Source organism: Mixophyes fleayi, chromosome 2, assembly GCF_038048845.1.
Source record: "Mixophyes fleayi isolate aMixFle1 chromosome 2, aMixFle1.hap1, whole genome shotgun sequence".
Taxonomy (NCBI): domain Eukaryota; kingdom Metazoa; phylum Chordata; class Amphibia; order Anura; family Limnodynastidae; genus Mixophyes; species Mixophyes fleayi.
The window spans coordinates 264,174,186-264,238,251 of record NC_134403.1 but is presented as its reverse complement, the minus strand read 5'-3'; the positions used below and the strand labels follow the sequence as shown (position 1 = coordinate 264,238,251).

Here is a 64,066-nt window from a genome sequence, read left to right as displayed (position 1 = left end):
ACTCTCCTCTCTCCCCTTTCCACCCTGTCCTGCCCTAATCAGGCGGCCTCCCTCTATAACCAAACCCTCTCCTCCGCCCTTGATGCGGTTGCCCCTGTCCAGCCCATCCACCTTCGCTGCTCCAATCCCCAACCTTGGCACTCCAAACTTACCCGTTTCCTCCAAAAATGCTCTCGTACTGCCGAACGCCACTGGAGAAAATCTCGCTCCCTGGCTGATTTCCTCCACTTCAAGTTTATCCTCTCCTCCTACAGCTCTGCCCTCTCACTCGCTAAGCAATCCTTCTTTAAATCCCTCATCTCCTCCCAGTCCTCCAACCCCCGCCGCCTCTTCGCTACCTTTAAAACTCTCCTGTCTCCCCCACCTCCCCCCCTCCCTTCCTCCTTATCTGCCACTGACTTCACCTCCTTTTTCTCCTCTAAAATCGCAGCCATCAGACTTGAAATCTCCTCCTCCACCCACTCTACCGCCACCCCCCCTCTCGCCCTTCCTCCCCCCTCCACTCTCCCCCCTCTCCCCCCAGCCACCAACTCCTTCTCGCCTTCCGCCCCACCTTGGGTGAGGAAGTCCACTCTCTCATTTCTTCTTCCCCCCTTCTACCTGCCCCCAGGACCCCATCCCTTCTCACCTTCTTCGCTCCCTTTCCACCTCCACCTGCTCCCACCTCGCTCACCTCTTTAATCTGTCCCTCTCCACCGGCATCTTCCCCTCTGCCTTTAAACATGCTCTCGTCTCACCCATTCTCAAGAAACCCAATCTTGACCCCACCTCACTCTCTAATTACCGCCCCATTTCCCTTCTCCCATTTGCCTCCAAAATACTCGAGAGACTTGTCTGCAACCGTCTCTCCACCTACCTCTCTGAACACTCCCTCCTTGACCCTCTCCAATCAGGCTTCCGCCCCCTCCATTCCACTGAAACTGCCCTGGCTCAAGTTACGAACGATCTCCTCTCGGCTAAAGCCATGGGCCACTACTCCCTCCTGATTCTCCTTGACCTCTCAGCGGTCTTTGACACCGTTGACCACCCCCTCCTGCTTCACACCCTTCAGTCCATTGGCCTCTCCGGTACCGTCCTCTCCTGGTTCACCTCTTACCTTACCGACCGTTCCTTCTCTGTTTCCACCTCTGATTCTCTCTCCCCTTCTTGCTCCCTTCCAGTCGGGGTCCCTCAGGGCTCTGTCCTTGGACCCTTACTATTCTCACTATACACCTCTTCTCTGAGTGCACTCATCAGCTCCTTCGGCCTCAAGTACCACCTTTATGCTGATGACACTCAACTCTACCTTTCCTCTCCTGATCTCTCTCCCTCCCTTCTTTCCAGGGTATCCGCATGCCTCTCTGCCATCTCCTCCTGGATGTCCTCTAGATTTCTTAAACTCAATCTTGCTAAAACTGAACTCATTGTTTTTCCTCCCTCTCAAACCTCCTTCCCCTCTGACCTCTCCATCACTGTTGACAACTCATCTATCTCCCCTGTTACCCAACTCCGCTGCCTAGGTGTCATCCTCCACTCCTCTCTCTCCTTTGCCCCTCACATTCACTCTCTCGCCATATCCTGCCGTTTCCAGCTTCGCAACATTGCCCGCATTCGGCCCTTCCTCTCCCAGGATGCCACCAAATCTCTCGTCCACTCTCTGATTATCTCCCGCTTGTACTACTGCAACCTTCTCCTTATCGGCCTCCCCCTCTCTCATCTCGCTCCCCTTAGATCTGTACTTAACGCCGCTGCTAGGCTTATTTTCCTCTCTCGCCGTTCCACCTCTGTATCCCCACTCTACCAAGCCCTTCACTGGCTCCCCTTCCCCTACAGAATCCTTTTCAAGCTCCTCACTCTGACTTACAAGGCCCTCGCCAACTCCACTGCTCCCTACATCTCTAACCTTATCTCTATTCACACTCCCTCCCGCTCACTGCGATCGTCCAACGATCGTCGCCTCTCTTCCCCTCTGATTACCTCCTCTCACGCACGTATCCAAGACTTCTCCCGCGCCGCTCCCCTCCATTGGAACAAGCTCCCCCGCTCCATCAGGACTTCCCCTAATCTGTCCTCTTTCAAACGAACATTAAAAACCCACCTTTTCCTTAAAGCCTTCCAGTCTCATGCCTAAACTCCCACCGGTCGGCTACCTCTCTTTCTCATCCCTTCTTCCCTTCTCCCCCTTCCTCCCGTCTCTCCGTCTCATCAATGTGTCTGTCTGTCTTCCCCTCCCTTCAGATTGTTCGCTCATTTGAGCAGGGCTCTCCTACCTTCTGTTTCCATCACTTTTAACTGCGCTCTCCAGCTACTCAGCTCACCTCCTCTCAGTCCCTCTGCCCTCTGTCTCCTCTCGCTTCTATCCGCTCCCCTCAGTGACTCTCAACCTGTCATCCGTGCCCACCCTCTTGGGCCATAGTTACCTGCCTGTACTCACTTTTCCCCTCCCTCCCTCTCTTTCATGCTGTGCCTGAGCCCCCAGAGTTATAGTACTTACTGTTACTTGTACTGTGCTGTTTCACCTTGTACTGTGCCATTGTTTGTCCTTGTACGGCGCTACGGATACTTTGTGGCGCCCTATAAATAAAAATTAATAATAATAATAATAATAATAATAATAATACCCCCTGCTTTATATGAGCGGTTGTTATGGTGACCACAACACCCCCTAATCCTATTTTTATCAATCCATCTATCATGACAGCTTAAATACGGAAGGTAGGTAGGCTTGTATTCCATCTACGTATTAATCCATTCCACCTTAAGTTTTACCCGTTTAAATTACCCATTTCATTTGAGTTTGACCTGTTTGCATTATGGAATACATTTCTTACAAGTAATTTTCTTTCCTCTATTTCCATTAAAGAGTAAGTAATAGGAAAACAAAATAAAAGTAGAGAGGCAGTGGTACAGTTTCCGCTGACATTACATATTAAAAGACAAGTTTTGTATTTATTTATTGCGAAATTGATTTGTGTCTTTATTTTCCACTGAAGAAACAGGACAGAGGATGTCAGGGAGTGTTTTGTTTTTCTCCCTAAAGTATCCTAGACTCTGGGAAAAAAATCTCCTTGGCGTCTTTCCAGCAAGAGATAGAAATCCCCTAGTCTAAAATTAAATTTAAATATGTTAGTTTAAAGAGGAACTATTGTGATGCTTTAATTAAAATATGTTGTACGCATTGTTCATTTATGTTATATATTGCTCATTATTGAAAAAAGTCAAGAATTCAAAAGACCCGGCCTTTGTAAGGGAGGTATCACCTCTCTCATGGTGTCATCTGACTTGCAGTGGTGCCATCAAACCTAGAAGTGCAAGGCAATGAATGGGTTAAACATCACATTAAACTTTCTCATGATAGTTTAATAGAATGTATATGCTGTCCAATATGTCTAATATTTGTTTTTTGTTTAGACATTTGAAAATTAAAAAACAAAATCTGTCAAACTTAAAATAATGTGATTCCAATATTATTTATATTCTATGCATATAATTCAAAATATATAGTTTAGATGTAAATAAGGTGGTATTATTGGCCATCTTCTGTAATCAATGTAACCTATCCTCCACACATCACCGGTTGTGTCTTCCTCAGGACCTATTTTATATCACGCTTTGATGCGTGGATAATTGACTATCCATTTGCTGACATTTTTCCTTTCTCTCCAGGTATTTTTTTTCTCTCGGAAACATTGTTCAATCACAGCCTGTGTCATTCCCTATGGGCTGCGAGGAAGGAGAAAAAAAAAAAGCCCAGACTTCACAACGTATGCATGTGAAGAATAGGGAGGCAGGCAGGATAGATGAGAGGCAGAAACATGCTGTGAGGGAGAGCAGGCATGATCGCTATGAGAGAAGAACAACGGAAGATTGGGAGTGACAAGCTCTCAGGAAGCTTCTCTTATATATATTTGGACTTTCCCAGGTTCAAACTTGAAAAGGCAAAAGGCAGCACCCAGAACACTGGTAATCCTGGAGATACCGGTGAGTAAAGCGGTTTCTCGTTTTGGAAGCTATTAACCCCTACTAGTGATAGTTCTGCAACACATTACCAAGCAATGCATCACTGACTCTGGTGCTGAAGGCTACCTACTTTACAAGGGCATCACAGAGATCCCTGTCAAACATTGCTCTATGCTGCTGTCACTGTCTCCAACATCAACCCTCAATGTCACACATACAAACTCTGGCTGCTCCCTGCTGACCATTTAATTAGAAAAATGTTTCATTTCACAGTTTTTAGACAGCAGCCTACATCCAGCTAAATAATCCCACGAGTGGGTCTTCAGACTGAAGCCTACATTACAATTAACAATTCCCCGACATACAGGGCAAAACATCACTGGATTTCCAGGAAAGCAATGTTTCTCAATATAGATATGACATAATGCTTGCTGCTAATTAAGCAGGAAAGAAAGGTTTTTGTGGGTTGTTTTTTTTTTTTACTGAATGCTAAAAGAAAGTGTTATGATGCAAATTAGTATAGAGCTATAATAATATAGAGCTATAAAGCCATCTTTTTTTATTTTTAAATCTGGTACAACTAATGTTTGTAAAATACATCCATTTTTTTTTTTTGCATACTTAATTTGTGGAATTGGTTCCCATCATAGGTGGTTTTGGTATATACAGTAAAGAAATCTGGACTGATTACAGATCTAGGATTAAACATGGTCTGATGTTTTAAGTTGGTAGGATAAAAGCAGATTATAGGAGCCAAAGCTGTTCTGATCTGCCATGATTGTATATGTATGAGTGACTGTCATTAACACACTCCGATTATGACATATTACTGAACCCTTGTTATATCATATGAAATTGACACTTTTAAAAGGCGCCAGTATGGAGGTCTCTGGAGATTGTTCTGTGGAATAAAACAGATTCTACGGGTTATGGTTTCTGAAGCTATAGATTCAACAGAACTTCAGATGTGTAATTAAATAATTCTGTTCATGCTCCTCTGAGTTTGCATTTCCTGCAGATGTGCCCTGGAGCTCTCTGATTAAATAATTTGTGTGTGGATTACCTTACCAGGGCTTTGGATTTAACCCTTTTTTTGCTTGCAGGCAAAGCTCATCTAGTGAGTTTTGTATTGAAGTCGCAGAACGCATCTGTAAGATATAACATGGATTTTAAACTAAAGCAATAAGGATAAACTGTGTATGTTTAAATGGTTCTCATCAGGACTTGTCTTGGCTCTGTCCAGTATCTTAATGTAAACTGTGTTAAACTTGCTGTTTAAAGTTTATTTCTACTTTCTCAGAAATCCTATTGTCTGCTGTTCCTGTAGTTCATATTATTTAAGCTTTCTATAATGTGAAACTGCATTTAACATTTGGTGTATGATATTAGTGGTGCAGTTACAGTTAACTTTGATATTTCAGTGAGTATGAGTCATTACCAAAGGTAGTTGTTACATACAGACTGTATGCACTGGACTGCTTATTGGATAATGATGCTTTCTTGAACCAAAGTGACCTCAACTACGATAACATGAGTGAAGCCTGGTAATCTTCTCTCTCTCACCTACTGGATTTTTATTTATATGATACAAACACACCAGTCACTGAGTCATGTACAATATGCAAACGTAGAGCAAAAACCATGCATGAAAATGGTGAGCATGGCAGCTGGACAATGTGCATGCCATAAGTATAGTTGTCAGGTCTCTGACAATGCAGAACTGCCCAAAAAATGGTAAGTTTGCAAGCCTGTAATTTAAAAGATAACTACAGTTAAAAATAAAAAAAATAGTTTTTTGTGATGTTTGGGAATATAAAATTTTAAAATAATAACTTTGGGCCTGATTCATTAAGGATCTTAACTTAAGAAACTTCTTATTTCAGTCTCCTGTACAAAACCATGTTACAATGCAAGGGGTGCAAATTAGCATTCTGTTTTGCACATAAGTTAAATACTGATGGTTTTTTCATGTAGCATACAAATACTTGATAGCTTATTTGTACACTGAAATTTAAAGTTGATATTTGTGTGCTACATGAAAAAACAGTCAGTATTTAACTTATGTGCAAAATAGAATACTAGTTTGCACCCCTTGCATTGTAACATGGTTTTGTCCAGGAGACTGAAATAAGAAGTTTCTTAAGTTAAGATCCTTAATGAATCAGGCCCTTTTTCCCTAATCCTGGAATGGGCCCCCACCATTCACTGTATGAAGCAGGTTCCTGGCAGTTATATATAGCCAGGATCTCTGCAGCTTATGTTTGGTACTGTTCATCTTTCTCCATAGCAGAGGAGATCCGATACAGCAGCTGTAAGCCTTTCAATTAGAGCAGCTCTGCTGGATCTCCCCTCCAGGGGAGGGACCCAGAGCAAGGTACTATTAATGGGTGAAGCTTACTAAAATTGATTCTTAAAGAGGAAAATATCTGTATAAAACAGAATATTTGTGGCGAGTCTTGACTGTTGATATTATCAGCAATAAGCCCTCGAATGCAGGCTGATGACCATAGGGAAGGAGTTAGTAACTGGTTAGCGGATATACAACATTTACATTTCACTCCTACCCCTGCAGTGTGCTGTCTGGGGTTTCAGTTGTAGATTTAATGGTTTTCAAATGTGTACACAGTCATATCCAACTAGGGCTATTTGCTAACATTATTGCATACCTTGCACTAGACAGGTTCAAGCTAATTGTTGAGATGTCGCTGGGGATCAGGATCACAATTTGTATAAAGCAACTTTTATTTTAGATTTTGTGGATCTTTAAGGCTTCTAGTTAAAATGGAAAACAAACTGTGACGAAAATCTAAGCAACCAATCATAATGAAATTATGAAAATTGTCATGGAGAGTTTAGAGGATAACTCCACCTAAACCTAAAAAATTACCTTATGGTGAATATAGGTGAGATTAAAGAACATTTACTTGCCTCCCAGGTCCCATGATGGCTTTAATGATCAAAGTAGGCGATGCCCTCCTGCTCTGGATGGGTGAGAGTTCTACTCTCCTTGTTGTTCTTATTGATCTCACCTTGCTATACTCCACTAATGTTTTAGTTTTTGGTGAAGTTATCTTTTAATCTATTCACTAAGGCAACTAAGAAAATGTTTATCAAATTCACATATTTGGAAATGACATTTATATGGCAGGCTTTTAAGTTCTTTACTGATACAGAGCGCGACATGAGCCAATGCTGAGATGTGGTCCCATATAGCAGGGCTGTGTTGACCTTGTTTGGTTTCATCAGTGCAGGATTGGGGTTTCTGATCAGGATATGAAATAGACCACCTCTAATCAAACTGCTACTAAATTTGGAGATTTGGGGTGTCTAAAAAGTAGAGATGCTCACTGACCCCCGTGTTTTGGTTTTGGTTTCAGTTTTGGATCTGGATTAGCTTCGGGTTTTGGTTCTGGTTTTGCCAAAACCGCCCTTGCATGTTTTGGTTTTGGTGTTGGTTTTGTTTAGCTATTTTTTATTAAATTTCATTTTTTGGGGTAAAATCACATAATTTCGTTATTATTTTGTACCTACATTATTATTAACCTCACTAACACTAAATTCCAGTGATTTCCATTCAATTTTTACCATCTCACAGGTCACAATATGCTTTTCATACACTTTCAGCCAAATACTGCATTGATCTGGCTGGATGGTAAGCGACAGAGCAATGACTCAAACACACGGTAGTTCCTACCACATCTAGGACACATTGGCACACAGCAGTGGCTGAAAAGAAAAGTGGGGCAAGATGGGATTGTCCTTGGATCATGAAACCAGTTATGGTTCATTGGATCGCTCCACCTGTTTCTTGGTTAAGTGAGGTAATTCTACAGCTAATACATGACAACGATCGCTCCAATTCCCACAAAATTATAATCTAGTTAGGTACCTTTCATGTAAAGTGCTGACTACAAACACAACAAAACACGTGTGGGAGAATGTGGCCTCTAAGAGGCTGACTACTAGACACAAAGACATTGCATGGATGGCTATCCAGGGGGGTCTGCCTCTCAGGACATTCATGGACTCCCGGAACCTGTGCCATTATGTCCACTACCCCTTCTGCATCACCAGAAGGGAAACAGCACAGCGTATTTTTTGGGACTGCCCCACTGCACAGGCATTGTTGGATGCCTTGGAACATGAACATAAGGACAGTGTGCCCAGAACTTGCCTTTCATACCATTCAGTATTTTATGGATTATTTTCTGGGACCCACATCATTGGGGCAATCCAGGAGGCCTGGAGCCTAATGAACTGCTTTAAGGACGCTATTTGGCTTGCCAGGAATCGCCCCATCCTGAAAAGGGAGACGATGACCATCCAGGACTGTCGCAGGCTGATACACAGCCTACTAAGAGACTATAACACCATTGACACTCCTGAATAAGAGGAAGATGATTAATTTTCTGTCTCTCTCTTCTCCTTCTCTCCCTATGTGTCTGTTTATTCAATGTAACACTGTTGAATTTGCCTGCAAATTCTACAGACAAGCCTACTTGTCTTCCTCTTCATTATTGACTGTTAGCAATGGAGCACTCGTCTTTGTATATTAGATCCTACACTTTGTAGTGCAAATTCAGAAAAAAAGCCTGCAAAGACTTATAGTAATGGCAGAATCACACATCAGTGCCAGGAAAGATTAATGGTGCAAGATGGAATTGTCCTTGGACCCTCCCACCCATCCATATGTTGGATCTTATAAAGGACATGCACACTTTAACAAACCAAGCACTTCAGCGACAAGGGCTGCCACTTTTGTGGCTGAAGTGCTTGGTTTGTTTGGGCCCCAACTAAACCAGCTATCAATGCCCTAAAGGCATGTTAGACCAACAGTGCTGTGAAATGAATTCTACACTGTCAAGATGTTGTCGTCATCATCTTCAGCATCATCCTCTCCCTCATCAGTGTGTACATCATCATCACAGACTATTAATTCATCTACGCTGGAATCCGCCATTAGAGATGTGTCAGTTCTTGGATGTATTTGCCGCTAAATGGAAGATGTAGTTCATTTTGATGAACATCGATCCTACGTCGATCACTGACAAGGTTCCTGGCTGTGCTGAAAACTCTTTTTGAGTACACACTGGGGGGTGGGCAGCTTAGGTATTGCAAAGCAAGTTTGTACATGGGTTTCCAAATGGCTTGTTTTTCCTCCCAGTATGGAAAGGGACTGACTGACATTTCGATTTCAATTAACTCTTGAAAAAAATCCTCCACCATTCTTTGCAGAAAATACAGCTTTTTTTATAAGAGGGTATATGAGACCTCAAACACTTTGTAGTGCAAATTCAGAAAAATACACTTTAATCCCTGCTAGGCCATCTCTAAACAATACAGTGCTATATTAGAATTTCATCACTCACAAAATACAGCTTTTTTTAGAAGGGGGTATATGAGACCCCAAACACTTTGTAGTGCAAATTCAGAAAAATACTGTGCTATATTAGGAGTTCAGCACTCAGACAATTCAGCTTTTTTATAAGGGGGTATATGAGACCCCAAACACTTTGTAGTGCAAATTCAGAAAAATGCCTGCTCTATACTGCTCTATTACTGCTCCTGTGACCTAACCCTTCTCTGTCCCTCTCTCAAATGACGCTAGATCGCCGTGGTGGCGGGTATTTATTGATTCTAAAACTCGCAAGAACCGAGATCTGACGACGTCACAATGACGTTTTGCCTCGTTTTGGAATCCAAATAGGCACGAGAGTACCGAGCTGACTCTGCTCGGTACTCAGATCCCCGAAGTTCGGGTGGGTTCGGTTTCAAGGAAACCGAGCCCGCCCATCTCTACTAAAAAGTAACAGTGACATGCAATTCTAACAGTGCGTTTCATAATAAATAGATATCCATGTCATTTGTCATTGCAAGACACACGAGATTGAGATTATCCTGTATTGACAGAAGTTGAACCCTGCAGTCCAGGTACAAAACATTGGGGAAATAAGAGCTCATGTTTGTCAGTATAAACATTAGTGTACAAATAACAGTATTAGGTTAACTAGATGCAGTTTAGCATTATCGATTCCTGTTTTTATTTCTAGGTCATGCTATATTTGCTGAAACTAGGTCCTAATGTTACTGCAAGTGTAATCTTGATGTAGACACCACATCAGTGAAGTATACACGTGACAAATGCATAGCAGTCCACCCAAGGGCTTTAAGCAATAGTGAAGTGACCTGGATTTAAGTCTCCGTTACTCTATCTGTTCCTCCCGCTCTACCCTCCTACCACCCTTTCACTGCCAGAAACATCTGTTCTGCACAGCGTCAGCCATTCTTTTGTAATAAACACACACATGCATACACGCACATTTTGCTGCCAGTGAACCAGGTTAGTTGTAATGTCAGTATGATAACCATCATCTTCCCCCCAGGCATGCTGATGCCTAGTCTCAATATTTGCATTTTTTGTAAGGCCCAGTTTCTGTTCTTTCATGCTGTCCTTGTTGTACCGCATGGTTAGTTCATGTGGGCGTTCGTTGCTTAGTAACCAGAACTCATCAAGCTGAGTGCTAACGAACGGGTAGATAGGTGCGATATTAGTGATGCTGAGATTAACCCCCTGTCTTCCTAATATATCCCGTGTTGGAAATGTAATTCAAAACTCTGAACTGCATTAATTTAATCAGAGCGTGCATGTCTGTAAAATAAAGATGTAGCCCACTGAATGGCAGTGTTTCTCATCTGAGCAGGGCGGTTTTTAAACCAAGACCTTCATGTATTGTAGTTTTAGCATATTCATTTCTTATGTGTTTGTGTAATTGGAACAATAGAACACTGCACATTGTCTAAGTGAATGCATTATTCCAATGAAAATTCATTTATAACTCTTCAGGAAGTGTGAGGGGGCAGTTCTTTGGATAGGTTTGAAAACAAACTGCTTTTAAAAAAAAACACCAATGCATACACTTACAAGTGTTTGAAACCAATATGAGATAGAAACAAATTGTGCTGAAAATCATCAAGGATTGGGATCATTGATGCCTACATGCCTGTGCCGTTTTCATGGGCAGAAGTGTAAATTGCGTGTCAGAGAAAAGCACTGAAACATATTGCATCCACAATTTTCTGACTCAAGTTTATATCACCATTCATGTACAGCAGAGGTGTGAAGACAGTAGGAGCAATTATCTTGATGCCTGCCGGATTTTAAGAGTATTGGAATTTGCCATGAGCAAAATGAATGTCTGAACTAGGTGCAGATCTAGAATTTTGTTAAAGGGGGAATGTTTACCAATTTTATTAATCTTATATAAAAAAAAAAACATTTGTTTGAAAAAGAATATTTGAAAGTAAATGTGCTACCAATGAATCTTTATCTACCATTGTACATTTCCATCTTCAATTTTCCTCCTTCGTCTCTCTCTGTTTCTCTCCCGGTCTCCCTCCCAACAGAACCTACAGCTATTCACTTAATACCAATGCACTCTGGTGCCAAATGCAGGGAGCAGTACTGCAGGGGTGAGGGGCAATCATTCCTTACCAACATCCCCCTTGGGATCCACCCCTGGTCTGAACTGCCAGTTTCTGAATCTGCAAGCTGAACTGCACTAGATCACATTCCCATGGCTGTCAGAACAACTCTTAACTGTCAAAAGAAGTTTTAGTTTTTAGTAGTTGCATGTCTCAGTGACTTGAGTGGGACCTTCTCATGAACACTGGGATCTGTTTATTAAAATTGGCGATTGGACTGGTTTTCTATTGCAGCTTATGACAGCGATATAAAACCTCCTATTGCCTCCTATATCTCCATGGCAGCATGGTGATACTCAGCTGCCCACCATACTGGCTGGCAGGTAACAGTACTCTTATCGCTTCGCAGGGGCCAGTCTTGGGGATTCTGCGCTTGCATGACCCGTCTTACTGACTCATACATGTCCAGTGGAACTGGACACCGTGACTTTCAGTTCCACCAGAATGATTGTGGTGGTATTTGTACTGCTGAAATTCTTGTTTAAATAGGCTTCCCCATGGGCAAGCTCTTGGTGATAGCACTGCACTAGCCTTTGATAGATAGAGACCACAGACTTGTGTGCAGTATAAAAACTATTGTTATTGTTGTTTTATTTATAAAATATATTCCACAGTACTGTATAGTGATGAGATAAAACAAACATACAACAATACATAACAGGGGCAAATGCAGGATTTGTTGAGGGGGGTTTCCACACCACGCCGCCAGTGGGCGTGACTAGCATGCATGTGGGTGTGCCTATAATTTTAGACAGTGCTTGGCTGCTCTCCAACTCTTCCTATCCCTATAATATACATGGGCAATGCTGCGTGCACTACTGTTAGGTGCACACAGTTCTCCCTTTTCAAGCAGAGCCGTGTGAAGCGGGGGCAGGGTCCAGCCACTTCAGTTATACAGTTCCTTATGGTCGGAGTGGGGTTTCCAGGCACTAGGAAACCCCCCTTCGGTTTGCCTATGCATAATTAGAATACAAAACTTTAGCCACCTAAATAGGAAATCTGGGAGTGATACAGAAGGTAGAAATCCACGCTTGAGTAACAGACCCGACCACCATACAAATGTAGAGGAGCCTAGTTCTTTCAAAATCATAAATAGATGCAAAATTCAATTAAAAATACAAGTTTGTATCATACTTTACAGTCCTGAAATAAAAACTTCCTGAGCACGCCACTTGAATTCCATGACTTTCTAGTAACAACTAGATTTGTGACTTATTAATATGGATACTTTTTTTTCCACTGCAAGCTCCATTCAACAGCTGTAAAATAGAGACTATTTATAGTGAATAAGTTGTTAGTAGTTAACTGTCAAGTTCATTGGGTGCACAAAATAAGTCTTTACAGCAGCAACACATAATGCCTTCAAGGTGAGTTGTAGTGGTGTCTGCAATCTATTTACATAAAAAAACACATTCTCTTCTGCAGCTGTTGCATAATTTGTGCATATATCTTATACAATTGTGTACTTGTGAGATGTATGTGCATAGATTATAGGTGTACTATTCATTCATAAACAAAATATATTAAAAAAAAATGATTGCCGCTTAATGTGTCACTAACATATCACATATCACAGCAATTTAATAAAAAAATATTGCAGAAGCTGCTGCCCTATGTCTGGCTGCCACTACAAAACTTCTCCGAAGCAGTAAGAGTTAATTTAATGCTTTGCAAGGTCAGTCACTGCACTATTGCACATGCCAGAGCTGGCTTCCCACATTTCAGTTTCAGCTCCACTAATGGGGAAATAAAATATAAAAATAGATATAATTTATTTTAAAAATTAAATAAATATTTTAACAGATACAGCCGTTCCTGACTGCAAGCAGAGTAGGGAATTTGGATCAATGAAACTAATAGGTCCCATCTCAATGCCCATTTTTAGGATAACTGGCCAAATGTTGATTTACTTTTTGCAAATAGTCCTTTTGTTCTGACAACCAACTGTGAATACATCTCTTTCAAGTAATATTTGTATATTGACTTTCATATACGACAGATGCTTAATGTATGTCTCACATTCCAGTAATACATAAGATGTTACCTTCTTAATGCCTGCAGTTGAAGGCATTATGTAGTGTGATAGACGTAACCCTTCAGTCTTCTGTTACTGTCAGTGGCATGTGGTTATCTCAAATACTTCTACTGCAACAGTTTTGTTGGTTCAATATTAGAAACAAATAGGAGATCACAGAACAAAATATATTCACCACTATTGTATTTGTATTTTAGCAGCTGAATTACTCCCTGCAACATTTAATAAATATCTGTTGTACTTTTGTATAGCTTGAGCCAACTATCCTTTTCATTTTTGATCAGAAGAATAAGCTTTGTTTCTCTCCAGTATATCACTCATCATGCTTAACAACAATAGTAATTTATATATTTAAACGGTACTCAAACATATCATGGGGTAAATGTATCAAGCTGAGAGTTTTTCGGCGGGTTTGAAAAACCAATCAGATTGTAGCTATCATTTATTTAGTACATTCTACAAAATGACAGCTAGAATCTGGTTGCTATAGGCAACATCTCCACTTTTCAAACCCGCTGGAAAACTCCTAGCTTGATACATTTATCCCCATATCTTCATATATTCAGATTATACATTCTACTGCTAAGATTCCATCCAGATCACTGGTTAGTTGTGACAAAAAAGACAATATCCAATAGGAATTAAATGATCCATGTTTTTTGTTAATAATTTCACATACATTCGCTTAGATTGTAAGCTCATGTGGGCAGGGTCATCTGTACCTTTTGGTTGTATCATATATATATATATAGCGCTACAAAATATGTTAGCATTTTATAAATAAAACATAATAAACATAATATAAGGCAACATTCCAGTCTATCGAAGACCCTCCTCAAACCTTCTTATATAAAACAATAATTTATTAGATGCAAACACTTCTCCTGTCCTGTGACCTCTGAAGATCATTGAGTTTTGCATTAGCACAAGTGGGAATGAATACTAGTTACTATCACTGAGCAGACAAATCAAAGTTGTTGGGGTTTTTTTCCTGTCAGAAAAGAGCAGTGTTCTGAAATTCCAGCAGTGACAGCAGAGATGGGAAATGCAGACTCTGTCACAAGAGACGCACTCCGGCATCTGTCAGGACAACAAGGTTTTGACAGTTGAAGGGCTTCCTGTGTGCTTAGAAAAACACAAAGGACTAAAAAGCCTATGTGGAAACGGTCTTAATCTGAGACCGGGCCAAGAAAGAAGGACGTCTGTGCTGTACTATCAAGGATTTCAGAATGTAGAGACATAGTAAGTATCTCAATGATAACTATTTCACAATATATAATGCAACTCAATACACTAATCTCAAAGTAGAAACCCCTTCAGCACCTCTCTTCACCTATCCCTTCTTTGGCCTAAAGTCCAATTAATATCCTTTTGAAGTTCAAGTCTTTTGACATTCTGCTCTCACCCTTCTATGCTATGCAAAGTATTAGTTTAATCTTCTCTTGAAATGTATGAATTTTACAGGCATTTAATTCCAAACATTTTAAAACTGCTTATTCCATTTCATTTCAATGTGTTTTTATATAATTGTTTGTCAACACTACAATACTATGACTCCCCAGGGTGACAAGTGGTCATTTCTGATGTTATAATTGCCAAATATGTGACAGTTTTGTTAACCTACATGTAATACCAGTTGTGTAAGTAACAGGGCATGAGTGAAAATGGTGGTTTAAAAATAAATAAATAAATAAATAAATATTAGGACAGTAAGTCATAAAACCACTGTTTCTGTTATGTCTGGATTCTAGACAGGAGATTCTCTATGAAAGTGTTAATAAGGAACTGTCAAGTTGTATCAATGATCTAATGGCTGCTTAATATAAGAGTTTTACTCACTGTTCTTGTTGATCTACCTGCTGACTTCAATACTGTATATTATTACCTACTCATGCATACTCATTTGGCCTAACCCTACACAATCCAATCCTTTTAGTATTTCTTGTGCAGGATCTATGTCCTCCCTCTATCAGTTGGACTACTCCAGGAATCAGTGCTCTTATGCTCTCTCTTATACTTTTCCCTGTGTAAACACAATCAACAGTTTGGCTTTTCAGTACCACCTCTATGGTGATGAAGTCCAACTGTACACCTTCTTCCATGGTCTCTCTCCAGCTCTTGACTAACACTGCCATTTGTCTCTATGATGTCTCCTCTGTTGTGCCCTCCATCTATCTGAATGGTATATGATTTATATTGATTTCATTTTTTCTTTAACACTGCAACAGTCCATGCTGATGTTGATCATCATCATCACAGATACTTGCAGCAGGGGTCAAGCACCCACAAGTGGCAGATCTGTGTATGTGTACATGAACAAATGAGTTGCATTTACGTGAACACACCTTTACTGTACACATCGACGCATTCATGCCTCTTCCCTCCACTGTACTGTCTCCCCGTGCATATGAAGATATGCAATAATCTTGATACAGATGTATACATATGCATTTATTGATCTTTTTACATATGCATTATTGATCCCCTCCTCTTTCTCTCTATATCAGGGTCCATCAACACTATGTTCTTGGACCTCTGCTCTTCTCTCTCTACACCTCCTCCTTTGGCGCACTCATACGCTTACTTTGAGTTCCATTACCACCTGTACACAGATTACATCCAAATCTCCCTTTCCTCCACTGACCTCTCTCCCTCTTTCCTGTCCCAACTGCCTCTCCGATGTCTCCACCTGAAGGACCAAATACTTCTTCAAACTTAGCTTGTCCAAATCCGAGCTCATTAAAACCCCCCCTCGTGTAATCCTTAGCTCCACCATCAGCTCCACTCTTCACATCCAATCCCTCTCTCAGTCCTACCACTTCATCAGCAACATTGCCAAAATATGTCCCTTCCTCAGAAAGAAAACCCTGGTCCACTCGCTTATCATTTCCCACCTTGACTACTGTAACATACTCCTTACTGTCTTCCTACACCCGTACCTTCCCTCTGTAATCCATCCTGAATGCTACTGCTAAACTAATCTTCCTCCTCCATTGCTTCTCTTCCTCTACTCCTCTCTGCAAATCCCTTACCTGATTCATTGTTCCTTTCAGCTACTCACCCTCACCTGCATAGCCTTCACTAACGCTTTCCCACCTTACATCTATGACCTCATCACAAGATACACCCCTACTTAATTTCTCCTCTCCTCTCTACCTTGGACCTTCATCTCTCTTTCATTCTCATAACCTCCTTTCACTCCTGTCTCCAAGACTTCTCCCGTGCTGCTCCACTCCTATGGAACTACTTGCTTTGCCCTACCACTCTCTCCCAACCTACAGTCCTTCAAATGTTCCCTCAAAACCCACCTTTTCATGCTTGGTTATGCTACCCCCTCCTACACCATGATGTCCACTGCCTCTGTCCAACAGAACCGTAACTGGACATTTTCCTTCTCTAATACTGTGCATACTCTCCTACCGGTTCTTGCAACTTATCTGGTGCTGCTGTTGGTGCCTTAAGCTTAGTTGCTGCTTGGCCAAATTCTGGAATGTTGTTGCCCTGTTTGAAAAAAAGATGTTATTCACCTCTTGGAAAGTGGAGCAGTGAGTGAACAATCTAGGTCACCCTCCCCCCAACCAGACGGGCATTAAATCACTAGCTTTTTTGTTAAATTAATTGGCCTCCTTCAGTCCAGTCAGCCCTAAAATGTAATTAATAGCATTCACATTTAATAAATATGCCCTCCATATGGCCCTAACATTAAATTAATAGCACCCACGTTTTATAACTAGGCCTCCTTCCCCGTAACCACCATTAATAGCATTCCCTTTTAATAAACAGACATATCACCCCGAACTCCGATATTAAATAACATTCCCATTTAATAAGCAGACCTATTTCACCCCCACCAGCCTGAACATTAAATTAAAAGCACTTCCATTTCATAAAAATGCCTATTTCCCCTACCAGTCCCAAGTTCAAATTAATGGCTTACTATAACTGATTTATTTTTGATAATATATTCAATTAGTGATTATGTTCCCTCCAGTCCTGCCTTGTTCTCTCTAGTCCCCCCATCCCCATTTTCTCAAGCCCCCCTCATTCTCTCCATCCGCTTATCCTCCCCTGTTCTCTCCAACCACCTCTCCGCCCATGTTTTTCTTGCTGTGTCTTCTTTCCTGCTTGTTGACTTGTTGACTCCTCTCAGCTTCTCTCCACTGACAGCGTCCTAACGTAATTTTATCATGTCAGTAACTCTGCAGGGAGCTGGGCACCTTACCTCATTGTGCCAGCTCTACTTCTGGTCAAATGCAGCTTTGCGGTGCTGCCCTGTGGCATTAATGTGTACCTGGGGGACTGGATAATGGGCATATAGTGGGCATCCATTGTGTCACCTCAGCATTGCGCCTTGGGCAGTGGCATTGCCCTCATTACAGCCCTGCTATCCAGTTTGTTTCTATTCCTTCTGTTTCTAATCAACCCCCTCCCTTTAGAATGTAAGGTCTCACGGACAGGGTCCTCTCAACCTATTGTCTCAAGTCCGTCCACTATCCGTCTACCTCATATATATTTTATTATGTCTTTTACTGAAATTCATGTGAGAGCTATGCTGTTTAGTTACTTACATGCACTGAATTTGTGCCTTTTTCTGTTATTGGTCACACACCACTACTCTATTTTTACCGCAAGTTGCTATCATGTGTAACTGGATTCATGAATTTGCTAATTGTACTCATGCTTTTGTTTATGCTTATTATATTCATGTATGTATGCTGATTGTCCAGCGCTAGGGCATCTCTGGTGCTTTATAAATAAATATCAATAAATAATAATCATCATAAAATGATGATGTAGCAGAAAGAAGAATGGACAGGGAGGCTTCCCAGTGCTTTCCCTATGTTCCATCTCTTGTGTCTTGACAGTAAATTAGGGATTCCCAATGTGCTGTATTTGTAAGGCATTTACTGCTGTCAATTCAAGGTCATGTGTTGCTGGCAGGGCCGGATTAACCATAGGGCTAACTGGGCTACAGCCCAGGGGCCTCGGGTATCCAGAGGGCCCTTGAAAGTGCCCAACAGCATTATCAATCAGTCGGGGGCGGGGGCGCCCCCGGCCCGATCAATGCTGCTGAGCACTTTCACTGTAGTCCTTCCCCGGTGCGCTGTAGTCTCCTTACTGAGGAGATCTCGTGAGTCTCACTCTCACAAGATCTCCTCAGTAAAGAGCGTACAGCACGCTGGGGAAGGACCGCAATGCCAGGAGATGGAGGTAAGTGCCTTGGGGGCGGGCTCGCATCACGGGGGGGCGGTTCGGATCACGGGGGGGGGCCCTCATGGGGGAATGGAGGCCCCCTTAGCCCAGGGGCCTCCATTCCCTTAATCCGGCCCTGGTTGCTGGTATAATATGGTTAATGGGGGATACTGGTAGTGCGAGTTATATTATACACTGGACAATTGGAGCTTCTTTATGTACTGAACTGGAAAATATTGGCTGTATTATATACTGGGTGATTTTGTTTATTTGGGCTGTATGCTGGTTGCTATTGGGGGTGAGTATTTTGCACTGGGGCTATGCTGCAAGAAGTAGGGTCAGAAAGTATAGTAAGCTGATACTATACTATACTCAGGGCCGGATTAAGGGAATGGAGGCCCCTGGGCTAAGGGGGCCTGCATTCCCCTGTGAGGGCCCCCTCCCTGATCCGAGCCGCCCCTCCCCCCCCCCTCCGGTGATCCGAGCCACCCCCCCCCTTCCCCCAGGTACTTACCTCCTTCTTCTCCTTCCCCGGCACGCTGTACACTCTTTACTGAGGAGATCTCGTGAGAGTGAGACTCACGAGATCTCCTCAGTAAGGAGAATACAGCGCGCCGGGGAAGTACTGCAGGGAAAGTGCTGAGCAGCACTGATCGGGCTGGGGGCGCCCCCGCCCCGACCGATCAATACTGCTGCTGAACACTTTCAAGGGCCCCCTGGATGCCATAGGCCCCTGGGCTGTAGCCCAGTTGGCCCTATGGTTAATCCGGCCCTGACTATACTACTAATTTGCACACCTAATATAAAATTGTTTACTCTCTTTGCCTTCGCAATGTGCTGGAATGGTACTGTTACTTAAGCATTCTATCATTTACCATTGTTCTGCCAATGATGCCTCATTATAGATAGAACAAGTTACATAACAGTCTTCACTTGTATTAATGTAAGTATGTAAAAAAAAAAATACTGAGAACCTATGCAGAAATATTTTTGTAAAAACAACATATAAGGTAATATTACTAACTTACATTTTTTTATGTTCTGTAGCAAAATGCTAGCGCTTTATTCAAATGTGATTTTTTTTTGTAGTTTGGAATATAGCTCTAAAAGTGATATTTCTGCATACATACCTATTCATGTGCTTTAAGGAAATAGCCAACAGATGGCACCATAACACTATTTAATCTTAAAATGTACTTATGATCGTTATTATTTTTTTAACATGCATTTATAAAACACCAGCATGCTCGGTAAGCACTTTGCAATTGGGAATAATCACAGTAATAAAACAAGAGTGCGTATTAATAAACAGACAAAGTTAGGAGGCCGTGCTCTTACAATATAGTATACATTTTAGACAATATATGTATACCAAACTGAAGTCTTTTTTTCCTGGAAAACCATTATAGTGTTTAAACTTTTTGCAAGGTCACATATAGGGGACTATGCATTAAGCAAAAACTTACTTAAAAGATGCGGAAACAGCTGTTTCCACATCTTTTAAGTGCTCTGCGCATGCGCACAGCACTTCCTCCTGTACCGGCAGCGCTAAGCTGCCGGTAAGCAGGAAAAAAACACTACAAGAGAGAGGTCACTTCCCCGGGGCTCCCACAGTAGCCCTGGCATGGTGCATCTTAGCGGTAACTAAATATGCATCACTGCGATGTGCAGCGATGCATATTTAGCTGTACTGCATCTTAGTAATGCATAGACCCCCTAGAGTCTTAACAGCCCAAGGTAAAGATCTAGAATAAACCACTGTTCTAAAAATAATAATACCAACTGGTTCTAACGGTAGAAATTATACATGAAAAGAGCCCGGTAAGCAGAGTCCAACTGGTTGCATGCTTAACCTCTTCCTATATCATTTCTATTTGGAATGTGTAGAGTAGGTTTGGAGAGTTTTACAAATACATTATAATTGTTAGTATTTCTATTACCATTATGTTTGGTACACTTGCTACTTTGTCTAATTACAATATATATGTTTTGGGTGGATTTTAATTAGAAAAAGTCATAAAGAGTCAACCTTAATTTATTAAACCTTAGTGGCCATCTGTAAATGTTTATAAAATTAGAAGTAAGAAATGTTTTAAAGGGGCGATTGCATATTCAGTGATTTATTTTTTCTGTTTAGTTTTTTTTATGTATTTTCAGTTTTATATAAAAACTGATAAAATTATATGAAAAAAATGGTTTACGTGAGTTAATGGAATTTAAAAGTTATCAACGTGTTTCAGTTTTGCAGCTCACTTCTACAGTGAAATTTTGGCAATTAAGAATTTGCTATACTGTTCAAAAGTCTAAGCCAAATATTATGCACGATTGAGTTTTTAGGCTTCTATATATTTCATACTTAGAAATGGAACATCATGTAATTAGATAGAAATTGACAGTGATCTATATAGTACATTACATGGTCTTTTCTTTACTTATTTTGTGTTCTAGATGCCAGCTACTGGTCTCCCAGATGAGCCCCTACTCTTTCGGTGATTCAGCATGGAGGTACCACTTGCCAAAGACTTCCAATGGCAGACACTAGCACCTCTCTCCAGCCCCCGTGTGTACTGTTCTCTGGTAGAAGCTGGAGGGCAAATCTTTGCCATTGGAGGATGTGATGATGCAGGAAACCCAATGAATTCTTTTGAGGTATTTTCCCCAGAAGTTAACCGCTGGACTAGCTTAGCACCCATGCCCTCTGCCAGAGCTGGGGTGGCGGTGGTCTCAGTGGGCAAGAGAATCATGGTGGTTGGAGGAGTGGGGGAAAACCAGACACCTCTTAAAGTGGTAGAGGTCTACAACATTGATGAGGGCAAGTGGAAGAAGAAGAGCTCCCTACGTGAGCCAGCCATGGGAATATCAATCACTGTGAGAGGTAATTGTCTATTTCCTTCTTGCAGTAAGATTATATTTCTAACCTGAGGGATGACAGTATGCCGGCACGTAGAAACAATTTATTTGTCACTATACAGCTTGTATTAGGAATTACCCATGCGCCTTAACACAAAAGGTACAGGGTCTCCATGAGCTTGGATTTGTGTATTTTGCATAGCAATTTGAGTAGAAGACTTATCAGCACATCCAATCTTGCCAAGATCAAATACTATTAGAGTGAAGAGAACAAACTGCTATTTGAGAGGAGTGCAACCTGGTTTCATTAGACTAGCAAGAACATTAATCGCCTTAGTCAAAAAGAACACTACAAAATAAAAATACGTAAATTGACTAATTCCTTATAATTAAGTTATCACTGGATCAAAGCTTAAATAGTTTAGAAAATTTATTTAGAAAACGTTTAGAAAATTCATTAACTCCTTACTAGTGTTTAGTTCCATGTCTTATGTGAAACAGCCTAAAGAGATCTTTATTTTTTCTTCTTTTCTTTTTTACTTTTTGTAGACTGCAGGGTGTATGCTGCCGGAGGAATGGGTTCAGATTTAAGACCACATTGTTTTCTTCAGCAGTTTGATATGTTAAAAGATATTTGGGTCCATTTCGCGCCAATGCCAACACCCCGTTATGGTGCTACGTCCTTTCTAAGAGATGCCAGTATTTATGTATTGGGTAAGCACTATGACAATCCTCCACTGTTAGCATGTCATTTCTTTAATATACCTGACAGGTATAGTTTTGCCAACGTACCACTACATGTTAAGCTGGCCACAACCAATATCACAGTGTGTGACCCCATAATCATTTTAATTAATTGGATTATTATTGGGAAGTAAATCTGTTCTTAATATGATGACTATAGGCCTTTTTGTGTGATAATATTATAACTACACTAAGCAGTCCTTGTGAAGCCTTTACAGGAGAGATCTGGCAGGTTGGTCAAGTGACTGAATCTTTTCAATTTTAGCACTTATGCGTCTGTCTAAATTGAAAACAGATCCTCTTACTGGGCACTCAGACTGAGCATCAGGATCAGCCTGTGTGACTAGCTTTACTTCATTGTCTATACTGGAAAATATACGTGTGGAGACGGGGCAACCTGACAATGCCTTTAAGACCTAATGATATTGTTGTCCCATTTTTATTTATAAAAATTATATATGTAGGAACATAACTGATTTAGGTTAACTTTAGTGTTAGTGGATACAGCGGCAGAACTAGCAAGTTGTGGGCTCCGGTGCAGGGAATCGGGGAGGATGGAACCAGGGTCCATAGCTTACTAGTTCCCTGTGCAGTGAGACCCATTATCTCCATAGGCCATGGAGCACTGCACCTGCTCCACCAATGATAGTGGATATGCTACTTGTTCTTGCTCTTTAGTAAATGTACAGCTATAAAAGTAGTGTATAATAATGGCACAATACAGTGTCAAAACAGAAAAAGTGATGCCCTTCAAAAGAGACACCAACAGATTATGCTGCAAAATCATGAGCTAAATTATAAGCAAAACTCTTCTTGCAAAGTTGATATAAAATGTGTGATGCACAATTGCAGGATGTTACATATTGTACAATGAATGGTATGATCTGACACTTTTAGTGAGGAAGGATGCTGACATTACAATGCATGGAATACCCTGACCCTGAAGGGAAATGTGGAGCAAAGCTATCCTCATTTTAATGTTTAAACTATGGTCCGATGTTGTATTGGAATGCTATGCATAAAACATAATTTGGGACATTTAAATTGTTGTCTAGTACACGCAATGTAGATTTTTTTAGAAACATAGGCACTTGCCTAAAGCTATCATCATCATCACCATATATTTATATAGCACCACTGATTCCGCAGCGCTGTACAGAGAACTCACTCACATCAGTCCCTAGCCCATTTGAGCTAACAGTCTGAATTCCCAAACATACACACACACAGCTATGAGGTACATAGCTGCCAGCCACCGTGGAAATTATTTAAAACAAGTAGAATTTTAGTTGATTACTTAAGTGTTGTGAATCTGCATAATCCTGCCAAAACCTGCAGTTCCACATTCCATAGAGCTGTGGGACTTGTGACATCACTTGTAGCTAAGCCACAGCTGTACCTACTGGCACATTACTTATAAATCTGACCCAAGTGCATTGAATTTCTGAGTCTTAACATACCATACATACGTTATAGATATTGTGCTTACTGGGGCTGATTTAGGTAAGTTCAACTGGTAAACACAGAATGCACTGTTTTCTGCACTGCATACTTACAGTAAAATGGCATACGTCTAAGTCTGTATTCATCTACATAAATGGCATGCTAGGGTCAGGTAAATGTTACTCCCAGTCCCAGTGCTAGCCTTCCAAGGCTAATAATCCACATAAAAAGGAAACCACCTATAGTCCCTATAGTGCCTCCAATATATGGAATAAAGGCGGCAAATAGACCTAACCCTATCATCCTAGAGGTAACCAGCACTGAAAAGCCCTGGAACTCTTTCAGGCACCCATGGGCAGTGGTATTCTGGGCTAAATAATAAATAATAGTGAACTCAAGGGTGGCAAATATGTCACCTGTTGGGTTCATATAAAATGGACAACATAATGGATAAGAAATATATAATACTTAATAGTGATAATCACCCCTACTGGCTAGCTTTGTGGTTGTATGATGTGCAGGGGCCCACACTGAAACTATTTTATTCATTTTATAAAGCTTGTTACTAATGTAGGGGGTGGCAGCAATGAATATCACTCAGAAAAATTAAATCTACAGTGGCTATAAAAGGTATTCACCCCCCTTGGACTTTTAAATATTTTGCTGTGTTGCAACATGGAACCATGATGGATTTATATGAATTGTATTCCCAATAATCAACACAAAGTTCTCCATGGGGCAAAAAATTTAATCCAGCTACTTGTCTAAATTAATTATCTACATAATATAATATAATGAAAGGTGGCCAACAGATAATAGGTAACAGTCACTTCAGCCTGCAGCAGGAAGCAGGTTGACCACGGTTGTAGCTAAGAAGTATCCGGCTAACAAGTGAGAAGCAGCGGTCACTACAGCATACAGCGGGAGGCAGCTTTACCACGGATGTGGCTAAGAGTATTCGGCCAACAGGTGAGAAGCAGCGGTCACTACAGCATACAGCGGGAGGCAGGCTACCACGGATGTGGCTAAGAAGTATCCGGCCAACAGGTGAGAAGCAGCGGTCACTACAGCATACAGCGGGAGGCAGCTTTACCACGGATGTGGCTAAGAAGTATCCGGCTAACAGGTGAGAAGCAGCGGTCACTACAGCATACAGCGGGAGGCAGCTTTACCACGGATGTGGCTAAGAGTATCCGGCCAACAGGTGAGAAGCAGCGGTCTCTACAGCATACAGCTGGAGGCAGGCTACCACGGATGTGGCTAAGAAGTATCCGGCCAACAGGTGAGAAGCAGCGGTCACTACAGTATACAGCGGGAGGAAGCTTTACCACGGATGTGGCTAAGAAGTATCCGGCTAACAGGTGAGAAGCAGCGGTCACTACAGCATACAGCGGGAGGCAGCTTTACAACGGATGTGGCTAAGAGTATCCAGCCAACAGGTGAGAAGCAGCGGTCTCTACAGCATACAGCGGGAGGCAGGCTACCACGGATGTGGCTAAGAAGTATCCGGCCAACAGGTGAGATGCAGCGGTCACTACAGCATACAGCGGGAGGCAGGCTACCACGGATGTGGCTAAGAAGTATCCGGCTAACAGGTGAGAAGCAGCGGTCACTACAGCATACAGCGGGAGGCAGCTTTACCACGGATGTGGCTAAGAAGTATCCGGCTAACAGGTGAGAAGCAGCGGTCACTACAGCATACAGCGGGAGGCAGCTTTACCACGGATGTGGCTAAGAAGTATCCGGCTAACAGGTGAGAAGCAGCGGTCACTACAGCATACAGCGGGAGGCAGCTTTACCACGGATGTGGCTAAGAGTATCCGGCCAACAGGTGAGAAGCAGCGGTCTCTACAGCATACAGCTGGAGGCAGCTTTACCACGGATGCGGCTAAGAAGTATCCGGCTAACAGGTGAGAAGCAGCGGTCACTACAGCATACAGCGGGAGGCAGCTTTACCACGGATGTGGCTAAGAGTATCCGGCCAACAGGTGAGAAGCAGCGGTCTCTACAGCATACAGCGGGAGGCAGGCTACCACGGATGTGGCTAAGAAGTATCCGGCCAACAGGTGAGAAGCAGCGGTCACTACAGCATACAGCGGGAGGCAGCTTTACCACGGATGTGGCTAAGAAGTATCCGGCTAACAAGTGAGAAGCAGCGGTCACTACAGCATACAGCGGGAGGCAGCTTTACCACGGATGTGGCTAAGAGTATTCGGCCAACAGGTGAGAAGCAGCGGTCACTACAGCATACAGCGGGAGGCAGGCTACCACGGATGTGGCTAAGAAGTATCCGGCCAACAGGTGAGAAGCAGCGGTCACTACAGCATACAGCGGGAGGCAGCTTTACCACGGATGTGGCTAAGAAGTATCCGGCTAACAGGTGAGAAGCAGCGGTCACTACAGCATACAGCGGGAGGCAGCTTTACCACGGATGTGGCTAAGAGTATCCGGCCAACAGGTGAGAAGCAGCGGTCTCTACAGCATACAGCTGGAGGCAGGCTACCACGGATGTGGCTAAGAAGTATCCGGCCAACAGGTGAGAAGCAGCGGTCACTACAGTATACAGCGGGAGGAAGCTTTACCACGGATGTGGCTAAGAAGTATCCGGCTAACAGGTGAGAAGCAGCGGTCACTACAGCATACAGCGGGAGGCAGCTTTACAACGGATGTGGCTAAGAGTATCCAGCCAACAGGTGAGAAGCAGCGGTCTCTACAGCATACAGCGGGAGGCAGGCTACCACGGATGTGGCTAAGAAGTATCCGGCCAACAGGTGAGATGCAGCGGTCACTACAGCATACAGCGGGAGGCAGGCTACCACGGATGTGGCTAAGAAGTATCCGGCTAACAGGTGAGAAGCAGCGGTCACTACAGCATACAGCGGGAGGCAGCTTTACCACGGATGTGGCTAAGAAGTATCCGGCTAACAGGTGAGAAGCAGCGGTCACTACAGCATACAGCGGGAGGCAGCTTTACCACGGATGTGGCTAAGAAGTATCCGGCTAACAGGTGAGAAGCAGCGGTCACTACAGCATACAGCGGGAGGCAGCTTTACCACGGATGTGGCTAAGAGTATCCGGCCAACAGGTGAGAAGCAGCGGTCTCTACAGCATACAGCTGGAGGCAGGCTACCACGGATGTGGCTAAGAAGTATCCGGCCAACAGGTGAGAAGCAGCGGTCACTACAGTATACAGCGGGAGGAAGCTTTACCACGGATGTGGCTAAGAAGTATCCGGCTAACAGGTGAGAAGCAGCGGTCACAACAGCATACAGCGGGAGGCAGCTTTACAACGGATGTGGCTAAGAGTATCCAGCCAACAGGTGAGAAGCAGCGGTCTCTACAGCATACAGCGGGAGGCAGGCTACCACGGATGTGGCTAAGAAGTATCCGGCCAACAGGTGAGATGCAGCGGTCACTACAGCATACAGCGGGAGGCAGGCTACCACGGATGTGGCTAAGAAGTATCCGGCTAACAGGTGAGAAGCAGCGGTCACTACAGCATACAGCGGGAGGCAGCTTTACCACGGATGTGGCTAAGAAGTATCCGGCTAACAGGTGAGAAGCAGCGGTCACTACAGCATACAGCGGGAGGCAGCTTTACCACGGATGTGGCTAAGAAGTATCCGGCTAACAGGTGAGAAGCAGCGGTCACTACAGCATACAGCGGGAGGCAGCTTTACCACGGATGTGGCTAAGAGTATCCGGCCAACAGGTGAGAAGCAGCGGTCTCTACAGCATACAGCTGGAGGCAGCTTTACCACGGATGCGGCTAAGAAGTATCCGGCTAACAGGTGAGAAGCAGCGGTCACTACAGCATACAGCGGGAGGCAGCTTTACCACGGATGTGGCTAAGAGTATCCGGCCAACAGGTGAGAAGCAGCGGTCTCTACAGCATACAGCGGGAGGCAGGCTACCACGGATGTGGCTAAGAAGTATCCGGCCAACAGGTGAGAAGCAGCGGTCACTACAGCATACAGCGGGAGGCAGCTTTACCACGGATGTGGCTAAGAAGTATCCGGCTAACAGGTGAGAAGCAGCGGTCACTACAGCATACAGCGGGAGGCAGCTTTACCACGGATGTGGCTAAGAGTATCCGGCCAACAGGTGAGAAGCAGCGGTCTCTACAGCATACAGCGGGAGGCAGGCTACCACGGATGTGGCTAAGAAGTATCCGGCCAACAGGTGAGAAGCAGCGGTCACTACAGTATACAGCGGGAGGAAGCTTTACCACGGATGTGGCTAAGAAGTATCCGGCTAACAGGTGAGAAGCAGCGGTCACAACAGCATACAGCGGGAGGCAGCTTTACAACGGATGTGGCTAAGAGTATCCAGCCAACAGGTGAGAAGCAGCGGTCTCTACAGCATACAGCGGGAGGCAGGCTACCACGGATGTGGCTAAGAAGTATCCGGCCAACAGGTGAGATGCAGCGGTCACTACAGCATACAGCGGGAGGCAGGCTACCACGGATGTGGCTAAGAAGTATCCGGCTAACAGGTGAGAAGCAGCGGTCACTACAGCATACAGCGGGAGGCAGCTTTACCACGGATGTGGCTAAGAAGTATCCGGCTAACAGGTGAGAAGCAGCGGTCACTACAGCATACAGCGGGAGGCAGCTTTACCACGGATGTGGCTAAGAAGTATCCGGCTAACAGGTGAGAAGCAGCGGTCACTACAGCATACAGCGGGAGGCAGCTTTACCACGGATGTGGCTAAGAGTATCCGGCCAACAGGTGAGAAGCAGCGGTCTCTACAGCATACAGCTGGAGGCAGCTTTACCACGGATGCGGCTAAGAAGTATCCGGCTAACAGGTGAGAAGCAGCGGTCACTACAGCATACAGCGGGAGGCAGCTTTACCACGGATGTGGCTAAGAGTATCCGGCCAACAGGTGAGAAGCAGCGGTCTCTACAGCATACAGCGGGAGGCAGGCTACCACGGATGTGGCTAAGAAGTATCCGGCCAACAGGTGAGAAGCAGCGGTCACTACAGCATACAGCGGGAGGCAGCTTTACCACGGATGTGGCTAAGAAGTATCCGGCTAACAGGTGAGAAGCAGCGGTCACTACAGCATACAGCGGGAGGCAGCTTTACCACGGATGTGGCTAAGAGTATCCGGCCAACAGGTGAGAAGCAGCGGTCTCTACAGCATACAGCGGGAGGCAGGCTACCACGGATGTGGCTAAGAAGTATCCGGCCAACAGGTGAGATGCAGCGGTCACTACAGCATACAGCGGGAGGCAGGCTACCACGGATGTGGCTAAGAAGTATCCGGCTAACAGGTGAGAAGCAGCGGTCACTACAGCATACAGCGGGAGGCAGGCTACCACGGATGTGGCTAAGAGTATCCGGCCAACAGGTGAGAAGCAGCGGTCACTACAGCATACAGCGGGAGGCAGCTTTACCACGGATGTGGCTAAGAGTATCCGGCCAACAGGTGAGAAGCAGCGGTCTCTACAGCATACAGCGGGAGGCATGCTACCACGGATGTGGCTAAGAAGTATCCGGCCAACAGGTGAGAAGCAGCGGTCACTACAGCATACAGCGGGAGGCAGGCTACCACGGATGTGGCTAAGAAGTATCCGGCTAACAGGTGAGAAGCAGCGGTCACTACAGCATACAGCGGGAGGCAGGCTACCACGGATGTGGCTAAGAGTATCCGGCCAACAGGTGAGAAGCAGCGGTCACTACAGCATACAGCGGGAGGCAGCTTTACCACGGATGCGGCTAAGAAGTATCCGGCTAACAGGTGAGAAGCAGCGGTCACTACAGCATACAGCGGGAGGCAGCTTTACCACGGATGTGGCTAAGAAGTATCCGGCTAACAGGTGAGAAGCAGCGGTCACTACAGCATACAGCGGGAGGCAGCTTTACCACGGATGTGGCTAAGAGTATCCGGCCAACAGGTGAGAAGCAGTGGTCTCTACAGCATACAGCTGGAGGCAGCTTTACCACGGATGTGGCTAAGAAGTATCCGGCTAACAGGTGAGAAGCAGCGGTCACTACAGCATACAGCGGGAGGCAGCTTTACCACGGATGTGGCTAAGAGTATCCGGCCAACAGGTGAGAAGCAGCGGTCTCTACAGCATACAGCGGGAGGCAGGCTACCACGGATGTGGCTAAGAAGTATCCGGCCAACAGGTGAGAAGCAGCGGTCACTACAGCATACAGCGGGAGGCAGCTTTACCACGGATGTGGCTAAGAAGTATCCGGCTAACAGGTGAGAAGCAGCGGTCACTACAGCATACAGCGGGAGGCAGCTTTACCACGGATGTGGCTAAGAGTATCCGGCCAACAGGTGAGAAGCAGCGGTCTCTACAGCATACAGCGGGAGGCAGGCTACCACGGATGTGGCTAAGAAGTATCCGGCCAACAGGTGAGATGCAGCGGTCACTACAGCATACAGCGGGAGGCAGGCTACCACGGATGTGGCTAAGAAGTATCCGGCTAACAGGTGAGAAGCAGCGGTCACTACAGCATACAGCGGGAGGCAGGCTACCACGGATGTGGCTAAGAGTATCCGGCCAACAGGTGAGAAGCAGCGGTCACTACAGCATACAGCGGGAGGCAGCTTTACCACGGATGTGGCTAAGAGTATCCGGCCAACAGGTGAGAAGCAGCGGTCTCTACAGCATACAGCGGGAGGCAGCTTTACCACGGATGTGGCTAAGAAGTATCCGGCTAACAGGTGAGAAGCAGCGGTCACTACAGCATACAGCGGGAGGCAGCTTTACCACGGATGTGGCTAAGAGTATCCGGCCAACAGGTGAGAAGCAGCGGTCACTACAGCATACAGCGGGAGGCAGGCTACCACGGATGTGGCTAAGAAGTATCCGGCCAACAGGTGAGAAGCAGCGGTCACTACAGCATACAGCGGGAGGCAGGTTTACCAGCAGCCACAGGAACCGGGTACACAGCTGACACGAGGAGGTGAAAATCAAGATCAGACAATTAAGGAGTGCCTTAAATAGGGAAAAGGCTAATAGATAGCCAATACCAATAAAGGAAAGGTAATAAAGAGACCTCCTGATCTGCACATGCGCAGAAGCCCAGTCAAGATGGTGGACGGCCGCAGCGCAGCACAGGCGCCGGCAGAAGGACAACTGGCCCAACTCTAGATCTAGAAGTCCGGTGAGTGACAGCAGCGTTCGTAGCAGTCTCCAGTGCAGTTAGGCAGCGTTATTAATGCAAGTGAAAGAGAAGTGTTGGTAGTGTTCTTCCAAGTCTTCAGTCACATTGTACTGTGCCAGAGCTCACCCAGAAATAGGAGAATGAGAATGTAATAGGCTGGCATTGTTGTTCACAGAGCTCACAGAGAAACAGAAGGGTTAACAACAGTGTTCTTGTCACTCTTCAGTCTCAGTGGCATTGCCTACACAGAAACAAAAGTGAAAGGAGGGACATAATAGAAACTTTGAAATATATAATTATGAAGGGTTTATCAACAAGGTACAGCAGGGTAACATTCTTCAAAGGAAGAAAAGTACTAGAACACAATGATATTTACTGAGGGAAGTAGATTCAGAGGAAATTGGAGAAAAAACTAGTTAGCTTCCTTCTCTCAGCTACATCCCAGCACCTGCAATCTACAGTCACCATTCTCATCCTCATCAGTGTGTACATCATTGTTGCTCACACAATATTAATTATTCCATGCTGTAAGACTATATTACAGAAGTCTCTGTATTTTGATGTAATTGCCAGCAAAGGACTTTCTCATGGAATTTGTAGTACATATTAAGCCAATGCTGTCACGGTTTTGGGGCAATTCTTTTAGACCAGAGCAGATGTTGAAATGTTGTGCAGACTCATGTATCACCACCACTGGGTCTCTTGGTAAAGCTAATTTTTTTCCTAGCTGCAGTCACAATAGATACTGAAGGAGTATACCTTGTGGTGTCATGTACCACTTGAGCTGTCAACTGGCTGACCAGCAACTCATTGCATCTCTTGAGATATGTGTCATTTGGAAATAAATATAACACATAACTCTTAAACCTAGGGTCAAGCACAGTCGCCAAAATGTAGTGATCAGATTTAAAAATGTTGATAACTTTTAGATCCTGGCAAAGCGAATAAAGTAATTGATTTACCAGTCTGATATTCACCAATTTTTTCCCCAAAAGTCTAATTAACGGAATGAAGGTAGCTGTGCTGAACTCACTTTACAGTAGACTTTTTATATTACTTTCAGGACCATAAACAACACTGAAATTATTCTCCACTGCGCTGGACTAAAATACAGTCACCCTTTTTTCTCATGGAGTGTAGAGTAAACGTGGATGGCCTTTCGCTGTTCCTCCATCCACTTAAACATACAAAGGGTGGAATTCCACGTTGTTACCACCTCTTGCTTCAGTTGGTGACAGGGCAAATTGTATTATTATGGTAGCAGCTGCAATCTCCTACATGCTGTTGGAGAATGGCGGTAAAGTCCAGAAATTTTTTCAGCCACAGACAGCATCTCCTGCATGTCCCTGTCATCATCCTCATCAGCAGCAGCTAATTATATAGCGCCAGTAATTGTGCTGCGCTGTGCAGAGCAGATGAGAACTATGCGGAAACCATTAGAAGTTATGTTAGTTATGTAGATAGTTATAAGATATAGTTATAAGTTATGTTAGTTATGTACATAGTTACAAGATATAGCTATAAGTTATGTTAGTTATGTAGATAGTTATAAGATATAGTTATAAGTAGGGATGTGCACCGGCCACTTTTGGTGTCTCGTGTTTTGTGTTTTGGATTCGGATTTGCTTGAGGTTTTGGGTTCGGATTTGTTTCGCAAAACACCTGACGAAAGGTTTTGGTTCGGATTTAAGGTTTTGGATTCGGATTTATTTTGAAAAAAACATAAAAAGTGTTAAAAACAAGTTTTTTGGTTGATTTTCACTCCTATGCTATTATTAACCTCAATAACATTCAATAACAATCATTTCCACTAATTCCCAGTCTATTCTGAACACCTCACACCTCACAATATTGTTTTTAGTCCAAAACGTTTCACCGAGGTAGCTTTCTGGACTGCATAGTGCAGTGGTCCCGGTACACAATTTGGTACCGGGGCCACAATACCTCCTCCAACTTTCAAGTGTAGTGTTTATAATTTATAAAAACTACAGTAGTTATAGCACGTCAATAACTCTTGTTTTAGACGACCATGGTACAGAGCATTCATCATTGAGATCCCATCAAGTATGTGATGACAGACAGCGTCGAAGTGTTATTTGTTGACTTTGTTAACCCAAAAATTGTCGCTGTTGCAAATATTCGTGCAATGAAGAGTGACCTTTTCATTTAAAGGCTCAAGCTTTCAAGTGTAGTTTTTATAACTTATAAACACTACAGTAGTTCAAGCACGTCAATACCTCTTGTTTTAGACGACCATGGTACAGAGCATTCATCATTGAGTTCCCATCAAGTATGTGAAAGACAGACAGGGTCGAAGTGTTATTTGTTGACTTTGTTAAACAAAAAACTGTCCCTGTTGCCAATATTCGTGCAATGAAGAGTGACTTTTTCTATTAAAGGCTCAAGCTTTCAAGTGTAGTGTTTATAACTTATAAACACTACAGTAGTTTAAGCACGTCAATACCTCTTGTTTTTGATTATGACAGGGCATTTTACTTTTGGTTTAATTTGTTGAATTTGTTTTATTTTGTTTTACTTTGTGCTCATGGCAAGCGACTGTTGAATGGTCACATAATGGCAAAAAAAGAGTTGCAAGATGGAATTGTCCTTGGGCCCTCCCACCCACCCTTATGTTGTTGAAATAGGACATGCACACTTTAACAAACCAATCATTTTAGCGACAGGGCCTACCAAACAACTGTGGCTGAAATGATTGGTTTGTTTGGGCCCCCACACCAAAAAAGCTATTCATCTCTCCCTGTACAAACTAAACAGGCTCTACTGAGGCAAGATGTCGTCCTCATCCTCAACCTCTGATTCCTCTCCCCCTACAGTGTGTACTTCCTCCTCCTCACACATTATCAATTCGTCCCCGCTGGACTCCACAACCACAGGTCCCTCTGTACTATCTGGAGGGCAGTGCTGTACTTGATTGAGGAAATGATAATTCATTTTTATGAACATCATTTTTTCAACGTTCTGAGGAAGCAACCTCCTTCGCCGCTCACTGACCAGGTTCCCCGCTGCACTAAAAACTCTTTCCGAGTACACACTGGAGGGGGGACAACTCAGGTAAAATAGAGCCAGTTTGTACAGGGGCTTCCAAACTGCCTTTTTTTCCTGCCAGTAACAATATGGACTGTCTGACATGTCTATTTGGATGGTGTCAGCAAAATAATCCTCCACCATTTTTTCTATTGTGACAGCATCCAATGCAGCAACAGTAGACATGTCTGCAATGGTTGGCAGGTCCTTCAGTCCGGACCAGATGTTATCAGCATCCCCGCCAGCGCCTCTTTTAGGAAAACTGAGCCTTTTCCTCGCAGCCACAGATGTGGAGGAAAATGAGGGTGGAGCTGTTGGCATGTCACGGTCCTCTTCAGAGGACAATCTCCTGACCAGCAGGTCTTTGCACCGCTGCAGACTTGTGTCCGCCGGAAACAGAGACAAAACATACGCTTTAAACCGAGGATCGAGAACGGTGGCCAGAATGCATTCCTCTGACTTTAAAATAGTGACCACCCTCGGATCCTGGCAAAGCGTACGAAGGGCTTCATCCACAAGAGCTACATGCTTGGTGGAATCGCAATGGTTTACCAGCTCCTCCCTCACTTTCTCCAGCTGCTTCTACAACAGCCTGATCAGGGGAATTACCTGACTCAAGCTGGCAGTGTCGGAACTGACTTCTCGTGTGGCAAGTTCAAACGGCTGGAGAACCTTGCACAACACAGAAATCAGTCTCCACTGCGCTTGACTCAGGCGCATCCCCACTCCTTTGCCTATGTCGTAGGTGGCGGTGTAGGCCTGAATGGCCTTTTGCTGCTCCTCCATCCTCTGCAGCATATAGAGGGTGGAGTTCCAGCGCGTCACAACCTCTTGTTTGAGGTGATGGCAGGGCAGGTTCAGGCTTTTTTGATGTGCCTCGAGCCTGCGGTAGGCACTGGCAGAATGCCGAAAGTGTCCAGCAATTTTGCGGGCCACCGCAAGCATCTCCTGCACACCCCTGTCACTCTTAAGGTAATGCTGCACCACCAAATTAACGGTGTGGGCAAAACATGGGACGTGCTGGAAATTGCCCATATGCAATGCCCACACAATGTTACTGGCGTTGTCTGACACCACAAATCCCCAGGAGAGTCTAATTGGGGTAAGCCACTGCAAAATAATTTCCCTCATTTTCTCTAATAGGTTGTCAGCGTTGTGCCTCTTATTAAAGCCTGTTATACACAATGTTGCCTGCCTTGGCACGAGCAGACGTTGTGTAGATGCTGCTACTGATGCAGCTGCTGCTGTTGCTGCGGAAGGGGATGCATCTACCCAGTGGGCTGTCACAGTCATATAGTCCTTCGTTTGCCCAGAACCACTTGTCCACATGTCCGTGGTTAAGTGGACAGTGGGTACAACCGCATTTTTCAGAGCACTGAGGACACTTGCTCGTACTTCTCTGTACATCTTTGGTATCGCCTGCCTAGTGAAGTGGAATCTCGACGGGATTTGGTACCGGGGACACAATACCTCCATCAACCCTCTACATCCCACTCCACTGATGGCGGACACCGGGCACACGTCTAACACCAACATAGCAGTTACAGCCGCAGTTATACGCTTTGCAATAGGGTGACTACTATCGTATTTTGTGGTCATGGCAAACGACTGTTGGACGGTCAATTGTTTTTTGAAAGACGTAGCGGTCTTACGACTTCCCCTCTGGGAAGATGACCGACTAACAGCAGCAACAGCAGCAGTGGCAGTAGTAGGCGTACCGCTGCAGGATTCCTCGGATGAATCCCGTATAGAAGAGGACTCAGTCTGGCTGGTGACATGGCCTGCAGTACTAAATCTGATGGAGATCGTGGAGGAAGTTGACGAGGAGGGTGTTGGTGGTGTGTATCCAACAGGACCAAGGGATTTAGGTGTCCCTGTACTGATGACGGTCCCAGGCCTAGTTCCTGAACTAACCACTGAACTATGAAGGTTATTCAGGTGACGTATAAGGGAGGATGTCCCTAGGTGGGCAAGATCCTTACCCCTGCTTATTTGAGCTTTACATAAGCTACATATGGCCATACATTGGTTGTCCGGATTTGGATAAAAATAACTCCAGACCGAAGAGGTGCATTTTTTGGTCTTCTGACCAGGCATGACGATGGGCTTTTTCATCCCATGGACATCAGCTGTTTCCCTCCCTGGTGCCTCATTTACAATAACCACATCACCATCCTCATCATCAAGTTCCTCCACAGCGCCAGCTACATCAATAGCCTCTTCCCGGTGTACAACATTGACACCTTGATTATCCAAATCTGGATCTACACTGTGGGTTATCCTTCCAACATATGCAGAGGGTGTGCTGCAAATGCTGGATGGAGTCACCTCTTCCCGTACAGTGATGGGAAGGTCAGGCTTCACAACCACCAACACCCTTGGACTCGCCTTGGGGATTTGTGATGTCATCTGTTTAGAAGGCAGAGTTCATTGCTGTTTTGTTGTTGTTGCTGACAGCATAACTCTCTTAAATATTTTGTATGGGGGGGAGGAGGAGGGCTTAGATCCTTGGGTGAAGCTGGACCACTAGTCATGAACACGGGCCAGGGCCTAAGCCATTCCTTGCCACTACGTGTCGTAAATGGCATATTGCCAACTTTACGTTTCTCCTCAGATGATTTTAACTTTCTCTTTTTGCTACTTTTTGAGAACTTGGGCTTTTTGGATTTTACATGCCCTGTACTAAGAGATTGGGCATCGGGCTTGCCAGACGACGTTGATGGCATTTCATCGTCTATGTCATGACTAGTGGCAGCAGCTTCAGCATTAGGAGGAAGTGGGTCTTGATCTTTACCTACTTTATCCTCCAAATTTTTGTTTTCCATTATATGTAGCACAAGAGAGCGTACCCCTAAGCCACACACACTCGGCAAAGCCTTTAAAAATGATATGCGGCACAGAAGAGTACCACTGGACTTATACTGCTGAATCAGTGAACTTTGTAATATTGCAGTACCACTGGACTTATACTGCTGAATCAGTGAACTTTGTAATATAGCAGTACCAATGGACTTATAATGCAGAATCAGTGAACTTTGTAATATTGCAGTACCACTGGACTTATACTGCTGAATCAGTGAACTTTGTTATATAGCAGTACCAATGGACTTATACTGCTGAATCAGTGAACTTTGTAATATAGCAGTACCACTGGACTTATACTGCTGAATCAGTGAACTTTGTAGTATAGCAGTACCACTGGACTTATACTGCTGAATCAGTGAACTTTGTAATATAGCAGTACCACTGGAATTATACTGCAGAATCAGTGAACTTTGTAATATTGCAGTACCAATGGACTTATACTGCAGGATTGTTTTTGGATATTTTTTTTTTATTTATTTATTTTATAATAAATGTTTATTTTTATAACTTTTTTTAAAAATTTTTATAACTTGGGAATAATGGGGAAATAACAATGCCCTTAGAAGGACAGAGCACAGGACACAGCACCACTGGACTGAACAGGACACAGCACAGGACCCAGCAGCACCACTGAACTCAGAAGGACAGAGCACAGGACACAGCACCACTGGACTGAGCAGAACACAGCACAGCACAGCACAGAACTGAACAGCACAGCACAGCACGAGATATAGCAGGACAGAGGACCACCTAACACAGCCTCCCTCTACCCTGATCAATGCCCGAGTGAAGATGGCGGCGGCAAGCGGGGAATTTATAGAATACGAGTATCGCGAGATCCGACAGCGGGATTATGACTCAGAGCCTCGGTTTCAGTTTTGCAATTGGCGGGAATACCCGGATCTGTCTCGGATCCGACTCGGATCGGCAACGTTCGGGTGGGCTCGGATTTCAGATATCCGAGCCCGCTCATCTCTAGTTATAAGTTATGTTAGTTATGTAGATAGTTATAAGATATAGTTATAAGTTATGTTAGTTATGTAGATAGATATAAGATATAGTTCTAATAATGTTAGTTATGTAGATAGTTATAAGATATAGTTATAAGTTATGTTAGCTCACATTAGTCCCTACCCCATGCAGAGCTTACAGTCTAAAATCCTAACATAGACACACACACAGAAACGCAGTCAGTTAACCGACTAGTATCTTTTAGGACTGTGGAAGAACAACGCAAAGGCACCGTGCTGCAATGTCTTGCATCGTCATGACTAAACCTATAAGAAGATGCCTCAAGGAAAGTTGCAGAACTAGCACTCATACAGAAAGACCTGACTCTTTCCTTGCCACTGCGTGTGTAATGACATGTTGGCAATTTAATTTTTTCTGCAGTTAACTTTGCCTTGATTACAGGTGTTTTTTAATATACCAAGGAAAATTGTGTTTTTTAAAATTTTGTTTTCCCTCACTTTAAAAACACTATGCACCTCAGTTTTTAACATAGGCTTTAGCAGATGAAGTGCAGGCATTCCTATCATCAGAACTGGTGCCAGCAGCTGCTTGGTGCTCCTGGTCTGTTCTCGACTGATGTGAATCCATATTGATGGCACAGTACAATGTCACTACACTTTAAAGAACACTGCCAGGCCTATTAATAATGCTATGGCACAATACAATGCGAGTGGAGACTTTGAAAAATAAATTTAAGGCAGATTACTTCTGTTGAAGCACTGAACACTGGCAACTATTTGGGGGTGAGCTATGGCACAGTCTTTTGGGCAAAAGTATATGAAAATCATATTGTGACCTGTGAGGTGCTAAAAATTTACTGGAAATGAATGGAAATTAGTGTTACTGAGGTTAATAATAGGTATAAAATAATAGCTAAATTATGTTATTTTCGCCCAAAACGTGGCATTTTGTCATAAAAAAACAAAACCAAAACACGCGAGGGCGGTTTTGGCAAAACCAAAACCAAAACCCGAAGGTAATCCAGATCCAAAACCAAAACCAAAACACGGGGGTCCAGTAAGCATCTCTAGTTGTTACATATCAAAAAGTCCAAGGGGGTGAATAACTTTTATACCCACTGTATATAATGTTTCTTGGGGGTATATTTACTAAACTGTGGGTTTGAAAAAGTGGAGATGTTACCTATAGCAACCAATCAGATTCTAGCTTTCATTTATTTAGTACATTCTACAAAATAACAGCTAGAATCTGATTGGTTGCTATAGACAACATCTCCTCTTTTTTAAACTGCAGCTTGATAATTTTACCCATCTTTTAGCACTCCAGGGGGTAAATGTATCAAACTGCGAGTTTGCCAGCGTGTTGAAATCGCGGCAAATCGCGGGTGTTTACCCGCGATTTTTTTAAAAAAAACCTGGAAATGTATCAAGCTGCGATTTTGACACTCATGTTCAAAATCGCTGGTCATCTCTGGCGATTTTGAGCGATGTAAACACTCCCGAGTTTAGCTAACTCTCCTGTGTTTGGCAAACTCTCCTGTGTTGTAACAGTGAGTTGTAAACACATCACTGTTACACTGCCCCTGTAATACAGCTGCCGGAGCTCCGGCAGCTGTAAAAACTGTAAAGAACAGATCAAAGTTAAAAAAAAAAAGCGTGAGGTCCCTCCGCTATTTATGCTTAACCTTAGTGCTGCCTGACTAGTGCTGGTCCCGTGAAAATCGGGGAAAAATTTTGCGTGGGGTCCCCCCGATTTTCACTTTACCAGCACTAGGCAAACCAGCCAAGTTTGGCGGCACTATAGCAGGGGGATGCGCGGCAGGGGTCCCCCTGCCATAATGACTAACCAACCCTAGACTGTTCAGCGCTGGGCTGGATTCCCTAGGGAGTGTGGTCCGCTGAAAAAAACGAGCGGGCCCCCCCTAGAAAGAACCAGCCCAGTGCTGATAGCACTAGGGCTCTTCCTACTACCCCTGGGCTGTGGGTAGTAGGGTAATACGGCGCTAAATGGTTAAAAAAAAAAAACTGACACCAATTTTGTTTGTGGAACTACAAGTCCCAGCCAGCCAGGTTGCCCTAAAAACTGTGGGCATGCTGTTGTTTGTATAACTACAAGCACCAGCATACCCATGGCAGCCAGGGCATGTTGGCACTTGGATAATCACAAGTGCCAACATGCCCTGACATCCCTGGCTGGCTGGGCCCTGTAGTTCCACAAAGAAAAAAGTTAACAAAACAACAACTCCCTCATACAAACCACACATATTTATTAAAAATAAAAAACCCACAATAAAGACACTAACCACCCTCTTTTTTACCACATCTATTTATTAAAGATAATAAAACCCAAATACTTACCAATGATGTCTTCTTTCTTCTTCCAAAGTGTCCTTGCTTGCCCCAGTCCCTTAATATTTATACTTCCATCTTGCCGGCTTGCCCCAGTCCCAGCCACACTTTTAACAGACTCACTTGCAGCTGTATGATGTGTGTGTATATAATCTCATGTCTAATACGAAATTGGAAAAAATAGTGTAATGCTATCAATACTATTGAGGTATTCAGGAGAGGCTGAGAGGCCGTTACTGCCTTCTTCTAGTTTATTACATAGCTATATTTCACTCTTGCAATATCTCTAATGACATATATTTCTATACCCACAGGCGGGAGACAGTCTAAGTATGCAGTGAATGCTTTTGAAGTTTTTGACATAGAGACCCGCTCCTGGACAAAGTTCCCCAGCATTCCCAACAAGAGGGCATACTCAAGATATGTGCTAAGCGAAGGATCACTTTTCAGTTTAGGAGGACTACGACAAGGGGGCACATACCGCAGACCGAAATTTACCAAGACTGTGGATATATTTGACATGGAGCAAGGTGTGTACATTATATCTCAGCTAGGCTTTTATTATATTTTGTTTATTCTAGGAGATGTACCTGTATGTCATCAGCATTTTAAACTTTACCATCCATTAACCCCCATTTACTAAAGTATGTTATAGCATTACTTGTGAGCTGATCTCCCTCAAATGTTATTACATAACCTCTTGCTTTAGCAATTCTCAACTGTCATAAATTATTTAAAGCAACACCTATCATATCTTCAATCTGTCTACTCTCAGCCAAGTTATTCAAATAACTACCTGGTTAAAAAAAATCAGGGCATGTTTTAAAAAGAAAATTATAATCTCAAACTTTTTGACTCTGAAAAGTATTTTGCCATAAAAATAAAGTTGCAAGTGCCAGCCAATTCAGACCGCAGACATCTTAAACCATGTGGCCATGGGAGCTTGTAAACAACCTCTTCTCTTTGTTTTACTCAGTAGAGATAAAAGTGATTATTAACACACATAATAAAGGGCAATGTGGGAGAAATATTGTAACAAAACAGTGTGGATCCTGCGATTAGATCTGTACTAATAATCATATTAGTACCCTCCCGGCAGCTGTCCGGGACGGGGTCCGTCGAGGGGGGCGTGGCCATGCGTGGTGCACCTTTAGGCTCTGCCCCTGTCAATATTGAGTAATTTTAGCCAATCGCAGCAGGGGGCGGGGCCACGATGCCGACAACTGGATCCGGGATTTTTGCCTGCTCTCTCGGGAGTCCAGGAGAACGCCCAAAAATTCGGGAGTCTCCCAGACATACCGGGAGAGTAGGCAACTATGACTAATATACAGGCAACATAGGCCTCATATATATGCCTCATATAATTCTTTTATTTTCAGAATGTGGGTAGGAACAAAGTTATCTTTCAAAATAAACATAAAAGTATATACTGCTGAATATATTTTTTTATATTACAGAGATAGAATGTGTTTGAAATTCAGTTAGTGGCCTAGGATCTCATTGAAGATAACTATGGATGGGGGCCACAGAAAAAGGGTGTCTCCCAGGGGGCAAAAAGCAGAATCGGGAGAAAGGAATAAGATTACAATAAGCCAATATATTTGCTTATATTTTCTTCCTGTATTCTGTATATAAGACATTATGTGGACGCTTTGTCTTATCTTCTCATGAGGTGTGGTATTCGTGTCTCCTGTCAAAATTGCTGTTCCCTTACAAATAGACTTGAGAGGGGGTGGATGTCATTTTTTTGGTACTGTGCCCTGGGGTTTAGGGAGTTTTACTCAGTCAAGAAGTTTAAGTGACTTTCGTGCTCAACGCATTTGTCTATAAGTTACTTAACTGTATTCTAAACTGCTTTCTTCCAAATATGTACAACATTTATATACAGTGTAATATTCTCAAGTAAAGGGTCAGTAATTCCAATATTAACATTTTTTATGAGTTTAACCAGTATTTTCTTGTACTAGTACTATAAATAATGCAAACCACTTATTGGTGGCTGCAAAAATTTTATTATTATTTTCAGTATATTATATAGATGTAGTTTGCATGGATTGTACAACACTGTTCCTTAGAACAGGATTTATAATGTGCATTAGAATATGTTCAAATATTACTATATATATCTGCTATTCTTAATTAGCATTTAATATTTTTCTTTGTTATCACATTTACTATGTTTATATGTTATATATTTTTACAATGAAGGCAGTAAGAGAAGTGGGGATATGGCATAGCACATGTACACCCCCACCTCAACCACTGTGTGTTTGTGTGTGTGTGTATATATATATATATATATATATATATATATATATATATATCAGTGGATTCCAAACTTTTGCAGTTCAAGGCACCCTTAGGGCCTCTATAATTTTTTCAAGGCACCCCTAAGCCAAAGTAATTACCAAGTAGTCCCCCGCCTTGCTTACCACAGGCCTTGGCCTAGGCACACTTGTGAGATCGCCAAGGCACCCCAAGGAGCCTAGGCACACAGTTTGGGAACCACTGATATATATACACTAGTGAGATAAATAGCATTGATTATCTCTGCTGCTAACATCTTGGTGCCAGATATCACAAGACACCTTCAGAGGTCTTGTGGAGTCCATACCTGGACGGGTCAGAGCTGTTGTGGTGGCACGAGGGGGACAAATATTAGGCAGGTGGTTTTAATGTTGGGGTGCTCTCTCTCTATCTCTCTCTCTCTCTCTCTCTCTCTCTCTCTCTCTCTCTCTCTCTCTCTATATATATATATATATATATATATATAATTTCTAGTTTAAGAACATTGTTTAAATTGGGCTATGCTGTAACCTATAGCAGCAAATATGCAATTTGCTTCTTGAATTATTTTAACTAGCATTAAATGATGATACAGATTATAGCACATTAGTGTGATTAGCCATATTGCAAAAAGAACCCTTTTAGTTATTTCAGCCACTCAATACAACAATCAGCATATATATAGAAAGTGATTCATCTAAATGGCACTGTGAGATATAAAAGCTCAGCATACCTTAGCATACACTGTCTGGAGAAATAATCTTGATTTCATCTCCCTTTTCCTCAGGGGTCTGGTCGAAGACAGACCGTTCCTGCTTTCTAAGGAAAAGAAGAGCTGATTTTGTTGCAGGTGCAATAAATGGGAGAGTTGTTGTGGCTGGAGGTCTTGGTAAGGACAAAAGAGTTACTCTGCCTTTGTTATTACACAATGGTTATTTCCCATGGAGCAAATTTACTGCATTTATTAAAAAAATATCCCAGTTGCATTTTCACTGTTGCAAAATATTTGTTTTTCAATACATTTAATAGTACCAAACAAACATAAACCAAATATGTCTGTTTCATGCCTGGAGGATAGGTATGTCACAAATAATGTAGAATGTCTGCATAGATTATACAGTGTTGTGAACATGATGTGCTGTACATTAATAGAGGCCGATGGACACGACATTATCATTAAATAAAAACAATAAGATGCTTACAGGAAGACAACATACTGACTAGCACTCTATGCAGAGTAATGTGACAAGTCATTACATGAGAAGAAGGAATTTGGTAAAGATTACAATTCATTTATATTACAGAATAGCAAGAATATTTCACAGTTCGAAAGCATTATTCATTCCTATGAATCTTCTCTCTCTCATTTCAATTGTTCTATCCATTCAGGCAATCAACCATCAGTTTTGGAAACAGCAGAGATCTTCCATCCCTTGAAGAACCGGTGGGAAAGCATAAGTCCAATGCCCACCCCACGATGTGCTTGTGCCAGCATCGTTCTGAAGAACAGGCTGTATGCTATAGGAGGAGTGAACCAAGGTCCCAGTTCTACAGTAGAGATGTTGAGTTTAGTAGAGACTTGACTGAGGTCTTTATATGTACAGTGTGCGTAGTAGATACTTTTATGTATGACAGAGATGCAGAGAATGTGTTTATGCCGACGGCATCAGACAGTTTGAGTACTGAGCAGTGTGCATTTGTATACACCAAGGCACGTCTCTTTGATGATGTGTGCAATGTTGTGTATATATACACAGAGGTGTGATGGTATTGCTGAAAGCAGAGCTAGAACATCATTGATATCTCCTGTAAAAGAGAGCTTTAGGAACATTACTGGGCCATTTGCAAACACAAAAAATGCATACGTTGACCATAGTTTAGTGCAACAACATGGTATTAGTTGCGGGATGAAAAGATATAATGGGTGGCACTGGCTTGTTCTGGATATAGAACATACTGAATAATGTGCCTGATTATGAGCACACATGCAAATGCAGAGCATGTATGAAGGTGTCCCTAGTTCAAAAAGGGATTAAGGGGTACATTTACTAAACTGCGGGTTTAAAAAAGTGGAGATGTTGCCTATAGCAACCAATCAGATTCTAGCTGTCATTTTGTAGAGTGCACTAAATTAATGACAGCTAGAATCTGATTAGTTGCTATAAGCAACATCTCTTTTTCAAACCTGTAGTTTAGTAAATCTAGCCCTGAGTGTATCTATAATAGACCCCCCACTTTTCCACAGTCCCAGAGGCTAATTTCTTCCATTACCCAGATGCAGAAAACAAAAAGTCCAACATCACAAGATATATTAACTCCTTTGGAAATATAATTCACATTTATTATCAAGTAAGCAAAAAAAAAAAAAATCTATTTGGGCATTTTTACCACTGATGAACACATAATACTCTGTAATGCCAAATATAAACAAAAAACTCTAGTTATTTTTTATTTTCCTTAATTGCAAATAAAATACACAATGATTGACTACATTTTCACCCTTATCTCAGAGAGACCAAAATAAACCCTGAAGCAATCAGCTATCTTCAGAGGTTTCAAAGGTCACGTGGCTAACTGACTAGTGTCCATTTGTGTTTCAATTTATTTCTAATTAAAACATGTGTCTCTAAAAGGTCCTATTGTTGCTTAGTGCATTTACTACGAAGAGCTTCTGCGTGAAGAACATTCAAAGTAAATCCAAGAAAAGTTTATTGAAAAGTGAAAGGATATAAGATGGTTTCAAATACATTGAATATTTAATGATATACCGTCCATTCCATCATAAAGAAATGGAGAGAATATGGAATGTGAATGTATCAGGCTGCCATCCAAAACTGAGAATCCTTGTGAAAAAGTGCATTTGTTAGGAAGGCCACCAAGAGGGGTCTAGTAACTCTGGTAAATTTACAGTCTTCCATGGTAGAAATAGGGAAAAACTGACCATGGGGCAACAATAGCCTTGACACTTAATACATCTACACTTTATAGGAAAGTGGAAAAAAAAACATTGTTTAATATAGACCACATACAAAGTGGAGGATGATCCTGTGGTCTGCTGCGACCAAGGCTGAGCTTTTTTTGCCTCAATGCCAATTGCAATGTTTGGCGCAAGTGTGGCTGGATCCACCTTCCCCCACACAAAAAATGGGAAGAGATAACTTAATGTAAGAACTTATTTGTATTAATGGCGCAGTGCGTCCATTTCTATATTATTGTATTGCAATACAATAAGTGTATGAAGGTATTGCCATTTTTGGAAGCAGCATGTTTTTGTAAAACTGAAACAGGAAATCGCATGTAAATTAGCATCTGGCATTAGCTAATGTGGAGGGGAAGGCATCACCTTGACAACTACATTAATTTGTTTAGCAAATTAATGACATGTGTGTTTGTGTGTATGTTTTAAATAGAGATAATAGGGAAACTGTCCCATTGATATATCAAACATAGTTATTAAGGAATTATACATTGTTGTACAAAATAAATAAATCCCAGTCTTAGTTGCATTCCTCCCTTTGACCAGAGCTACTCTCCTGCTGCTAAACATTAAGTATGATATCCCTGGGTTGAAAATGATGAGGTCTGCCTTCTTGCAAAGCCAGGAGATAAACTGGGTATGGGCATAAAGTCTTAGCCCATTGGCTCATTCAAATCTAGTCCTGATTTATTGGCTCAGTGCAGTCTACTCCATCTCCCAGATTGGCCACCCTGCTCAAACTTCCATTAGCATTGGCGTAGTTTTTAAATAGCTTATTTGAATTTATGACAGGGTGGAGACTAGCTTTGACTCCATATAAGGAGCCCATATTGCTGTATTCTGTGTGTGTATTCTTGGATGTATCATTCTAACCAGAAAGGGGTGTTTAACAGTCCTTTTAAGGACTATATATTAGCAATAAATGCTACTCTTCCTGCACAACACATATTTTATGCTGTATTTCTGTGACCTACAGATAAGAGCTAACACTGTAATCCATTCCCCGGCTGTCCTCTGTTGAATTCAGCACCCTCAGTTAACGCTCTGCCTGTATTCCTGATCCAAAGTAAGCGGTCAGTAGGCACCAGCCACAGTCATCAACAAAGAAGTGCTGAAACAGCTATACACAACACCCAGAATTAAGCAGTTCCAGGTGGTGGTGAAGACGGTGGTATTCATTATAGCGGAGAAGTCATTTCCAACAACACTTAGACCAACATGTTAATCAATACTGCTGTCATTGTCAACATACAGGAAATACAGAGTCCTTCACAAACTGACAAGCAACAATTACAAGAGATGAACATACCGGCACAGAGATGTACGTCACTTTGAAGAGCGACAGTTACATTTGTGCTATTAACGGGGCAATGCAAGGACCTGCTGGCGGTAGAATGTTTTTTTAGGAAGGGTTGTACATTCTACAGCCAGCGGGTCCTTGCATTGCCTCGTTAATAGCACGAATGTAACTGTCGCTCTTTAAAGTGACGTACATCTCTGTGCCGGTATGTTCATCTCTCGTAATTGTTGATATTCCGTTTATCCTGTATGTCAGCAATGACAGCAGTCGTGATTACCATGCTGGTGTAAGTGTTGTCGGAAATGACTTCTTTGCACTGTTGTACCCCACCCGGTAAAGGAGCCTGCTGGTGGCATCGACTAGTCTCCTACAGCTGGTGCACACCTGCAGTCTGTGAGTGTCTGGTGGCCGAGTACCACCAGTAAGAGAAGTAGGAGTGGTCATTAACGGCAGATTACTGACGGTAAGAGGAAACCAAAAGACAAATCGGTACAACCCTAAATAAATAAGCAAAAGGACAGGGTGGCATAGTAAGCCCATTCTGTCACAGCAAGCCTGCTCATCACACCAATTACACTATCCTTAAAATGAAGCTTGGTGGCTATTGGGAATCTTCTCTGCTTGAGGAACTAGAAAACTTGTCAAAATAGGGGGCAAAATGGGTAGAACAAGATACAGACAAGTCTTGAAGAAAATGAATGCAGTCTGAAAGAGACCTAGGACTTGGGAGAAGATTGAGTGGCTTAAATACAAAAACACAATCTTCCAGAGTGGCCTAGCCAATGCCCAAACCTCACACTCATTGAGCATGATTTAAAAATTGCTATTCGCTAATGACCCCATTCAACCTGATTAATGCAAGTTATATTGCAAAGGAGAATGAAGGGGCCAACGCAGGATTTTTAAGGGGGGTTTCCTTCCCGCGCCCCCCCCCAAAAAAATAATATATAGAGAGAGCACACACAGCCGCGCATGCGCAGCAGCTCCATTTCGGCAATGCTGTACTGTACACCACCGCGGACGCTTCTTTGACAGCGCCGCGGCTGCTGTACAGTACAGTGCTGCTGGTAGGGGCAGTGTTTAGCGCCTGTTCATTTGCGGAGGGGAGGGGTTTCTGGAGAACCAGAAATCCCCCCTGCGTGCGCCCAGGAATGAGTGGACATTGCAGTGTCCACATGTGCAAAGCTGGTAGAGACATATAGACTCACAAGTTAACCCGTGCATGATACTCATGCATTCTAGTCAAATCAAGCTACTTAAGGTGTTAAAAAGGTTCTTGTCATGCATTTGGGCCATAGCCCAGGCCTCAACCACCAACCACTCCCCACTGTCACCCCTGGCAACCACCAACCACTCCCAACTGTCACTTCTCCTTCAAGAAATATATATATATATTTTAAATCTTTATAAACACTTTAAACAATTAACAAATTAAATTAACAAATTAAAAACATCTTAGTATACCAAATGTCAGCCCTTTCTGAATTTTTTTTTCCACACACACTAAGAATTTAGTAGGTCAGTGTATAACTCCGCCCAGCAGGTGGAACTGCAGCTTGGTTTTATTTTTTACACACACACACACACACACACACACACACACACACACACACACACACACACAGACTAACACACGCCACTAGACATTTATATATTAGATAGCTGTAATTGCAGCTAAATGTGCTTCTTCTACGTATTAAAGCAAGGGGAATACTTATGTAATCACTTATTGTCTGTTTGTTATTTGTGATTAATAAAAATGTGAAAAAAATAATGTAAACAAAAACGATTATTTATATGATACCTACCTTGTATGTTCCTGTTTTATGTATGCTCTGTTTTCTCTACGGCCTAGCACTGCAAAACACTGTGGCAGCCTACAAATCAATAACAATAATAAGAAAAAGATCTGGGGGTATATTTACTAAACTGCGGGTTTAAAAAAGTGGAGATGTTGCCTATAGCAACCAATCAGATTCTAGCTATAATTTTGTAGAATGTACTAAATAAATAATATCTAAAATATGATTGGCTGCTATAGGCAACATCTCCACTTATTCAAACCTGCAGTTTAGTAAATATACCCTTTAGAGTTGATCAATGTTAAGATTTCCTAACTATATTTAGATTCCCTGGTGTCTGAAAATAAAATGTGAAATTGCCAAGGAGGTGTAGGGAGGAATATATATATAATGTATATATATAATCTACATATATAATGTATATATATATAATGAATATATATAATGTATTTGGTGACCAAGAAAAGAAAAGGTAAAAATGGTACAGGTGGTTCAACTCAACTCTAGCTATAAAATATCAAATATTTATGTATATTTCCCTCTTGTTTGACATAATCCAGAAATCCAGGTATAAATATGGAAAATTCCATTGTAAATTAGAACAGAAGAGGAAACCTGATGTGATAAATCAATACACTGTTCTTAGTATTAATATACATAGACCTTGGTGTGTGCACAGAGCTATGTGTTTATACAGCAGTTTGCGTATCCCGCTCTTTCAATCAAATAATTTTAGAATGTAGAAATTGATCACTCAACTGGTTTTATCTCTTGTGTATGGAGTAATAAAGTGATACTACATCAATTGATAAATTGAGTTTAATTTCCATTTAATTGTAAAACAATAGATGTGCACTTGAAACAATCAATTGCATGGTCTTTCCTGGTCAGTAATGAACACATCTACAAATGATGTGTATTCAGACAGTGAGTGGTAGAACTGAGGATGTGGATGATTAGACTTGGAAGAATTAATTACTTTTTCCTCATTGTGCAGGTGTAACTCTAACTTTGAAGTGTACTTAAAAGAACCCTGTGATCTTGTCTGCAGTGCCCTCTAGTGTATATTATTATAGTGCAGGACAGAACAAGAAGTACTTGTTTTATGCAAATACACATTTCTTTTGTTTCATAAGTGTACAGACTGCTTGGTGTCTGTGAAGAAAAAACACTACATTGATTTAGTTTGGACACTTTGTAGTACTACTTTCTGCTGTCAATCTGACATGTTATGTCAGATTTACAGCACACACATATTTTCTGATATCTTTATCAATAGCATTACCATGAAGAATATATTTTATTTTACCAGTCTAGTACTGAACATTAGAATATATAATGTAGTCCTAATAAGGTAAAGGTTATAAGGTGTCACAAGGAGTTCTATGATCATATAAAGCAGTGGAAGGCAATGGGCATCCTGCTACAGGGAAGTGCTATGATTAAGGTTCCTATTATTTTAAAGTGACAAACCAGGTTAGTACATTACACGACGTCTGCTCAAGCCATAGGAACCCATTCCTTTTAGGGTCCAAAGCAACAGTTGTAAGTACCAGTCCCCACTAATTCTGCTCTTTTGGGCCTGAATCCATGGAAAATAAGCAATGTGAGTTAAAGATTTCAGGTCTAAGCAAAAAAAAAACGACTGTCCTGAGAAAACATGGAAGCCTGTCTATGAAATGCTTAAGTTGCTTATTACTAAAAACTCAAATAAAACATCAACATCAAAACTAATAAATAACAGTGCTCAATTTAATTTTATATAACATTAAAATATGTTTTGCGATGCTGTTTACTTGGGGACGTTGCATAGACAAGCTCTATTGAACTCTGGTAACCAGGACTTTTAGGCATCACCACTTTAAACTATGTGTATGCAGTTTTCAATGCAGTGTGGTCCTGTATAGTGCTGTATGGGAATAATAGCACTGCTATTGTACAACTTTAATTGTACAACATTTTGTGTGCCTGTGGTCTGATGCTACATTGGGGTCTATTTCTATGTTCCAGCTGTCACACTGTATACCTTATCCAAAGTATATATTTCCTGTGTTCCCAGCGCCAGCCACAGCAGCCCCCTCAGTAACAGCCCCCTGGTTTCTCCACATGTATATTGCTGCTAATCCTTTTTTTATTGCACTGCTCTCAGGAAGTGAGATGGGCACTAAGGATGTGGGTGAGAAGAGTCATTCTCACACTTTGTATGTTAAGGAAATGTTCACCTTGCTAATGTATTCATCAATCTAAATTATAATTAGATCATACACTTCTTGACTAGTAACCCTTTCCTTCACACACTGAAATGTTTAATAGTTCTCTCGTTCCCCAGGACCTAAAAACAGTGCAGGTTTCCTGGATCGCTGGAAGAGCAGACATGGATGGACATTTTTGAGCCAATGTTAATCCATTTATTCTTCTTGCAATATTGTTGTAATCTGGTTTATGGGTCCACAAGTATAGATCTATAAATAATAGATAAGGATTAATCAACAATAATCATTTATGAATGTCCATTTTTGTCTTCACATGAGGCAACAGCAATGAACCACACACTTTTCTTCTGTATGACACAGGTAATATGACCACGTAAATTCCTATTTTAGATTAAAAGCATTCAATGCACGTTAAATACATTATGTGGTCCTCAGAGGTCTAAACAAGATCAGGCAGACACTACTGAAGCACAATGCAGCTCTAAATTTGTCAGGGCTTACCCAAGATATTTAAGATGAAGCAATATGCATTGAGGAAGAATTTTCACATATCAGCTTCTTTCTACAAAGCTTCTGAAGGACAGTCAGTCTCTCAAAATCTGAAATAGCTGATAACAAAGAACAGTTTAGCTCTTATGTTTTGATAGTTTTTATTTTTGCTTTGTATTTATTAAGGGATGAATGTATAAAATGTTTTAGTTCTAGGACTTTACCTAATCTCTATGATGGAGCTAGTAAGTCTGCTCGTGGAGCTCACAATTCAGTATAGTTATATGATTTGCTTAATAATCCCCTTATCTCCTCCCAAAGCCTCTCCTGACAACCTAATTGAGATTTGGTAATCCTCTTAATATTAATTTGAGAGTGTGCATTAATAGTATGGTAGTGTGACAAAATCTAGGAGAGGTATGATGTTCTTGGGAGCGTGGTCAGGTCCTGAGAGGTCAGAAACCAATGTAAGCAAAGTGGTTGCAGAGACAAGGGATAACATAAAACAATGACTAGACACAATCAGACCCAGGGAATGTGAGGTTACAGTCACTGTAAGTTCTGTCAAGATTCTGGAATATCTACATATATGTTTGTAATGTAATAAAATGCATTTTGTTTTATTTTGGATTAAAGTATAGGCTTAGTGGTCATCAAGGTAGTTAAATTTGTAAGGCTCTCATTGAAGGACTATTTCTAAAATATCTGTACAATTATCTTTGTTAAAAGCATTGATAGCTTTTTTTTCTCAGCTACAAGTTGTTAGTTGTAGAATCATTTTCTTTACAGGTCTCACTTTTATATAACATTTGTTATTTTTACAACACAATGGTAGCTGCCAACACATATCCTCTATTTGCTTAAACAGAGCAAGTTTCAGCTGTTTTCCCAAATATGCCAAGGTGTCAGGTTTTATTTTTTGTTTAACTTACTGGACTAATATTTACACCTATTAACAATTGCTGCATTTCTGTAGCCACAAGAACACAAACAACTGCAGAATATGTTATGTGTTTTGTTTTATTTATTCTCATAACTTCTCCACTTTCTCTGACACCACCAAAACCAAGTCCTTTGTCTCATCTTGGAGCATAACACTGAACAGCACTTTGTAAGTTCCATGTAGGTATATTTGCAAGCAGTTTGTATGAACACGTTTTACAGTTTGTGGTAGTCATATAACCAGGGGAAACCAGTAACAAAAAACTAACATGTCATAAAGTCCCACTTTTGGCAGGACAATACAAATTTTTGGCAATTATTTACATATTTATAGATAACAGTATTGCAATTACTAAACCTAATAGTAGCCCGCAGGCCCGTCTTCAATTGTACCTTGTTTTCCTTTCCCCACTGTGCATCATGAACATGGGCAAATAAGGCTCCAAAAAGTATCACAAATAATTTTCCTCTTAGTTCCTGTCAAACTGACATTTTCTTCCATGGTTGATTTTAAGAGTTCAGCATTATGCTCTGGGAACTCAGCTACTCCATCACATGGGGGTAAATGTATTATCGTCCGGTTTTGTCAACTCGTGGGAGTTCGACGAGTTGACAGCTTAAATTTAAAGCGGCGCTGCCTTGTAAAGGGAAACTAAATTTAAGCTGTCAACTCGCTGATCTCCCGCGAGTTGACAAAACCGGACAATAATACATTTACCCCCTGTTTTTTATTACTCTCCATTCAACACTTCCACCCACATCATTACTCTGTGCTGTCCATCTACTACAGCATCACTCTGCACTACTTCTGTGATTACACAGGGCATTGCAATTAGATAATTCTTTTAATTCCCATTTTTTTGCTATTTAACTCACAAATCCCAATGCTTGCCAAAATATATCTCTTTCTCTCTTTTCATGGCATTATCTTTAGGACTATATCATCCCTCACCCATCCTGCAACACAAACCTCTGTCCACATTGCCCCTTCCTTACTTCACTCACCTCTAGTTAATACTCATGAACTATTTTGCTATTTAAATTCAATAACTTTAACAGCCTCACCGTGTCGCCAGAAACTAAAAGGACGCACATCATCCAATCTTCTTTCCTACCTTTCTTCCTCCCTGCTGCTATTAGCTGGTGATATATCACCTAATCCAGGTCCCCCTCACTTCTCCCACACACACATATATCTGAACGCTACAGAAATCCAGCTAACCGCAAACGCATCACCTGTCTCCGCTCTCTTCGAAAGTCCTTTAAATGTGTGCTTTGGAATGCACGCTCTGTTTGTAACAAACTTACCTCCATACACGATATCTTCCTCTCAAGCAACCTCAACCTTCTAGCAATAACAGAAACATGGCTCACGCAATTAGACACTGCCTCACCTGCAGTCCTTTCACATGGTGGTCTCCATTTCACCCACAACAGGAGGCAGACAAGGAGGTGGGGTTGGACTACTTCTCTCCCCACAGTGCACGTTCACAGTTCTCCCAAATGTCCCATCACTCACGTTCACATGTTTTGAAGTACATGCTGAGAGGATTTTTTAACCCATTCTCTATGCGTGTTGCTGTCATCTATCGCCCCCCTAGACCACACCAACAATTTCTTGAACACTTCTCTGTATGGCTCCCTCACTTCTTATCCTCTGACATTCCCACCATCATCATGGATGATTTTAACATCACTATTGCTAATCCATGTTTCAATGCTGCTTTCAAACTACTCTAACATCCTCACTTGACCTCTCCCAGTGGATTGAATCAGCTACTTATCAGGATGGCCACTGTCTTGGTCTTGTTTTCTCTAGACTATGCTCAGTTTCTGATTTCCTTAGCACTCCTTTCCTCCTCTCGGATCATCACCTTATTAGCTACTCGCTCACCCCCAGTTCTTTACCCTCCCCAGTGTCAAACTCTTCCAAGCCTCCACGTACCCGCAGGAATATCAACTCTATTGATCTTCAACAGTTTTCCACCTCTCTCCAACCCCTTCTCTCCCCAATTTCTACATTCTCCTCCCCTGATAGAGCAGTACCCTATTTTCGGCAAAACCTAGCAACTGCCCATGATCAAGTGGCTCCAGCGACACTACATACTCCGCGTAGACTTCGTTGCCAACCGTGGCCCACTAAAGTAACACGAACACTACAAAAACTTTCTCGTAAAGCAGAAAGTCACTGGCGTAAATCTTGTACCTCTGATTTCATCACATATACTGGTATCTACCACTCCTATAGAAATTCTCTGGACACTGCAAAACAAATATACTTTCAATCTCTCATCTATGCTCAGGCTTCTAGCCCCAAACGCCTTTTTAACACATTAAAATCTCTTCTCAATCCTCCCAGCCCAAACCCTCCGACTACCATCAGTACCCAGGATCTTGCTTCCTTTTCAAGGACAAAATAGATAAGATCAGACTTGAAATGGTATCATCTCCCTCGACAAGCAATCAGCTCAATTCCTTTGTGGCACTTTCTGACACTCTCTCTTCATTTGATCCCACAAATGAAGAGGAAGTTTCTACTCTCTTCTCATCTTCCTATTCTACCTCCTGTTCCCTTGATTCCATTCCCTCACAAATTGGTAGTTCCCTGTCTCCTGTGCTCATTCCACCTCTAACTAAAATCTGTAATCTCTCTCTCTCTACTGGTATTTTTCCATCACTATTCAAGCATGCAGTGAATACTCCTATTTTAAAAAAACAAAATTCTGACCCAAACTCTCTCTCATATTACCGATCCATCTCTCAGCTCCCATGCCTCTCCAAGCTTCTCGAGAGAATAGCCTACACTCACTTCACACACTTTCTTACAGCAAACAACCTACTGGATTCTCTTCTGTCAGTCTTTCGCTCTCAACACTCCACAGAGACTGCGCTGACCAAGGTTGTCAATGATTTGATCACAGCAAAAAGTGAAGGCCATTACTCTCTTCTAATTCTCCTGGATCTCTCTGCAGCATTTCACACTGTTGACCACTCTCTCCTCATATAAACGCTACAATCCCTAGTTCTTGAAGGCAGTGTCCTATCCTTGTTCTCATCCTATCTAAACGCTCTTTCACTGTTAATTTCTCTGGATCCACCTCTGCTCCACTTCCTTTATCAGTTGGAGTACCACAAGGCTCAGTCCTAGGTCCTCTGCTATTCTTTATCTACACCACTTCTCTTGGAAAACTAATAAGCTCCTTTGGATTTCAGTATCATCTCTATGAGGATGATACACAAATCTATCTATCCTCTCCTTATCTTTCCCCATCTGTGTTGTCTCTCGTCACTGACTGTCTTTCTGCCATTTCATCTTAGAAGTCTTCTCGCCAACTCAAACGCAATCTTTCCTTGCAAACCGTTCTTACTCTGTCAGTCTCTACATTGGTTGCCAGTATTTCAACGAATCCAATAAAAAATTCTGCTACTAACATACAAGGCCGTCAACAAAATTGCATCGACATACATCTCCTCATTTGTCTCAAAATATCTCCCGACTCGACACCTCCATTCTGCACAAGATCTGCATCTCTCTTCCACTCTCATCACATCCTCCCATTCCCTGTTACAGGACTTTTTTCGGGCGGCACCCACTTTGTGGAATTCCCTCCCTCACATAGTAAGACTTTCCTCTAGTGTTCAAACCTTTAAGCATTCTCTGAAAATCCACCTCTTCAGACAAGCTTATAATATTCCTCAACCAGCATCTTAATCTCCCTAGGTTACCCTATTACCACCCTCTACACAGCTAACACAAGACAGCAACCCTCTGACCAACATTGCTGTGTGACTGATCACACAGCCCACTGAATACTTTTTATCTTTGCATTCTAGCTGGTCTAATGTTCAATATGATGTAGCACATGCCCCTGTTTCAAACTCCCATTATCCCATAGATTGTAAGCTTGTGAGCAGGGTTCTCTTACCTCTCTGTCTGTATGCATTACCCAGTATTGTCTTATAAATGTTTGTTCCCAATTGTAAAGCGCTACGGAATTTGCTGGCGCTATATAAATAAATAAATGATGATGATGATGCTCTAATGGACTAAATGAAGTAGAAAAGGAAGCAGCAGCAGATGAAAGTTTATTTAAAGTCCAAGCAATGACAGAGAAATGCAGTCTGGGAGATAATTGTCAGTTTGACATACAGGACCTACCGTAAATCTCCTAAAGGACAGGGGCAGGCTGGTCTGGGGGTAGGGGGGCATCTGCTCCCCAGGCCGGTCCCATAATGGGCTACTTTTGGCTGGCTCACTGCGCCACCTGCATTTTTTTCCCCATTAAAACAGGCAGCTGAGTCAAGTCTTGCCCCCTGGGCTGAAGTTTGCCAGCCCTCCCCTGCTAAAGGAATATAGCCTTTATCAGGGTAGAAAAACCTTATAAAAACTGTGATAATTCTTAAAAAAAAATGTTTAATGGAAATAACTGTCACATACAAGTGGCATGTCATTCTTATCTACTGTATTACTATCCTTTATATAGTGCCAATATTAAATGCAATGCTGTTCAATCACATAATGTTATTTATTCAGATTACTTGCTGCCCCAGTGAACCTTACAATATAGCTGTGTTTACAAAGCTCACAACTGAGGTATTGACTCTTTTCTGTCACAATGCTATAACAAGTCCTGAACCCTCAAACAGGCAGTTGTTGAACTAGTCTTAGGAAGTTTATGGCAGTTCATATAGTGAAACTACCCCTCTATCCAAAGTTCTGGAGGATACAAAGGATTGATCGGCTGGACACATTCCTCAGGGCAGTGATCCGTGACCTCCATGCTGAATTCCTTAGCAGTCCAGGGCTGAGGAGTCCTGACTTCACCCCCAGCAGGGGGCAAGTCCAAATTCTGATCATTCTGTAAAGTGACATGTGACTGGGATCAGATCAAGCACTTGCGATTATTCCTCATGCTTAACAATGAAAAAGAAGCTTGATGGTGGACTATGAATTTATTTCAATACATTGAATAACTAATTGTGAACCCATGAATCATCTGTTAATCTGATTGTGGAAAGTAGTCAGCACCTATCTGCCTAAAAACACCAAAAATGGCATTGTAAGCACTACAGAATTTGCTGGCACTACATGAATAATGTTTATGATGATGATTATTGTAAGCTCTGTATTCCACATGAAATAAACTTAAATAGATTCAATTACTTAAAAGACTCCAGGAATATATTACATCTAAACATATGGGGCTAGATTTACTAAGCTGCGGGTTTGAAAAAGTGTGGATGTTGCCTATAGCAACCAATCAGATTCTAGCTTTCATTTATTTAGTACCTTCTACAAAATGAAAGCTAGAATCTGATTGGTTGCTATAGGCAACATCCCCACTTTTTCAAACCCGCAGCTTAGTAAATCTAACCCATGAAGTGTTAATTGTATTGTAAACTCTGTGGGGCCAAGACTTATATCTGTTTGTCTCTTTGCACTTCAGGATTACGCAGATTTTTGCAAGTACAGTCAAATTTACTTTTTTCGCAATATTACTCATTACGTATATAATGCATTACATTTTTATATTGTTGCAATATAATTGGTGGACTCTCTTGTAGTTGTGTGTGTGTGCGTGTGTGGAGACAACTTATTAGATAAAGTGGCTTGTATGACATAACTGCTGCAGAACAACACTGTAAATAGTGCTGCTGGGTAACGTACATAATTGACGTAAAGAACCATAAAATGTGTAATTGCAGGGTAATATACAGTATTCTCTAAGCTGTAATTACAAGCTCATGTCCTGGAGTTATATATAAGGGTAATACAAGAATGGACAGTCTCAGGGTCGTAGACATTCATTTAATAAAGGGTTCTTTGTGTCTCCAGGTCAGGTATAAACTAAAATATAATTATGCAGCACATAACAGCCTTTTCAGAGCCAAAGGGACTGGACTTCATGGAGCTATGGATGTGTGCACTGCTTAAGCTGGGTACACACAACAGAAATTTCGACCAACTTTTTATGCCGTGCAATTTTACATGCGACCGATGGTCCGATCGCTCGGTCCATGGACTGCATACACACTAGCCTTGTTTAGGACGATAAAGGGAAGAGCCAACGTCCCTTTAGCGACTTTTTACAGCCATGTTGTCGTGAGCAATGACTGTAATTTCGTACTCACTGTTGTGGATCGGTCAGAAGTTTATACACACTACACAGCGGAAACGAGATTGGAACGAAAATATTAAACGGTACGACCAACCAAATGAGGCGATAATCGTCCATTTGGGCAGACTTTCAACCATCGTGTCACTGTACACACTGACCCGACTTTTGAACAAGCGGTCGTATGTCGGCTGATTTAGCCGATTAATGGATGAAAACTGTGTAGTGTGTACCCAGCTTATCACTTATGCTAAGAGTACAATAAATGACATTTCAGTGGGTGTAGTGTCTGTCAGGTGTATGTACAGTCACTCACTCCATTACCAAATAGTGAAGGTTTTGGGCTTGTCTTTACATTAAAATGCACCCGTCATCCAATAGTAAAGTTGTTTTTAAAACATCAAGTAAAGGTGACTGCATGCTAAAATCTGATTGGAACTGTTGCAATAACTTATTATATACTTTCCCAGTAGTAGAGGCCACTGATGTCTCTACACTACGACAACAATGCTAGGCCTTTCTTTTACCTCTTATTTACATATGGCAGCTACCAGTATTAGATAGGAGATCATAGAATAAAAAAAAAACCTTATATAGTAAGCATTTCTCAAATGAATAGCAAGTGGGAATGTGTATTCAAATTAATCACATTCTTTATTTATTTAGGCGAAAAACCATAGAGAAAGCTCATTTGCAAGGTGAACCTGCATTATATGAAGTAACTATACATTTCTCTACGGACATATAGACAGTAGATGCAATAATGCTACAGTGCAGGTTGACCTGCAACAGACAGGATACATTAAAATACATTTGGGATTGCGTAAAATACAGTCATTGGGATATGCATAACAAGTAAATAAGATTTATATCTAATGCAACAACATACATGGGTCACTATTCCTGTATCATAAAGGCATTAAATAGTCCAATAAACAGATTATTTACAGTGGATGCTACAAATTAAGTCACATAGAATAAAATGAACCCAGGCAGGCAGACATGTCAGGAAAGCTGGGCAACCAGTTAAGTAGAGGGAGGGCTGGATTTGGGATAATACTAGGAGGGAAGGAAATGGGGTGCGGTAAGTATACCAGGACTAGATAAGCAAGTGAGGGTGAGATTAAGGGCAATAGATAAGTAGGTGATTTACAGACAAGTTATGCATTAACAGAAGAAGAAGCAGGACGGAGAAAATAGGGAGCTTGTGGTAGGAATATGCTAGGATCACTGACAGCATTTCCAGGCTTCTGTAATGTATATTAAGTATAAGCTCTGAAACACAGTAATACAGAGAGAATTCCTCAGTGTCACTGATTTCTATAGCACATATCAGAGTGATGGTAAGATGAATCCTATCCTATGGCAGCTCACCCAAAATGTGTTTGGGTACCTATTGAGAAATCAGTAAACAGCTTCAGTGGGGATAGGTTTCAGGGCTATTGGGAGACAGACGATGAATAGTGAGGGGTCGAGGTGAGGGAAACCAGTGCTGAAGAGCAGGGCTCCGCACATATGTCTAATTTACCAAGGAATGACCTAGCATATTAGCTGTATATAAGGTTGACAAATCAATTATGGAAAGGAACATAGACTGAACTAGCTGTCTCTTGGCCTCTATAGTTAGTTGGAAGTTTAACCAGAAGAAAATACCCAGGGCTAAATGTATAAATCTGTAAATGTATCTGTAAGTCATCAAGTCATCATCATCATCAGCTATTTATATAGCGCCAGTATTTCCGCAGTGCTGCACAGAGAACTCATTCACATCAGTCCCTGCCCCATAGGAGCTTACAGTCTAAATTCCCTAACATACACACACACACACACACACACACACAGACTAGGGTCAAATTGATAGCAGCCAATTAACCTACCAGTATGTTGTTGGAGTGTGGGAGGAAACCGGAGCACTCAGAGGAAACCCACGCAAACACAGGGAGAGCATATAAACTCCACACGGATAAGGCCATGGTCGGGAATCAAACTCATGACCCCTGTCACAGAGGATAAATGTATTAATGTGCGCATTCTGCATGTCACCGATATTCGGCAACTTTGTAGGGCAGATTTAAAACGGCAATATCTTTACAGGCAAAATTTGCCTGTAAAGACATTGCCATTTAAAATGTATCAATCAATGGGTAAATGTATCAATCTCCGGTTTTGTCAACTCGCGGGAGTTCGGCGAGATGACAGCTTAAATTTAAAGCGGTGCTGCCTTGTAAAGGGAAACTTCCCTTTACAGTTCGGCGAGATGACAGCTTAAATTTAAAGCGGCGCTGCCTTGTAAAGGGAAACTTCCCTTTACAAGGCAGCGCCGCTTTAAATTTAAGCTGTCATCTCGCCGAACTCCCGCGAGTTGACAAAACCGGAGATTGATACATTTACCCCTTAGTCTTTGTCTCAGTTTTTTAACAAATCTTCCAGATGGTCTGCAAGGAAAAGTCAAGTCAAACCCCCAGGTATTTGCATTTCAGTCCAAGTTTTGGGGTTTCTAGTAGGAGGGTAGTGAAGGTGGGAAGAGCAGGGCACACTCAGGGCCCTCTTAACAACATTTTGGGCCCCCGGGCAAAGCAGTGCACCGGGGCCCCTATACATATATATATATATATATATATATATATATATATATCTAAAAAAAAATAATATTATATATATGGGCCCTGCAGCCCAGGGGGGCCCGTCGGAGGCAGCAAAAAAAAAACAAAAAAAACCTGAAAAAAAAAAAGACAATACTTACCTTGCGGTCAGCTGGCGACCCGGCTCCCTCCATGGTCTCCTCCTCCATCGCGCTCCGCAATGGATGTCGGGCGGGCGTGATGACGTCACGCCCGACATGCACTGCGAGCGTAGCACGGAGGAGAAGACCAGGGAGGGAGCCGGATCGCCAGCTGACCGCAAGGTAAGTATTGTCTTTTTTTTTTCAGGTTTTTTTTTTTGCTGCCTCCGACGGGCCCCCCTGGGCTGCAGGGCCCCCGGGCACCTGCCCATTGTGCCCAATGTGAAAGACAGCCCTGGGCACACTATAGGGTTAATAGGTGAAAATATAATTTCCTTTGTCTTTTTGGCTTTGTATAGCATTTTTTTGTAAAGAGCTGGTGCTGTAGTATGTTGAAGTCAGTTTGCAAGATGCTACACACAGACTTTGGAGTTGTGTGATTAGGTAAATCACTATATCATCTGCAAACTGATACATTTTTGCCTCATTGATGTTCAAGTCCATATTGTTGGTATAAGTGGCATACAAGAGTGACCCAAGGACAGATCCCTGTGAGATTCCTCATTTTAGCAGGTTTAAGAGAGAAAGGTCACCTTCAGTCTTCACCTGTTGGTGCCTGTTAGAAGGATAATTGTAGAACCAAAGCAAAAGCTTTTAATAAAGTAGGAGTCTGTGGTCGATAGTGTCATAGGCCTTACATAGGTCTAGCTTGCGCTAGCTCATTTATAACCTTGTTCCCTTCTGAAGACAGGTTGCTTTTGGTTTAGCAGGTTAATACCATATGTGAAGACAAATATTTCCCAAAGTTTTGATAGTACTGGGAGAAGGGAAACAGGTCAGCAGTTGTCTACATCACAGGGTTTCCAGATTTAAACAATGACATCACATGTGCGGTCTTCCATATTTTGCAATGGTATCTTGAGAGGTCAAGACCTGATAGACTATCTTTAGCAAGTACGGGTCAAAGGTTCTAAGGGGCAACACATTTTCTGATGTCCACCTGGAGGAGGTTTCCAAAATCCTTAAATCAGGCTGGACTGAATGAAAAGACTGCATTTGTGGAACTTGGTTGGGATGTTGCAAGTGAGCTGGGAGCATAGGTTGTATGCAGTTGAGTGAACAAAGGCTAGTTCTGCAGTAGCATAATATAATCAAATACTTAAAACACTCCAGGAATATATTACATCAAAATATATGAAGTGTTCATTGCATTGTAAATTCTGTGGGGCCAAGACGTATTTCTGTTTGTCTCTTTGCACACCAGAATTATGTAGATTTTTGCAAACATTGCCAAATTTACTTTTTTTCACAATATTACTCATTACGTATATAATGCATTATATATTTTTTTAACTCAAAAAGATTCTTATTAAATTTTCCAAAGTGAAAAATATACATAGACAGTCACTGTTTAAAAAACAGGTAAAGCATCAGGTATCTTAGACAAATACACATTAAACCAAAAATACAAGGGTATATTAAAACCTATAGGAAAGCATTGCATTACATTTTTATACTGACCTTTGGTGGACTTTCTGGTAGTTGTGTGTGGTGCTGGGTAACGTACATAATTGACGTAAAGAACCATAAAATGTGTAATTGCAGGGTAATATACAGTACTTGTAAGCTCTATAACATAGCAATATTCTCTAAGCTGTAATTACAAGCTCATGTCCTGGAGCTATATATAAGGGTAATACAAGAATGGACAGTGTCAGGGTCGTAGACATACTTGTAATAAAGGGTTTCTTTGTGTCTCCAGGTCAAGTATAAACTAAAATATAATTATGCAGCACATAAGAACCTTTTCAGTGCCAAAGGGACTGGACTTCATGGAGCTATAGATGTGTTGCTATGGACTGCTTACACTTATGCTAAGAGTACAATAAATGACATTTAAGTGGGTGTAGTGTCTGTCAGGTGTATGTACAGTCACTCTCTCCATTACCAAATAGTGAAGGTTTTGGGCTTGTCTTTACGTTATAATGCACCCGTCATCCAAAAATAAATTTGTTTTTAAAACATCAAGTAAAGGTGAGTGCATGCTAAAATCTGATTGGAATTGTTACAAATACTTGTTAATAGTATGTCTAATTTAACAAGTTATGACCTAGCATATTAGCTGTATATAAAGTGACAAATCAATTATGGAAAAGAACATAGACAGAACTAGCTGTCTCTTAGCCTCTATAGTTAGTAGGTGATTTAACCTGAAGAAAACACCTAGGGCTAGATTTACTACACTGCCAGTTTAAAAAAGTGGAGATGTTGCCTATAGCAACCAATCAGATTCTAGTTATTTATTTAATACATTCTACAAAATTACAGCTAGAATCTGATTGGTTGCTATAGGCAACATCTCCACTTTTTCAAACCCGCTGTTTAGTAAATATACCCCCTAGTGTTTGTCGCAGTTTTTTAACAAATCCTCCAGGTGGTCTGCTAAAGAAAGCCAAGTCAAACCCCAGGTATTTGCATTTTAGTCCAAATTTTGGGGTTTCTTCTAGGAGGGTAGTGAAAGGTGGTAGAGCAGGGTATGCCACAGGATTAATAGGTGAACTTAGCATTTCCTTTGTCTTTTTGCCTTTCAATAGCAATTATTTGTAAGGAGCTGGTACTGAAGTATGTTGAAGTCAGCTTGCAAGTTGCTACACACAGACTCTGGAGTTGTGTGACTTAGGTAAATCACTATATCATCTGCAAGTAGATCAATTTCTGCGTTAGCACTTCTGCCTCACAGCGCTGGGGTCATGAGTTCAATTCCCAACCATGGCCTTATCTGTGTGGAGTTTCTATGTTCTCTCTGTGATTGCGTGGGTTTCCTCCGGGTGCTCAGGTTTCCTCCCACACTCCAAAAACATACTGGTAGGTTAATTGACTGCTATCAAAATTGACCCTAGTCTCTCTCTCTCTCTCTCTCACTCTCTGTCTGTCTGTGTGTTTATATGTTAGGGAATTTAGACTGTAAGCTCCAAAGGGGCAGGGACTGATGTGAGTGAGTTCTATGTACAGCACTGTGGAATCAGTGGCGCTATATAAATAAATGGTGATGATGATGATGATGATAAGTTGCACACAAGAGTGACCCAAGGATAGATCCCTGTAAATACCTCATTTTAGCAGTGGCAGCACTTTTTCTGATGTCCACGTGGAGGAGATTTCCAATGCCCTTAAA

General features: G+C 42.1%; 1 protein-coding gene and 1 long non-coding RNA gene across 2 annotated transcripts; both read left to right on the top strand.

Moving 5' to 3' along the window:
- Nucleotides 1-3,613: 3,613 nt before the first annotated feature.
- KLHDC8A (kelch domain containing 8A) lies at nucleotides 3,614-44,962 on the top strand. The gene is made up of 6 exons (XM_075196117.1): nucleotides 3,614-3,960; nucleotides 21,098-21,524; nucleotides 22,049-22,213; nucleotides 40,359-40,574; nucleotides 43,118-43,219; nucleotides 43,720-44,962. The coding sequence occupies exons 2-6, from the start codon at nucleotides 21,149-21,151 to the stop codon at nucleotides 43,911-43,913; spliced, it is 1,053 nt and encodes a 350-aa protein (XP_075052218.1). The 5' UTR covers nucleotides 3,614-3,960; nucleotides 21,098-21,148; the 3' UTR covers nucleotides 43,914-44,962.
- A 1,784-nt stretch (nucleotides 44,963-46,746) lies between these two features.
- On the top strand, nucleotides 46,747-49,222 carry LOC142140373 (uncharacterized). Its single transcript, XR_012688436.1, has 2 exons — nucleotides 46,747-47,817; nucleotides 48,270-49,222. It is a non-coding gene; the product is annotated as an uncharacterized LOC142140373 (long non-coding RNA).
- The last annotated feature ends 14,844 nt before the right edge of the window (nucleotides 49,223-64,066 follow it).

Coding starts and splice junctions, on each gene's coding strand:
- KLHDC8A (XM_075196117.1), top strand. CDS start 21,149: ATGGAGGTACCACTTGCCAAAGACTTCCAATGGCAGACACTAGCACCT. Junction 40,575..43,117: donor TATATTTGACATGGAGCAAG/GTGTGTACATTA, acceptor CCTTTTCCTCAG/GGGTCTGGTCGAAGACAGAC. Junction 43,220..43,719: donor TGTTGTGGCTGGAGGTCTTG/GTAAGGACAAAA, acceptor CTATCCATTCAG/GCAATCAACCATCAGTTTTG.